General features: G+C 31.1%; 4 protein-coding genes and 1 long non-coding RNA gene across 6 annotated transcripts; 4 read left to right on the top strand and 1 right to left on the bottom strand.

The window, feature by feature from the left end:
- The first annotated feature begins 8,280 nt into the window (after positions 1–8,280).
- LOC124920568 (THO complex subunit 3) lies at positions 8,281–11,546 on the top strand. The gene is made up of 11 exons (XM_047461075.1): positions 8,281–8,442; positions 8,532–8,627; positions 8,729–8,858; positions 8,964–9,055; positions 9,187–9,255; positions 9,473–9,530; positions 9,817–9,916; positions 10,434–10,520; positions 10,858–10,936; positions 11,055–11,187; positions 11,283–11,546. The coding sequence occupies exons 1-11, from the start codon at positions 8,383–8,385 to the stop codon at positions 11,315–11,317; spliced, it is 939 nt and encodes a 312-aa protein (XP_047317031.1). The 5' UTR covers positions 8,281–8,382; the 3' UTR covers positions 11,318–11,546.
- Positions 11,547–12,134: 588 nt separating this feature from the next.
- LOC124919587 (proteasome activator subunit 4) lies at positions 12,135–26,007 on the top strand. Its single transcript, XM_047459855.1, has 35 exons — positions 12,135–12,595; positions 13,776–13,878; positions 13,965–14,077; positions 14,632–14,754; positions 14,903–15,004; positions 15,093–15,258; positions 15,656–15,772; positions 15,945–16,012; positions 16,117–16,218; positions 16,314–16,530; positions 16,709–16,927; positions 17,006–17,127; positions 17,252–17,369; positions 17,468–17,686; positions 17,773–17,928; positions 18,042–18,118; positions 18,223–18,431; positions 19,150–19,366; positions 19,463–19,542; positions 19,649–19,766; positions 19,858–20,028; positions 20,795–20,963; positions 21,089–21,132; positions 21,247–21,289; positions 21,442–21,587; positions 21,736–21,830; positions 21,911–22,806; positions 23,605–23,853; positions 23,935–24,030; positions 24,318–24,496; positions 24,834–24,915; positions 25,033–25,157; positions 25,287–25,379; positions 25,468–25,621; positions 25,736–26,007. Exons 1-35 carry the CDS (start codon positions 12,435–12,437, stop codon positions 25,775–25,777), a joined length of 5,391 nt encoding a protein of 1,796 aa, XP_047315811.1. The 5' UTR covers positions 12,135–12,434; the 3' UTR covers positions 25,778–26,007.
- A 1,157-nt stretch (positions 26,008–27,164) lies between these two features.
- On the bottom strand, positions 27,165–31,388 carry LOC124919673 (protein DNA-DAMAGE INDUCIBLE 1). 2 transcript variants are annotated; one of them, XM_047459982.1, is made up of 15 exons: positions 31,125–31,388; positions 30,922–30,954; positions 30,697–30,833; positions 30,271–30,379; positions 29,823–29,939; positions 29,306–29,371; positions 28,882–28,944; positions 28,711–28,755; positions 28,470–28,531; positions 28,231–28,324; positions 28,054–28,146; positions 27,892–27,961; positions 27,633–27,703; positions 27,390–27,446; positions 27,165–27,305 (listed from the first exon to the last, which is right to left on the bottom strand). In XM_047459982.1, the coding sequence occupies exons 1-15, from the start codon at positions 31,188–31,190 to the stop codon at positions 27,177–27,179; spliced, it is 1,212 nt and encodes a 403-aa protein (XP_047315938.1). In that variant the 5' UTR covers positions 31,191–31,388; the 3' UTR covers positions 27,165–27,176. The 2 variants fall into 2 exon arrangements, with proteins under 2 accessions (XP_047315938.1, XP_047315937.1); XM_047459981.1 differs by having other exon boundaries at positions 30,271–30,382; positions 31,125–31,387.
- A 1,264-nt stretch (positions 31,389–32,652) lies between these two features.
- LOC124919979 (general transcription and DNA repair factor IIH subunit TFB1-1-like) lies at positions 32,653–41,061 on the top strand. Its single transcript, XM_047460353.1, has 20 exons — positions 32,653–32,971; positions 33,424–33,502; positions 33,603–33,664; positions 33,771–33,834; positions 33,970–34,096; positions 34,788–34,863; positions 35,452–35,547; positions 35,882–35,926; positions 36,339–36,395; positions 37,054–37,209; positions 37,296–37,361; positions 37,605–37,728; positions 38,958–39,014; positions 39,142–39,269; positions 39,342–39,533; positions 39,620–39,733; positions 40,105–40,182; positions 40,332–40,379; positions 40,605–40,667; positions 40,843–41,061. Exons 1-20 carry the CDS (start codon positions 32,885–32,887, stop codon positions 40,939–40,941), a joined length of 1,818 nt encoding a protein of 605 aa, XP_047316309.1. The 5' UTR covers positions 32,653–32,884; the 3' UTR covers positions 40,942–41,061.
- A 4,408-nt stretch (positions 41,062–45,469) lies between these two features.
- Positions 45,470–47,811, top strand: LOC124921676. Its single transcript, XR_007097693.1, has 4 exons — positions 45,470–46,391; positions 46,537–46,684; positions 47,090–47,237; positions 47,372–47,811. It is a non-coding gene; the product is annotated as an uncharacterized LOC124921676 (long non-coding RNA).
- The last annotated feature ends 17,667 nt before the right edge of the window (positions 47,812–65,478 follow it).

Below are 65,478 nucleotides of genomic sequence, written 5' to 3'. Positions count from 1 at the left end.
GTTAAAATTTGTTTTAAGGTTAAATTTTGTAAGATTAATATACTTGACATGTCAATTTAATTTAATTTAATTTTTAAAGGTGTTTAAAATTTGTGTTACTTTAAATAAATTTGATATATTTTGTGAGGTTCGTTTTAATAAATAAATAAATAAAATCGATACATACATATCATTGAGACATCAAACCAAGTTAGTAGATAAATATGTTATTTCTTCTAAAATATTCATGATCTGAAAAATTAATTTGTAAATTTTTTTTAATTTTTTTTTTTTTTACAAATGTATAAATATTGCTTAGAAATTGTTTAAGACTACTTTTAATATAAAAACGGTATCAAACTATAGTTTTACTTTTTCGCATAATTATTTTTTTCTTTTGTGGTTGAGTTTTGACTTGATACCCATCATTTTTTCCTAGCGGCTCCTTTTTGTGTGTTATATGTTGTTGTGGGATTGAGAAAGATATTTTAATATTATGTCTTGTCACCATTTAAAAAAAATCAGCACATAACTAATTAATTGAAACCCCAGTTAGCATTGAGATATGCATAACGAAATATAAACAAAAGTAAAGTTATAGAACTAATTAGTTATGTATATTATCAATTGAAGCTCATATCTAGTGTAATCTGCTAACCTTGGAGTCTCCATTAATTAATTTAATATTATCCACAAAGCTTCCAAGCCAGTTCTCAATGTACCATATTTTGGAATATAAAACAGTTATATACTTCAATCATATTAGAGCATATATATTTAACCCACATTAATTTAATAATACCCAGAAAAGAAGAAGATCTAGAAAGGAAAAAGAAATAGAGTTCAACTATAGCTTTAAGTACTAGTTTTACAGTAATAAAAAATGATCCATGAAACTCTCCTTTCTCTCCTTTTCCCTAGCTTGTTCTCAACTAGGAAAGGTCTCTGTAGTATAAAATGAGCACTTTATGCATGCAAAAACAAACAAACAAACAAAAAATATATAGATCAAGATTAAGCTTTAGACTCAAGATCATAAAGTTCATTAGCCTCTACTTCGTCCTCTTTCTCCTACTTGCCCGTATGTGTACATGAATTCAAACTCTTTAACTTATATTAATATATACAAAATGTCAAGTAATATTTTTATTGTTTTTATTAATGATTGGAATTGTGTTGAGAAACTATGGGTAGAGACGCAAGCGAAAACATGCTTCAGGAACAGCAAAAAATTTCAAGGTAAATGCACGAATAGCAAAAATTGCAGCAACATATTGTAAGAGGGTGAGACATGTAAGAGTGTGTTGTTGTTGAAGCGCAAGTGTGTTTGCATGACCAAATGTAGCGGTTTAACTCCCAAACCGCCACCTCCACCTCCGGCGGGGAGGTGAAGGCAATAATGGTGATTATAACCCTCCAGAAATTGCCCTGTGAATCATCAACATGCCTTCAATTAAATTTCATAAGAAACTATTAATAATTAGTTAATATCTAGGATACTAAATTGAAAAATCAAAGAATAATATTTTTAATAAAAAGAAAATTATTGTTACAATTAGATTTATGCACGTGCAATGTCAAAATCGGATAGTTAACTTAAAAATATTGTTATCATTTGAAAAATGATTGAGAATTTGTTTAAATAGTAAGAATTTACTCTAAAAGTAGTAATTATATATATTATTAAGTATATTAAAATAAACATGATTCTAAGAAGAAATAAATAGTTACAAAATTATTTTATTTATTTAAATAAACAATATTTTATTTTTAAATTTTAAAATATAAATTCACTTTACTTTTATAAATAAAATTAAAATTAAGTTTAACTTAGTGATAACAATTTTATAACCTGGAACACCCTGTTAGGGAAGATTTGTCTCGATTTGACCGAAATAAAGTGATGATTCATCTCAAACACTATAAAGACAACTAGCATGTATCACGTGCATTTGCACGAGTAAAAATATAAAAACCGTGAAAAAAAATTACGATAAAATTTTTATGGACGGGTCAACCCATAATCCGACCCAAGTATCCATTTACTCTCACATATATCCAAATTAACCACAGCTCTCGACCCGACAATCCGAACACTTTAAAAATTAAGCATCATTATATATATATATATATATATTAGTTAAAAAGTTGAACTTATATTGTTAAAATGTCACGCGTTTATCAAACTTTGGGTTGAATTTAAAATATAAAGTGTTATTAGCTTAGTTGATTAAAATGTTGTACTTGTTTTGTTATGTTGCAAGTTTGAACCATACCTATAACATTTTTAATTTTATTTTTAACCGTTTTAAATTTATGGGTGGGTCAACCCACAATCCGACCCAAGTATCCATTTACTCTCACATATATCCAAATTAACCACAACTCTCGACCCGGCAATCCGGACATTTTAAAAATTAAGCATCATTATATATATATAAAAAATATAAAAAAAGAATCAAAATTTTTATATTAAAATAATTGAATCACACTATATAATATATTAACGGTTTCCATATTGTGTATATATTCTTTCACATTTCTAATTTTATTAATGCTTTGTGAATTATCTAATCTCAAATTTATTATAATTTTTTTTTGTTGAAACTTTTTTTAAATACAACTAAAATAAAATATACAAATATGGTCATTTATTCAAATATTTAGTTTTTTTTGTTCTATTAATTTAATTTTAAAAAAAATAACTGAATTATCATATTATCTTAAATTAGCGAAAATAATATTTGAGAAAAATATGTTTGTATTTTTTTCTCTTGTGTGCATAATTATTTCAGCTTTTATTATATTCTCTCAAAATTTTCAAAAATAGATTATTATACATTAAAAGTCAAAATATTAATTAAAATATATGTGAAATATCTATTAAAAAATAATATTGAATCATCTTTTTTATGTCAACACCATAAAACTCTTGTTTCAAAACTATATATATATTTATACTTAAATATTATTATATATATAATTTTATTTTGGTTAAACAATAACATTAATTATTATTTTTATTAAAAAAAATAATTCAATTTTATAATATTTTGTATAAAGATATATATATTTATAATAATATTATAAATTAAATTAATAAATATTTATCAATTATTTAAAACATATCAAAATATAGAGTTAAATATATTTTGTATTATATATATATATATAAATATATATATATATATATATATATAATCTATTTATTATATTTTTGTATTATATATATAAAATAATTAAAATATTAATATTATTCATTAAAATACAATTTTATTTATAGTCTTATTATAAAATATCTTATTAGGTTTTGTTATAAAAAAAATTAATAATAAAAAAAATCTAAATCCTTGGAGACAGAGAATTATCGGGTTTCTCTTTATTTCAAATTCTCGTCTTTTTTTTTATTCTCATTTTTCTTCAAATCAATATCGAATATTTTCCTCTAGGTCTCTCTTACGTCGTCGTCACCCTCCTTCGTTGCGTCGTCGTTGCCCACCTCCTCTTCTCGTGCTACTTATACCTAAGGAGAAATGAGAGTCAATTTAAGAAAGACCTAGACCTAAGGAGAAAGGAGAGACGAATTTGATGAGAAATTCATATAAAATGTGTAAGAATAAAAAAAATTATTTTCTTTTCTAAATCTACGGAGACAGAATACTCGTCTTCCTCTTGATTTCGAATCTTCGTCTTAATTCGCTTCCCATTTTTTTTCAAATCAAAATCGAATATTTTCCTATATGTCTCTCTTACGTCATCGTCGCCCTCCTCCGTTGCATCATCGTTGACCTTCTCTGTCACGTCGGCGTCGCCCTCCTCCTCTTTTTGTGCTACATATACCTAAACAGAAAGGAGGTAGAGAATCATCGACTTCCTTTTAATTTCGAATCCTCGTATTCATTCGCTTCCCGTTTTTTCTTCAAATCAAGATCGAATATTTTCCTCTAGTCTTTCTTTCGTTGTCGACACCCACATCATATTCTCATGTTAACTATACCTAAGGAGAAATGAGAGTTGATTGAAGAAAGACATAGACCTAAGGAGAAAATAGAGAAAATTATACCGCGAGAATTTGATGAGAAATTCATATAAAATGTGTAAAAATTTGGTAGATATCATCCTAAATTTTTAGTTTTAAACATCATTATATATATTATCTCGAGACTCACACATGCCATCTTACCCTTACATTTGGTCTTCCCCATCAATCATAAATTCACATAGCCCATCAATCACAAATTTACATATGTATTTACGTCAAATTCACCCACTCATATCCACATGCACAATCATTTATAAATTCGCATAAATTGAGACCCGAACTCTGATCTCTAATATAAAATGTGAACACTTTAATCATTAGACCACTTGTGTTTTTTGAATTTAATTTAAAATTTTATGTATATATAAATATTTAATCCTTGTTAATTAATAATAGATAAAATATATAATGAATAAAAGAAAATTAATTAATTATATAAATAATAAATATGTGAACACTTTAACCATTAGACTACTTGTATTGTTTGAATTGAATTTAAAATATTATGTATGTATAAATATTTAATCCTTGTTAATTAATAATAAATAAAATATATAATGAATAAAGAAAATTAATTAATTAATTATATAAATAATAAATATGCATAGATAATAGGAATAAAAAAATATATTTATATAAAATTAATGATAAAATATATTATATATAGATTTTAGGAGAAAGAAATGCTTAATATTAATTTTTAAATAAATTAAAATTTTTAAAATTTTTATTTTATTAAAAAATTATAAAAATGATGTCTAAGAAAATATGAAATATATATATAAATGAGGAAAAAGAAAATAAAAAATAAATTAATTATTAGTGTTATAAAAAGTAAATTAATTAGGAAAGATATATTATGAATATAAGAAAGGAATATAAAAGTAAAATTTGTAATTTTATTTTAAGTTTAATAAATCATTTAAACGTTATTATATATTATATATATAGTATTATTATGTATATTATAAATATATATATATATAGTATTAAAAATAAGTTTATATAAAATTAATGAAGAAAAATAATATATATAATTAGAAAAAAAAATTAATAAAATAAAATAAAAATTAATTAGAAAAGATAAATTAATAATTATGGTATGAGAGATAAATTAGTAATTATTAATAGGTAATTATGATAAGAGAAAGAACGGTTATATATATATAGATTGATTAGTAGGTAGTTTTAAAAAACAATTATTTTTTTATTTTTTTTTGTTTATTAGTAGTATGGTTGGCTTCCTGAACAAGAGAGATATAATTACTAACGTGACTGATACTTGTTTACATCAAATTGTTTTTATTGAGGTAACCATTGAACGAGTTAATATAATTAGTTTTATAATATATACTTTTAACTTAATGATTTAAAATGATTAATAAAGGAAATTCCAATTTAAATTAGTTATTATTATTTATCTATTAATCATCACCAATTTAAAAATTAAAAAAACTCTTATATACTTGTACAATTAACTCACTTAAATTTGTATAAACTAATAAAAGTTTATTTAAACGTATCTACTATTAAAAATTTATTTATTTAGCAACTATTAGTAATTAGAGTTAATTTGATTTTTAAATTTATATATTTATCGATAAAAAAAAATTTCATTCCTTTTTTATTTTTATCAATTAATTAATTTATCTCCTTTTATTTCTTCTTTTATTAAATATTTTATAAAGTTTATTTTTTATTTTTTAATATAAACAAAAATAAAATTAATAGTCTTTTTAATAATTTTTTTTATTCAGATTTATAATAATAGTAAATAAAATCATTGAGTTATTATTTTTTTTTTATAATCTTTATTATTATTCTTTTTGTATTTGATGGACTAATATCTATTATTATCCAAATTCAATAATATGAAAAAAAAGGAGTTATTATAATATTCAAGGATTAACTTCTTAAAGAGATAAAACAATTTTAAAATAATCAATGTTGATAAGAATAAGAACGCAAAAATAGTATAAAGAAATAAAATAAAATAATAGAATATCAAATACATATAAATAGACTAATGAAATAAAAGTAAATAAATAAAAATAAGTTAATTAATAAAAAAATAGAAAGGAAAATTGATAATTAATTAATTAAAAAAAGAAGAAAAATAATGAATATTTAATTAATAAATATATAAATATAAAAATAAATTATTTTTTGTTTACCAACCTAAACGTCAATTTTTTTTTATAATAAATATTTGAAATAATTTTTATTAGTTTATATGTCTAACTAAACTAGTTGTACAATATTTTTTTTACCGAAAAAATAATAATTTTTTTTTTCTTTTTTCTTTTATCTTTCCTTATATTTTATCATTTTTTTTCAAATTGGTAATATAACATGATTGATGATTTGGAACGCGTAGAGTTTTTTTTTTTATGGAAAATTTATTTTTTTAATAATATTATTAATTATTTTATTAATTATATTAATTAAATTAAGAATTAAAACACCAAATTTATATTTTTTCAGTTTTATTACAAGTTAAAATATTAATAAAAACATCTTAATCATTTTACCAAATAAATTTTGAACATTAAATAACAAATATCCTGAATAAATTATATTATTTCCATATATTACTTTCTTTACTATTTCAAAATTTAAAGAAAAATATAATTAATATATATAATCTTTAAATATATATATATATATATATATATATATATATATATATATATATATATATATATATATATATATATATTTTAGAAAATTTAACCTACAACAATGATCACATATTTGTCGACATTACACATGTAAATTTTATTTTTACAAAGAATTGAAATTATAAGTTTATTTTTATTAATTTCTATTTTATAACACATAATTAATTAATATGTCAATAATATTTAAGATTAATTTACAAAATCTCTCTCTTCATTTAAAATAATAATAATACTTATATGATAAATATAATTCAAAAATTTATCTCATTTTTAATTTTATATTTTAAATTTAACTGTTTAAATTTTATGAGTGGATAACTGCAAATTATATTATACCTATACATATGTTTTTTCTATAATATTTTCTATAAAAAAAATTATAAAGACAAAAAAGTAAAGATATAAAAAATTATGAAACAGAAATTTCTATTATCAAAGAGTAAAATTTGATTAAAGAAAAAAAAAAAAAAAAAAAAGTAAATTATGTACAAGAATAAAGAAGTACGATAAAATAGATGAAATCTCAATCTAATCATGTTGAATAAATAGTTGAAGAATGACAATAAAATCAAGTTGAAAGGTTGCGGATGAAAACAAAGAAGAATATACTCAGGCTAATCAAGAGGAATAAGAGAATTTCAATGTTGATATAAAGAAATCTCAAATTGCCGAGGATTCCAAAGCTGAAGGAGTTAAAAACAATGATATCGAAATTCAAGTTAAAAACAACAAGGTGAAGAGCCCAAAAATCCATAAGAATAATTTATTTTATCAAATTAGAACAAATTCATATAAATAAAAAATCAAAATGAGAATAGACAATATTTAACATCTCTAGTTCATTTATTTTTATTACAAGAGAAAAGACAATGAAAAGAGAAAGACAGCTTGTTGAAACATCTTGATATAGAAATAAAAATTATTGAGATAATTATGATTTGATACAATTTATTTGTAATATCTAGTCTTGTATATTTGATTACTAATAATAAGATTGTTTAGGGTCATTTTATAAATTGATTGACACCCTTTAATCTTATATATAATTTTTGACCCTTTTCACTTTTGAAATTTTAATAAAATGATTTTAACTGTTTTCCAAAAATATATTATATTATTATGAGACCTTTATTATTATATATATAATTAAATATAAAATTAAATAATTAAGTAACATTAAAAAGTTTTAATTAAAAAGTTAGTTGTTAAATTTAAAATATTTAAAGTGTAACTAGTTTAAGGTATTCATATTTTAGAATAATTTTAATAATAAAATTGAAATTTTAATCCAGATTAATAAAACTAATAATGCATGACCACAAATTATTTATATCTTATTTTAGAGTTGTAAGGCATAGTTTTAAATAAAATAAAAAAATTAACACAAGCACAGATAATGATGTAAATTTAATATATATATTTTAAAGCAAAAAATAATGCAAGTTTAATATATCATTTCAATTTAAAGAGGTATTACACACTTTAAAAAGAGTTTTCAATTAATTGTATTTATAAAAAAGATGAATAAATAATATTTGATTTCTTATCCCTTTTCTTTTCTATTCTATTCCATTCCATTTCTTCTTCTTCACTGTAGCCTAGCTGAAGCTCCTCGATTCCTTCTCGCCCTATAATAAGTTCGAGGATTTGAGCTTACAGAAGAGAATAGGAAGAAGAAAAATGGAAGCAATATCCTTCAAGAATCTTCACAGCAGAGAATACCAAGGTCACAAGAAAAAGGTTTTCTCTTTCTCCTTCAAACCAAACCAAAGCACATCGATGGTGAATTTGCCCTCATATTTCTTTCTTTGTATTTTCAAAACTAAAAGGTGCATTCGGTGGCTTGGAACTGTCTTGGCACGAAGTTAGCTTCTGGGTCTGTTGATCAGACGGCTCGTATTTGGCACATTGACCCACACAGCCATGTAAGCTAGTTCTAGCACTTCCATATAATTTATCAATTGTTGTTAGTCTTTTGTTCTGTGCTGCTATCCGGGTTTTTTACCCTTTGTGGGATCTTTCACAGGGAAAGGTTAAAGACATTGAATTGAAGGGACATACAGATAGTGTAGATCAATTGTGTTGGGATCCAAAACACTCCGATTTAATTGCAACTGCATCAGGGGACAAGACTGTTCGTTTGTGGGACGCTCGCAGTAAGTGGGCTTAGCTTCATATTTGTTTATCAGTTTCTAAATATGGTGAATTTGATTTGACATAGAACAATTTACTGACATTTTTGTATTTGCATCACTTTGCAGGCGGGAAGTGTTCGCAACAAGCAGAACTTAGTGGTGAGAACATTAACATCACTTACAAGACTGATGGGACTCACATTGCTGTCGGGAACAGGGTGATTACAGTCTCTTCTAGTTATTTACATCTTCTTTTTGATACACACCCGTATGTATGATCAATGTTAGTGTGAATACTAGCATTTTGAAGTCTTAGAAAATTTATCACTGTCTGATCTATTTGTTACAGGATGATGAACTAACCATACTTGATGTCAGAAAGTTTAAAGCTATCCACAAGCGCAAATTCAATTACGAGGTGATTGCACTTTTCTCATTTGGACTATCTAATTACTAAAATTCAAAGCTGACTGCTTCAGTCCTTGAAATCTGATTATGAAATGTAAAATCAAAATTTGAAGCTTATTTGTTATTGGAACATGTCTCTCTTTGTAGAAGTTGGATATTTAGGTGGTTAACTGAAATTTAAGTGATATATCTATATTCAGAATAAGTAGTTTTTCATCTATTTTCAGGTAAATGAGATTGCCTGGAATATGGCAGGGAACTTATTCTTTTTGACTACTGGAAATGGTGAGAATAATAAACTGTCAACTACTCACTTCTTCCTCTCTTAGAGAACTTGGGGCCTTGTTTGATGAAGGGTTATTTGGATTTACTTATTCCATCATTCATATCATAACCAAATTATCGTTACATTATTTTAACCCAAACCCCCCAAATAATCCGTTCTTTTATCAAGCAAGGTTCCTCCCCTAAAAAAGGGGATTATTTTAGAATAAAACCCTACATCAAACAAGCTCTTGATTTCATCTTAACAAGCTTCAGATTCTTAAACGCTTTATTATTCCTACCTCAGGAACGGTTGAAGTACTATCCTACCCGTCTCTTCGTGCTGTTGAAACGGTTACAGCTCATACAGCTGGTTGTTATTGCATTGCAATTGACCCATTAGGAAGGTGGGTCTGCCTCTTGGATGTGCTTTCTCCTAATTTTGGTTATGTGTTGCATATAGTTCTTCAACTCACTACCTTTCTTCTGATTTTTTTTTTTGGAAAACAGTGAACCATTTTATTTTTAAAAAAATAAACCCAAGAGTCTTTATACAACAAAGTAAAGAAATTGGAAATACAAACCGTTTCCAAGAAAACAAACAAACAACAAATAAAAAAGAACAAAGATTTTTTTGAACCAATAGACACTTCTTATTCTTCTTTCCTTATGAAAATTTGAGATCTTCATAAAATGTCTATCATGGACAGAAGCTGATGGTTTTCTATGAGCATTTAGGTGTCAATTGATTGGTTTTGGTTAAAAATCTTAAGCAAGTGTTTTCTTGTACTGTTAAACAAGTGTTTTTTCATATTAATTTGTTTATCAGCTTTTGCACTTGAAAAACATGCATATCTAAAAAGAAAAGCAAGGATGGTAAAGCCTCCTTTTGTTACTTTTTTGTTTGTTTGTTTGCTTGGGCAGATATTTTGCTGTTGGAAGTGCGGATTCATTGGTCAGCCTATGGGATATATCTGAGATGCTCTGTGTTCGGACATTCACAAAGCTTGAGTAAGTGTAGTATTTTGCATTCATTAGCATGCTTACCATTTTCCCTAAAATAAAAAGCATTTTCTCTAAATTAACAACTCTCGTAGCTAAATATGGGTCAAAATTCAAATTGAACTTCATTAAATATTAAGAAATTTCAGCAGATCACCCCTTTTCACCAAAAGGCGCGAAACCCCTCGTTGATATTTATTTTCTCAATTTTGTCACTCAAGACAGCTTTAAAGAGAAAAAGGGATGAAAAAAGCTATTAAACAAATATTTTCAAAAAAATGAAAAAAAATGCATTCTAAATTGGAAACCGGTATCCCTTGGTTACATCTCATTTACATGTTTTTAGGTGGCCAGTGAGGACGATAAGCTTCAACCACACAGGAGAATATATTGCTTCTGCCAGTGAAGACCTATTTATTGACATAGTATGCAATGCTCCATCTTTTCTATTCTCTTCTAATAGAATCGCGACTGCCTGTTTGTTCATTGACCAGTTGACAAATTTGTTTGGCTGGTTAAAATTGTTTTTTCTTGTTGAATCAGTCAAATGTCCAAACTGGACGATCGGTCCATCAAATTCCATGTCGAGCTGCCATGAATAGCGTTGAGTGGAACCCCAAACAGAACCTGCTTGCATGCGCTGGGGATGACAAAAACAAGTACCAGGCTGATGAAGGTATCTCATTTTCTTATTTCCTACAATTTTTCTTATTGGTGGATTTTTAAATTTTGTTTAGCCTCATCTAAATTTCTCCTGCCTTTGATGAACAGGTGTTTTCCGGATATTTGGCTTTGATAGTGCGTAGAATTTGGAAAATGCGCCACAACCTTGAGACGGAGGAGAAGAGGGTAGTTGGGGGGTTGACTTTGTTAAGTATTTTGCTCGTTTCTGATTGAGATTTTGGTTTAAATGTACTCGAACTTGTATCCATAGACTTTGTCTGAGATTTATTGTTTACTGAAATGGGTGTCTTGAAAATAAACCAAATGAGAAAAATAAAGGAAATTATCAAATGGAAATGACACTTGGGTTTTTGAAGGCTTCCACTTTGGCTGGTTTTAAAATTAAAAGATTTGAGTGTGACACTTTCAAGTTTATGTGGTTTGATTAAAGAAGAGGGCCCTTAACTCAGAGATCAATCTAATCAATATCAACCTGTTGATGATGCTTGTGTAATTCAAGACAACATAGCCCCACTACTGGCATTCAGTTATCCTTATTTGATTTGCGTTCGAACAAGAGAAGGGATTAGTTTATAATCTCGCGTTTTTTAATGGGTAAAACTCATTGAACATGATTTAACTTGTTTGGTTCAATCTAATCAATATCAACTTGTTGACGATGCTCGTGCAATTCAAGACAACATAGTCAAACTACTGGCATTCGGGTTCGAACAAATTTATAATCTCGTGTTTTTTAATGGGTAAAACTCGTTTAGGAACATAAATCTAACTTGTTTGGTTCAATCATTCGATTGATATTCTGCTTTACAATTAAGCTAAATTTATGGATGAGTTTTAAAAAGTCAATCTTTTTTGTTATTTTTACCATATTTGGAAGGTTCGGACCATTTTATTACAGCAGCTAGTCAGCTACTATCCGAATGGCATTTGTTTTGTCGATCAAGCTACACCCACTTTCCAATTCTCGGTCTTCTAGAATCCTTTTCTTCTTCCTAAAGAAACCCTAAACCGATCTCAAAATATCTACGTACCCACTGAATTTCCTCCTCCCAATGTTTTAGATAGTTCCCACCACCGTTAGTACCGGTTATCGGTCAACTTCCAACATATATATTCATTTTTCTGTCATTTCTTGACAAGAAAGACAGCAACGCAGTATATGGTCGAGCCCTCTATGTGTTTCATTTCACAGTTGTAATTCAGAAGTTCATCTTTGAAAAGAGAGAGAGAGAGAGAGAAATGCATTTGTATAACGCTTGGCTTCCTCCTCCGGTAGCGGAGGAGACTAAGAGAGAAAGAGAATCGTTTGCCGCAGCGGTGAGCTCAGTGAAGGAATTGTATCGGCCGGATGATCCTGAGTCTGTATACGCTACTCTAAAGTGGCTATCAGTCATTGACACGTGAGTTCGAATATTTTGCTCCTGTTTGTTGATTTCACTAGAACTAATACTTGATGAAGAATCAGTTGAAGTTGTAGGCTTTGATCGATGTTACTTGTTTTCTTTTTCGTCTATATATCTCATAGTCATGTATGAAAATATGTTATGCTTTGGTCGGTAATGCAATTGGAGAAATGGGTATAATTTGCTGAGGAATGACATGCAAATGAATCATTTTCACTTAAAAACTTGGTCTCCCTTTAGGGTTATTCTCTTACTAAGTTGAATTTCATTTAATTGATCTCGAGTTGATTCTAATCTGAATTTTGATTTACTCCATTGGGACTAAGGTTGATGTGATCATGTATTGCAGAAAATTCATTAGTTAAATTGATTTCATTAGTTAAATTGAATTTCATTTATTTGATTATCATCATATACAGGATCTCGAGTTGATTCTAATCTGAATTTTGATTTACTTCATTGGGACTATGGTTTTCTTTTTCCTGAGGAAAAGGGAGTAAGGTTGATGTGATCATATATTGCAGAAAATTTATTATTTGAGTTTGATAGTTTGTTAAATAGTGTTTTACATGCTACCATCTTTCTCATTACATAAACATTTTATTATTATTATAACTATTCATTGTTTTTCTGCACCTACTATAACTATTTGATTCAACTATTGCAGTTTGATTAGAAATCCGCTAAAAACATTATGTAGAATGATACATTATTTCTTGCTATTTGTTCTCAAAAGATGATTCTATTTTCTGCACAGTAATAGTTTTACCTTTTTATTTCTGTAAGCTGAAGGGATATGCTACATACTTGTATCTTTTGGATCTTGTACACTATTTGATTGGTTTAGTGAAATTATACTATTTCTCATCTCAACTGCGTGTATTTGTAGTCATGGTCGGTCAATCAGTAACATTATATCATGAAACCAAAACGGTTATGCCTTTTTTTTTAGCAAAATAAAACAGTTATGCCGCTCGAAGCTATATATGTACTACTATTCTGCCTCAATCCACTATATATGATTGGTGTGGAATTAATATTTGATTATATGTGGGTGAGTTTTAAGTGGATTTTGCAAAGTTGAAAGCTTGTCTAGATTTTCATAATAGACAATGTTTTACCTTGTCAATCTCAAATCTTGACAGCAAGCTTGTTTATTTTTATTTTATTTTTGCAGCTTCTTGAAAGCGAAGAGTGAAGTATCTTCGGAAGATGTGACTTCCCTTGTAAATTTGGGCTTAGAAATATTCCATAAAGCAGATCATAAACTTTATGCCCAGGTCTGCTTATCAAATAAAATTAAGTTTCACATACTCACTCTGCATGGTTTTCTTTTGTTATCTAACTTACCCGTTTCTTTCATTAGGTTAGATGGGGAGGCATCCTTGTGAAGTTGCTCAATAAACACAAGAAGAAGTTATCGCTGAATATTAAGTGGCGACCTTTATATGACACGATACTGCACACTCATTTTACAAGGCAAGTTTACTTCTGTCATCAAAGTGGCACCATAATTACTGTCTTACTGTATCTATGTCAATGAATTCTTGAATCTCTCCTTTAATGTTACTACGTTAATTCCTCCCCCTAGCTGGAATATAATTCCGGACTGCTACCTGGATGTTCCCCCCTTTCTCTGATTCTGCTTCAATATTTCAATCTCTATTATTAATCCTGCAATCAGGCTGAGTTCTCAAGTCAGTTATTGGTCAGAGTATATCTCCTATATTGGACACCAACTAGGACTACACACAAGTTGCTTTTATTTTTAAATTTATAATCCTATATTCATCTCTTACTTGAACTATGAGTTGTTGACAAACAGAGGTTCTTAGCCTATGTTGTTATAACATTTATCCAAATTCTGTAATTCATGTCCCCGCATGCTGGGGGATGCCTTATAGCCCTTAATTCAAGAGTCTCAGTATTTCACTTTAGTTGACTCATGCTTGTGACTTGCTTGAATTTAGTCTTGCTTCTTAATCTATAACACTACGCAGTATTGAATTTGATTTGTCTACCATTTATTCTAGGAATACGGGCCCAGAAGGTTGGAGGCTGAGACAGAGACATTTTCTAACAGTTACTTCCCTTGTTAGATCATGTAGGAAGTTCTTTCCTGCAGGCGCTGCCTCTGAAATATGGTCTGAATTTGGGTAATGTTTTCATTTTTGAATTTTCCTTGTTGATATGACATCTGAAGTATCAAATTATCGACCCACATTGAATTGGAAATTTTTGAAATGTTTGTTGTCAAATTACATGGCTAATATGCTTCCATCTGCTACTGAAATGTGTATGTAGAGCTCTGCTGGAAAACCCATGGCATAATTCATCTTTTGAAGGTTCTGGATTTGTAAGGCTGTTTCTCCCTACAAACATAGACAATCAGGACTTCTTTCAACAGTAAGCATGTTTATTCACAATTACTATAGATGATTTTGTTCTTGATACACAACCTGCTCAATGTCTCTGCATTTTCTTCTCATTACAGGGATTGGATCAAAAGTTGTATTGATAAATGGGATTCAGTACCAAATTGCTTGTTTTGGGACTGCCAATGGACAGCTGTTACAGCCCGTGTCATAAAGAACTATGTCTTCCTTGATTGGGACAATTTCTTACCTGTGCTTTTCACTCGATACTTGAATATGTTTGAGGTATGTTCATGTAGTAGTTATACTTTTTTGTTAATTATTCCCATGGCTTAGAATGGAGGTAGACAATGTCCCCAGAACAGGCCATAGCTACGACTTCATTTAATGATTTAAGAAAGCTGTATTTTCCTATAGTACATGTTCTCCTTGATTACTGTCAAGACTGATAAAAGTTCATTGAAAAAGAAAAGTAGAGAGCCTAACAAATGAAATAAATGTGTCCAGTATAGTCTGAAATGAATAGTTGGAACTGAGAAGAATGTAAATGGGCTTATCCTGCAAGAGACTCTGGTATTAGTGGAACTGGAAGATTTAAGACCGTTGATTAAGATGCTTGTGCACTTTGTACCTTGCGTTTGTTTACACCACTTAACAGAATATCTACTTGCTATGTCAATAGGTTCCCGTCGCAAATGGAAGTGGGTCTTATCCATTCCCAGCAGATGTGCCTAGAAACACAAGATTTTTGTTTTCTAATAAATCTGTCACTCCATCCAAGGCCATTGCAAAATCAATTGTAAGTTTCCAAAACATTTATAATCATTTTTAATTTAGACCAGGGTTCATTCCGTGGAGGAGGCTAACACAACATCCTACCGCCATTTTCCCCACTTCAATCAAGGATATAATCATTATATTTTAATTTCATTATAGAGGATAATGTTTATTACACCATTTCTTTAATGCAGGTATATCTGTTAAAACCTGGTAGTTCATCATGGCAACAATTTGAGAAAATAGTGGATCTCTTAGAGCAGTATGTTCCTGCCAATCTATCAATATGTTGCTTTAACCTTCCGAATAGCAGTTGTGCTCGAGTTTAACTCTTATCATGTTTCCCTTTGTCATTTATGATTGTAGATACTATCACCCTTCCAATGGTGGTCGCTGGACTTATTCTTTAGAGCGATTTTTGTTCTACTTAGTAATTGCATTTCAGAAACGTTTGCAGCAGGAGCAACTGTAAGATTCAGTCTGCAGGACCATCTTAAAAGTTCATATCTGATAGACTGATACATATTTAATCTTTACATTCAACTGATAAGAACTTAATACAGGGGTGAGAATGACAAAAGGCAAGCTGTGCTATGTTTGGGGCCATCAGAGCGAGTGACATTTGTGAATTTAGTGCTGAAATTGATAGATCGTGGTCAATATAGCAAAAATGAACATCTTTCTGAAACAGTAGCTGCAACTACTTCTATTCTGTCTTATGTTGAACCCACTATTGTTCTTCCATTTTTGGCATCCCGGTTTCACACGGCTCTTGAAACGGTTAGTCACTCCGGTTCACTTGTATTTCACAAATCTGAAGCAATAAGTATGAACTGACTTGTGGTTTACCAAGGAATCTTGTATTAAAAAGGCAATATGATTAATGATAAGTAACTTGTTTTTCTTGTTTGTTATTTAGTTTAAACTAAATTGTTATCTTTGTTCTTTGTCTTGTCAGATCACAGCCACCCACCAGTTGAAGGCTGCTGTTACATCTGTGGCATTTGCAGGACGATCACTATTTCTTGCATCATTGTCATCGTCTACAGTTGGCTGTGTCGATGGATTCATTGATGTACTTATGATATCATTATCGAATGCTTTATTGGGTATGGATGCCAATGACCCCCCTAAAACCTTGGCTACCATGCAACTGATTGGTTCTATATTTTCAAATGTAAGTGCCAACTATTAAAAATATTTTGTTATGATGCATATAATTTTGAATAGAGCTTTTTATCTTATATTATGGCAGATGGCAAAACTGGAAGACAGCGCCGAAGGCTTGGGATTACTTCCAAGTTTTTCTGAATGGCTTGATGAGTTCCTATGCCGATTGTTTTCCTTACTAAGGCACTTGGAACCTAGTAGTGTTGTGTAAGTAGTGATATGCAGGAGTCAGTCAGTTGGTTCCATTGCTTTTACTTTATGGTCTATATCTTGATAAAAATGTTGTATAGATCATTTTTTTTTGCTCTTAGACATGAATGTACTGTTGCAGGAATGAAGGCCTTAACTCATCTGCTACATCTGGAACCTTCCTGGTGGATGATGGTCCCTATTACTTCTGCATGCTTGAAATCTTGTTTGGGAGGCTCTCAAAATCTCTTTACACACAGGTCCTGATTTGGTTAAGTAGTTGAATAGTCGTGATAAGACAAGTTCTCTGATAGAAAGTTGTCTTGAATTTTACTTTCCTGACTTGTATAATTGGCAGGCCATAAGAAAAATCTCGAAGTTTGTGAAAACAAATATTCTTCCCGGTGCAGTTGCAGAAGTTGGACTGCTCTGTTGTGCATGTGTACATTCAGATCCTTTTGAGGCAGCTGTTCACCTTATTGAACCACTACTGTCATCTGTTATATCTTCTCTTAAAGATACACCTAATACAGGGTTTGGAGGAAAGTCAATCACTGATGGATCATTTTCAACTAAGGTTTATCTTCTTTTACCTCTCTTTTTCCTTATCTACTTATGATATATTTTTCTTGAATTCTTCGATAAGGAACCTGTTTTATGCAGGCAAAAGCCACACTGTCTCCAGCACTTGAAACAGCAATTGACTATCAACTAAAAGTGTTGTCTGTCACCATCAGTTATGGGGGTTCTGCCCTTCTACGTTATAAGCATCAGTTTGAAGAAGTTATCATGGCTGCCTTTGATTGTCCATCTTGGAAGGTTGTTTTTCTACAAAATCTTAGGAGTTAATGCTTAACTTTTTGTTCTCATAAATTCAGTTAAGTAAACTATATTTTGTTCTATATGTTGAGAAGTTGCAATCATTATAACAGGTTAATGGTGCGGGTGATCATGTTCTACGATCCCTTCTTGGAAGCCTCACTCTTTATTATCCTATTGATCAATACAAGTATTTTCTCTTCCTTTTCTTGTTCTGATTCTTCTGGGGATAATTCTAGTGGCACCCCATTGTCCATTTTGTTTGGTCTATCATTCCTGGTACTCAAATTGCAGGTGCATTACACATCACCCAGTAGCTTCTGCATTGGAGGAGTGGATAAGCACAAAAGATTTTTCAGATGATAAACGATTGTTGAGCCCCAAGTGGCATGTTCCTTGTGATGAAGAAATTCAATTTGCAAATGAGCTGTTGGATCTGCATTTTAGATCAGCCTTAGATGATCTTCTGAGAATATGTCAGACTAAAATTCATTCTGATTCAGGTAAATTTCCTGCATTTAGAAAATGTACAAAAACAAAATAAAAAAGAATGAGACAAAAAGCCCCTTTGGATGTTCTTACAACTGTAGACACTTTTTTTGTATGACCAAATTCTGCAATTCTTGGTGGTTTCTCTTTTCGTTTTTGTTCTCGTAAGGGATGAATGTTTTTAATGTGATTGTTTTTACTTGCACATTATGGTTGATGAATGAAACTATTGAACACCTGAAAGCCAAGAAAGAAGCTCTCCATATTCTCAACATTTGTATTAGCAGTGTCACTTGATTTATTGATCTTACTTCTTAAGTTGCAAGAAGATGCATTAACTAGCAGATAACACTGTTTTAGATGATATTACTGGCTTCCAGCCCTAATTATGTGATTTAACATGCAATGGCCATTGATCAAACAACATCAATCTAGTTCCTAAACAACTTCCATATCTACTGGAATTCTTCTTCATGCCTCAATTTTTCCTTCACTTGGATGTTTCCTCAAGTTCTAGAGATATTAACTCAGCAGAAAATAGTTAGATTATTGAAGGGTTGAAGTTTGCATATGGACAATCTTCCTGATTTATGAAGCAATGATAATTTAATTTGTGCACATTAACTGTTGAACAATCTTTATTCGGTTTCCACACAAATCATGTGTTATATAATGTATGCTTTGTTTAATGCAACATGTCTTTGGTTAACTTATTAGTTCTTGACTTTTCAGGAAATGAAAAAGAGCATCTCAAGGTGACTCTTCTGAGGTTGGATTCTTCATTGCAAGGTGTCTTATCATGCCTGCCTGATCTTAGACCAGCAGCTAAGAATGGGACTATTGAAGATTTGGGTAGTTTATCCTTCTTAATAGCCGGTGCAACTGGTGCTAGTGTTGGTACTGCTGAGTTGCGGGAAAAAGCAGTGGGGGTCATACATACAGCCTGCCAGTAATTTTCTTTTGTATATAACTCTTGGTAATTGAGTAACAGGCTCCAGCATTTTTCCTTGAGTCATCACAAGATATCATTTTTTTTTTCCCGCAGATACTTGCTAGAGGAAAAAGCCGATGATAGCATCTTACTCCTACTTGTTGTTCGTATCATGGATGCTTTGGGTAACTATGGTAATGAAAACTGTATTATTTGGCCCAATTGCTGATTGAACTCCAAGCTACTTGCCACATGTTTTTAGAATTAGACCTTATACCATTTCTATTTGAGCCCGAACAGGAAGTGCCGAATACGATGAGTGGTCAAACCATAGGCAGGCTTGGAAGATGGAATCTGCTGCTATAATTGAACCACCAATAAACTTCATCATTTCATCTCACTCTAACGGGAAGAGAAGGTTCGAATCCTTTTCAATGTGTTCTTTTATATTAATTCCAAAATCTAGATGGTTCCATGTCTCGGATGACTAAAACATCCTTTGTTGCTAGGCCTCGGTGGTCACTTGTTGACAAAGCATACATGCATAACACCTGGAGGGCATCACAATCATCTTACCACATCTTCCGCACAAGCACCAAAGCATCTCCGTCAGACCATTTGATTCTTCTGGTGGATGATCTTCTTAATCTTTCATTACACCAATATGAAACTGTCCGAATGTAAGTTCTGATGTTTTCTCAGTGTAATCAAATTATAACTTTTCTATTCAACTTACTTGAACATTAGGCACACATAAAATCGGTACTTTAGAGAGGTTAACCTGATAGCATTTTTTCCTTAGATGGAAGGATATTAATACATGTCTCTTGTTCAGAATGTGGTTAATGACAAGTGACAGAAAATATTACTCTTAGATTACATGGAATGAGTGCAATATCTAGCATTTTTGTTGAAATATTGTGAAAATTACAGAGAAATGTGATAACATGTTGCCTTTTGTTGTATTCAATTTAATCATGAATGCTTGCCTGATGTGGGAAAAAACAAACCACTCTACAAGACATGTTGGGGGCAGATACCTCTTGGAACCTGACATTCTCTGAGACAACCATTAGTAGAAATGAGTGTGTATGAGAACCTGTAGGCCAGTAAAGGTGTTGGTCTCATTTCATTCAATCATCTGGAAACTGTTTTAGTAAATCTTCCAGTTATCTCTGACTCGTTGCTTAAGATTTCAGAATATAATGGTTATAATTGGAGCGTCACATGTTTGGAAATTACTAGCACTTAGTGCTGTAGGAATATATCCACAATTTCAGCTTTATTAATTAGTAGAAAAACTATTTGTTTAAACTGTGCACATTCTAATTTAATCTTTTTAGCCAGAAGCCTAGTTATGCTGATTTTGGCCTTCCGCCTTTTGTTCTGTTTCTGTGCCGATCTTTTTTCTTCTCATTTTTTGTTAATGAATTGGCTTGATTCCAGACTCGCTTGCAAGGCCCTCCTGAAAATGATTAAAAAATGGCCTTCCATAACTTCTAAGTGTGTGCTCGCCTTGTCGGATAATTTACGGAGTCCCAATACACCAGAGCATGTGCTTCTAGGTTCTTGTTCTGTTCTTTCTTCACAGACGGTGCACAAGCATCTTACAACGGTAATAGAATATGACTTTAAATTTGGAAAAGTGATCCCTGTGTAAGTTAACTTGGAAAAGTGATCCTCTTTAAATTTCACAAATATGACTTTTTGCTTTTGTATGTATTTTGTTTCCCAATCTAGGACTTGAAGGCATTTCATTCATTCATCATTGGAATATTATCAAGGTTTGATCCGTTTCTCGTTGTTTTGTCCAAGCTGTTTTTTGTTTTTTTCTGTTATTTGTTGTCAATAGTGATAGAATGATGTCAACTCACATATATATTTCTTTCTGCTGGAAGCTCTCATCATGAATCGCTCAAAGCCCAGAAGGCTATTAATGAGGTAAGGCCTTCTTGACTAAGTTTTTTTTTTTAAACTAAGGAGAACTAGCATGACACCCCACAGTCATGCTCCCTGTTTCAACTCAAAATAGTCATTCTTGACTAAGTATAGCTGTATATTGTTTCTAATAATATTTCTGTAAATATCTACAGCTTTTTGTCAAATATAACATTCATTTTGCGGGTGTATCCAAAGGCATTCTTAGAGCTTCTGGAAACCTTCCAGATGATTCTAGCTTTGCAGAATTAATATCTCAGATTGCTTCGCTGAGTTTTGAGTCAACCAACTTACATTGGCGGTAAATGCTTTCATATTTGACTTCATTAATCCTTTATTTTTTTACCTGAAGTAGGCATATAAAGAATGTCTGCTAATAATTTACGGACCTTTAAATCACTCAACCTCAGGTTAACCTTAAAAATAATCTTTCAGTAATTTTTTCTCAGGTATAACCTTATGGCTAATAGGGTCCTGCTGTTGTTGTCTATGTCATCTAGAAATGATCCAAGTGCATCTTCAAGAATTATGAGCGAAACTGCTGGTTTGTGCACATTTAATCACCTTGTGCCTTTGGTTGTTTGTTGACATTGCAATTGACTATTACCTGCATGTCTTTTTCAGGTCACTTCTTGAAAAACTTGAAGAGCCAACTTCCCCAGACAAGAATACTGGCAATCTCTGCATTGAATATATTGTTAAAAGAATCACCTTATAAAGAATCAGCTGAGAAGCAAATTGCTGTCCCTGGGGTTGTTGAAGGACAAACCAAGTCCTCCCTAGAAGAAGCTTTAAACACAATTTTTCAGGAGGAAGGTTTCTTCAGAGAAACACTAAACAGTCTCTCTCATGTTCACATCATTAATGATACTGAAAGTTCGTCTCGGGGGAATCATGGTGCGTCTTTTCAGAGTTTTGCAGACAAGTCAATCACCCGTTTCTACTTTGATTTTTCATCTTCTTGGCCACGCACTCCCAGTTGGATTTCTTTGCTGGGAAGCGAAACTTTCTACTCGAGCTTTGCTCGCATATTTAAGCGATTATTTCAAGAATGTGGCATGCCTGTCTTAGTTTCTTTGAAAAGTGCATTGGAGGAGTTTACAAATGCAAAGGAGAGGTCTAAGCAGTGTGTTGCCGCTGAAGCATTTGCTGGCTTATTGCATTCTGATGTTACTGGTGTCCAGCAAGCGTGGGACAGCTGGATGATGGTTCAGTTACAGAATGTTATTCTAGCTCCATCTGTTGAATCTATACCAGAGTGGTCCGCGTGCATACGTTATGCTGTTACTGGAAAGGGGAAATATGGGACAAAAATTCCACATCTCCGTGAGAAGATCATGGATTGTTTGGCAACGCCTTTACCACCAACAGCAAATACCACTGTGGTTGCCAAACGCATAGCATTTCTTTCAGCCGCCCTTGTAGAAGTCTCCCCACCTAGAATGCCATTGTCTGAAATTCATCTTCACTGGAAACTTATGCAGGAGTTGCTAGACAATATGAGTCACTCATCTGCCCAGGTGAATGATCCTTTGATGTTATCTTAAATTTTTAGTGTTTGTGTTCAATGAGGTCCATGTCTTTTAACCTATTTTTGGATAGTATTTCTTATAATGATTTTTTTTTAAAAAGTAATTCTTATAATTATGAAAACATGCTAATTTTTTTTTTTTTAAAAGGGCAGAATTTCCTTTTTATATCACTTTTCTGTCTGAAGACTAAGAGCTTGTTTGAGTTTTTTTTTTTTTATTTCTTTTAAATAATCTGATATTTTAGGGAAAAAATCTTGTTTGATGAAAAAATGGATTACTTGGGTTAAATGACTAAAATATCCTTTGTATTTAATATTTTAAAATGTTAGAAAAAATAATGTAAGGCTATTTTAGTATTTTTAATCATGATATGAATGATGAATGATGAAGTGATTGTTGATGGGAACTTTGCATAAAATAGTGTAAATATATGGCTTTGAGAATCAATGGCGCAACCTTTGAAGGAACTTTTGCATGCTATCCAGACTATTTTTATTAACTTTAAATTCTGAATATTGTTTGTCTTTACTTGTGATGACTGATGTCAGAAGCTAGATTTCTATAATGGTGTATTCTTCTTCATGGACAATTATTATTTTCTTAAATCCTTCTGTACTTGTTTAAAGTCATAGTAGTCAATAAGCTATGGAGATTACTTTTAAAAAAATGATGTGGAGATTCTACTTTCTGTGCAAAATCAGATATCAGCATTTCTGATTTGAGCTCCCATGCTGAAGCTTTCTTATATTTGATTTGTCAGACATTTATCCTGCTTTATGTGTATAGGTGAGGGAAGCAATTGGTGCTACTCTATCCATCATGTGCTCAAATATTCGACTTCACATATCCTTCACTGGCGATGATGCTGTTGATTTCAGAATAGAAGGGAGAACATGGGATCAATTCCTGATAGAACACGCTTCTGCAGTTGTTGTGAACATTCAGAGTGCTGGAAACTCTGATAGAATGGATGTGATTCATGACAATGGCTTTGCATCTGGTGATTCTAAAGATGATATTAAATGGATGGAAACAGTATGTCTTATTTTCCTTTTTAAGTACTATATGTTAACTCCTCCTCCAGAACGGCTAATATTATCCACTTGAATTTAACAGGTATTCCATTTTATTATCTCATCTTTGAGATCGGGAAGATCTTCATATCTCCTGGATGTTATTGTCGGTCTTCTGTATCCTGTAATATCTTTGCAGGTAAACTATCTATACTTTATGCCCCATTTGGAAAAAAAATATATGTTTTTGTTTTTGTATCTGTATACATAACCAAAATTAAATTTCCCCATTTGGAAAATCTATTGTTTGTTATCTGGATACAAAAACAAAATCAACTTTCTGAATATATCTGACTATGACACTAAGTATAGTTTTCCCAAAGGTTTTTGTATCCAGATCCATAAACATAAATAAAGAGTTTTTCCAAAGGGGATATATAAACGTGTGCTGATTTGGAATGAGTATGATGGTTTTATTTGTTGCAGGAAAATTCGAATAAAGACCTGTCAACATTGGCCAAGGCAGCCTTTGAATTGCTGAAGTGGAGGATTTTGTGGACCCCTCATCTCCAAAAGGTTGTGTCTGTGATCCTTTCTTCAGCCACTGATTCTAATTGGCGAACCAGATCTGCCACTCTTACCTTCTTGCGCACGTTTATGTATAGGTAAGATATTTCTTTAAGCGAAGCAGCATTCATACAAATTTGAATCTTTTTGTGCTGTGTATAAGTATTAAGATATTCCTCTTCTATAAGTACTGACTCTTCTAAGCACAACACTCTCTGTTTCTGGATCTAGATCGGGACCTAGATGAGAAACCCTCAATAAAAAAAATTATTTGTGTAGTTTTGTTTTCAAATGTGATCTCATTCAACTGGATACACATCCTGACGAGATATCCTGCAAAAGAAAAATTGTTTTCAAATGGGACGTGTTTCCCTTTGAATTAATCAGTTAAAGGGACAGAGCTTTTGAAGTTTGTTTCAACTCTTGTAATAACAGGCACATCTTTGTTCTTTCTGATCCGGAAAAAAGACAAATCTGGAGAACAGTGGAGAATCTCCTCAAAGACAACCAAGTGGAGGCAAGTATTTATCTACTTAATAATGACCACGAAATGATGGATATTTTTCTTTCTGAAGTTCTGATATGAAGATTATATAACAATTCCAAGTTCAATGGGTTTACAACATCTGTACAGGTGAGAGAGCATGCTGCAGCTGTTCTAGCAGGCCTAATGAAGGGCGGAGATGAATATCTGGCTGAAGACTTCCGTAATAGAGCTTTTCAAGATGCAAGAATAATATTTAAGCAAAGAAAACAAAGGTTAGTCTCCCACTCTTTCTTATTTTATCATTTGTTAGAACACAGTTATTTGTTGAAATTCACTGTGGAATGCTATTTCTCTGGAAACTGTTCCTTTTGACTTAAAGCTTGTGATTCTACAAAATGCAGAAGATCGAGTTCTGGCCAACCCGTAGCCTCTACACACGGCGCTGTTCTTGCGTTGGTAGCTTGTGTGCTATCGGTTCCCTATGACATGCCCAGGTATGGGAAAAAAGTTTTTTTCTTTTCCCTTGATAAAGATTTTGTGTAAATATAAATAAATGAACACAAGTATTTTGCTTATTTCCAGTTGGTTGCCTGAGCATGTAACGTTGCTAGCTCAATTTGTTGGAGAGCCATCGCCAGTGAAGTCGACAGTTACAAAAGCAGTGGCTGAGTTCAGAAGGACCCACGCAGATACATGGAACTTTCAGAAAGATTCCTTCACAGAAGAGCAGCTAGAGGTATCTCTCAATATAGACAATAATCATCATCTATTAGAATATGTTTGTTTGGTTATGAGACGAATCTTGACAAGTAACCAATTCTTCTGATTTTTTTTCCCTTTGAATGAACAGGTCCTGGCTGATACATCGTCATCTTCGTCGTATTTCGCTTGAACAGCAGTTATATATACTTGGAATAATATTCTTATCTTAGTATACTGTTGTCAACAACAAAATGGTATTTATTGCAGCTTTCCTAGTCAGAGTCAGACACAGTTTTATCTGGTTCATATTTATAGCCTTCTTCTTCTCTAAAATGGATAAAACAAGTTTGTTGTAATAGGTTTGGTTCTTCTTCTCTTCTTGTAAAGGTGCAAATACATACAGTTTGTGGCCACCATAGACATTGTCTTGTCTGTATCTTGTCAAATAAAATGTGAACATTTTATAATCTAAAAGAGATTTACATTCAAAATATGTTCTGTCTGTAGCATATTTGTTTATGTTTGTGACATCTTTTATACTCAGAAAGTGATAGGAGGTAGCAATTATTTTTTACAAGAGGGGGAATTTTAATAAAAATAATAATTAATAATAATAAACATAAGAAACCAGCTTTTCCTACCTTATGCCACAGTTAGGTTTTCACTCTTCAGCTAAACAAATTTTTTTAATCATCTTACAAATCAACTTGCACAATATTATATTTCAACCACGTGAAACTTCCAATAATCAAGGCTACTGTATATTTGAAAAAAATTATATACATATATTTTTGAATATTTAAATATAAATTTACTTTTTATAAATAATAAAAATATTTTATAAACTCGTAAAATTATAATTTTAAAATTGTGAGAGTTTAACTAGTTTACATATACATAGTTATAATAGTTAAGCGGTGTATTTGATAAAACAAAAAATTAAGATTAACATATATTTAATAACATAAATATATCTAAAATTAATTTGATATGTTAAATAAAAATAATTAAAATAAATATTTTCTAAACTTGTATATTAAAAGAAGAATTTTCTAAAGAATGTTCCAAGTTAATCTTGTACCATATAAATTCTAATGAATTAAGATAAAATAAAATAAAAATTTTGTTATATTTGTAAAAAGAAAAAAAATGAAATTTTTTATATAATGCAATAATTTTAATTGATTAATCTTTTAGTGATTTTTTAAAACTCCTTTTTTTCTTTTTAAATAAGCTAGATATTTTAACTTTTATTTTTAATATATTTTCAATTAAGTCTCAATTCTGAGTCAATCATTTAAAATAGTAAGATTTTAAAAATTATGAAAATTTAACTTAGCCCCATTTAGACTGTAAGCTTGGCTAAGAGACAAAGGCTTAAAACCAGTTTTTTCTGAAGGAATAATTAATATGATAGCAATATAATGTGACAAGTTTAAGACAGTAGAAATTGCCAAATAACCCATAAATAACATTGTTCAAATGTTAAAACAATAACAAAAAAATAAAATATTTTTTGCTTTTCAAGAAGAATGTTCTGAAAGTTACTAGAATCAAAATATCTTATTTTTTATAAGTTAAGACTTTATTTAGCCTCCAAATAGATATCCAGCTGCCTGATCTTCATTACCATCAAAGAACTTCAGAGCTTGTATTACTTCTCCCCTCGAAAACCCTAATTCTATTAGCCGAGCTACCTTGCCTTCAAACTCGGTGCTCTGCACATCAACCGACAAGCAAATCACGATAAATTATTAGCTCAAAAGTGGAAAAAAAATTGTTTGTCGTGTGAAATGCCATACGTTTGACAAGTCACCAGCGGGTTGCGACGGAGTGTTCGCTTTTACACCAGATGTAACCTGAAATTTTCAAGAGAAGATGCTACAATTATTAAAGGTCCTTGAGGATTGCAAAGTGCTTTATACCCTATATAGACAATTGCATTTGACTTTAAAGTAATAGTGTCATTTCATGAACAAAAAAACAAATGCCATAAAAAGTGTACATCAAATACTTTAATGTAGTTGGTTTTATAAGTATCTCACTTGTGTTCCAGAGCCAGATGCCTGATTCAACAGATTCTCTTCATCCTGATCACGAGAAGGAATGTCCTTTTCTGAATATCAGAACAAGAGTCAGGATTGTGGGTCGATCAAATAATCAACTAAACTAATAAAATACTCTTACTTTATTTTTTATATTGTTAAATACAAAAGTTTAGTCATTTAACACAAATAACCTCAAATAATCCACTTTTTCATTAAACAAATCATTTTCAATAAAGTGCAAAAAGGGAAAACTAACCTTGCAAAAAGGGCACTGAAACTTCGCCACCTCCAAATCTCAAGACATTCTCCTTCAAATCAATTACACACTGCAAATAGTAGATGGATTGATCATATTACTTATAAATGGAAGAAATGGTAGAAAGCAATAATAATAATAATAATTGGAGAAAATTGTAACCTGATGTTTGCGAAGCATATCCAACCCAAAAAGGAAGTCCATATTAGGAGAATCAAGTACCAAGAAGGAGCATGGATAGAAGACATTTCCAATCTACACATAATAAAGATAGATTTTTTTGAAATGGTTAGAGTTCCAATTCAAACTATGTTCTATCAAGACATATACATGTATTACCTTGATTGGAGCAACATGTATCCGACCAAGGATCTCTGTCTGACCAACACCTTGAGCAATGCCCTTATAACGTTGATCTAAAAGCCTCAGCAATCTGAAAAAAAAAGTGATCATCATCGTTTGTACGGGTCTCCAAAATTACATTATCTAAAAGTGCAAATTAAGAAAACATATTGTGAATTCAACGAAAGCAAATATCATATGAAAATAATTTAACGTGTGTTTAGATAAGCACTTACCCACAACGCTCAGCACAACTTTTAGATATTATTGTTGATTGAGCTCCACTATCAACAAATGCCTGAAATAAAATGCAATTAAAAAACATATCCAATTATATCTTAAGAATAAGGTATTTAAAAAGAAAAAGCTACTTGCAACACTGACACTAATCTTGTAATCAAAAGGGAAAGGAAGAGGGAGAATAGATAATGAAACAGCATTTTTCGGAAACTATAAAAAGAACAAAGTTGTCACTACCTTCAAAGGAACGCCATTGACGTCCATGTCAACATACAACATAACCTGAAAATTGCACACCAGAATTTAGATTCTTCTTCTCTTTATTTCCTTGGGGTGTGAAAATTTAGAATCATTTAGCGACAACTATAACAAAATATAGTCCAACTCTTGGTGACTAAATATACATACCACCCGGGCAAAGGCTTCTGGGTTATGCTCCAATGCAGCAGCCCAATTCTCATCAATTCCTTTCTGCAATTCATATATCAATTAGAGCCGAATTCACACTACATATGATTTTCACCTATGAGAACTAAATGAACTCTTTGACCACATGATAAACAATGAATAACTGCCATCCAACTCGATTGACATTTCCACTAAACATTAAACAGAAAAACCAACGGAAATATACACATATGGATTCAGCCCCCCTAACTATTACAATGGATTAAAGTGGATGTTTGGACAACAGAAAGAATCAACCAAAACATGAAGAATATATGCATTTGGTGCTAATTTGGGTAAGGCTAAGATGGTCGGTACAATATGATGTGCAAAACTGATGCATGTATAACCTCTAATCAATTGATATCGGATGTCTCATACCCACCTGGCGAATTGCAGCCTCAATTTTCTTCTGGGCTTCGACATCAAAGGGATCTGCATAGTGTAGTGCCTGCAATGCAAAACAAATAAATTAATGATTTAACGAATAGGATTATTATGAAAAATAAATAAAATTAATGATCAGTGTGCCATCATTTAATTAGCACGGCTTTTACCTAAGGAGGACACCACACATATATATACAGTAGGATTGGAATGGAAAAAATAAATATATAGACCTCTTTTGTTCTTTTCCCATGTTATCCAAACTTTTTATTTACTTCTATAAGATGAATCAGAGTTAGCATTACGTTAACCATTTATAAAGAAGTATGAGACAAATTCAGGCACCAGAGAAGTACATCTAAACTTTTCTGAATCTAATTCTTAGTGTAGACTAAATGAAGGGCAAGTTTACAAGTCAATAAGAGTATCAGAGATGGTATAAGCATTAATCATATGAGAAACTGTTCAAGACTAATATGATATAAGCCAAAGCAACTGTCACAAATACTATTTACCATCTCTTCATCTTGACGACGTCGCATTTCAGATTTTTGCTGATGACGTTGTCGAAGCATTTCTTGCAGTCTGTTGACATCATTTCCAAGAAGAGTTTGAGCTAGTTCAGGGTCAGCCTGCAATACAAAATCATTACTTAGTTCAGCCAATGACAGAATTAACAGTTTAAACTTTAAACCACTACTTTGAACATGGAATGTGAAACAGTGATCCACAAAGTTTAGGCTAGGATATTGTTATGCTAATCCCGAATACAGATCTAAGAAGGTCAAGTATAAAGCTAACCATAATTTAAATGATGTTCCAAAATATAGAACATTGAGGTAAAAACCAATGAGATATGTTAAAGAAAGAAACTTAGCTATTCATTGAGTATTCTAATATGCCTGCAATAGTGACTACTCAAGCCATAGAAAACACCATAAAAAGAAACAAACAGCATAATACCTGGAAAAGTTGTGCCATCAAATTAGAATCCCGAAGAAGGTGCTGCTGGAATGCCACAGGATTCACAGCAGACCCATCTGGATTCTGTGCTATGTCTCTTGCAGAAGGACTGCTGTGGAAATTAACAAGTGCATATCAATTCAAATGAAATTGGAACAATACCATGGTTCAGAAATTGCAAATCAGAAAGAACGATCAAGTTCCAGAAATATATTTCCTGCAATGATTAGTTCATGGCTAGAGGTATCTCTTGGCAGATGCTTCAAACATCAAAGTCAAATACCCCACCATCATGACTAGCGGGTAAAGCTTGTCAAAGACAAACATGTATTATATGCATGCTGTCAGATCTGAGAAGTTACCTTAAAGAAACCAAACTAGAGATACCAAAAGTATCAATAAACAAAATAAGTAAAAGAATTCTACCTCGAAGCAGCAGCAGTGGCACCAACTACCATCATCACTAAGTCTCCATCATTAACACCAATAGCACCGAGTTTATCAGCATTCCTTATCTCTTTCCCATTGAATAACAGTTGTTGCTGATTAAGTGGCACTTGAGTCTGCACCCAATAAATGCATCTTATATTACCATGTTTGTAAACTAATAATGTAAGCTATAAACTCAAAAGCCGTAAATAGATCTCTCACCTCAACCTCGAGTAGAGCTTTTAAGTTCTCGACCTGACAGTAGATATCAAATAACCCAAGAACAAAAACACAAAAGCATCAATCAAAATTCATAAAGGTGGAATCTTTATCAGACCAAAATAATGCAAAGGTCATATATAGTTTGATAGCTAGTTAGGGTTCATCAAAGAAAAGAAGAAAGTTGGGGAAATTAACAGATTTACCGATTCATCGCGGTCGACCTCCAAGGTAATGATATTTTCATCTGCAGTCATTACAGTGATCTTCATGTTCTTGTTTTCCTCCAATTCGATTCAACTTCAATCCTCTTGAATGCTAATGCTTCTTCCCTTTTATTTGGGTCTTTTCTTACTCCCAAAGCAAAATACGGTCCTCTTCGTGCAGTGGGGGTAAAGTAAACTGGTGAACGGCCGGAAGGCGGAACCTTTTTCACTTTCGATATGGACTAGGAGAATTCGATCGCTGTAATTTCCAATGCCAAACTTACTAGAATTCAATTCAACAATAATCAAATTTATAAAGAAATTAAATATACTTTAATATTATAAAATATTTTATTTAGTAAGTTTGTTAGTTAAAAAAAGTCAAAATTTTAAGTAATTGTTCTTTTTTTTCTTTTTATTTTTTAATTAAAATTTAATTCATATTTATTAAAATAAAAAGTGACGTATTTAATAACATTTACAAAATCAAAAGAAGTAAATCAAATTTAAATATTAAATAGTATTACAAATTTAGAAATTTTAATTTTTTATAATATTATATATTAATAAAATCTAACTAATTTACTCTTCCTTTAATTTATATTATTATATTACCAAATATAAATATAAATATAAATATAAATATAATATAATATAATATAATATAATTAATTTAGTTTAATTTTTTTTTTCTATCTAAATTATCTATCTTAATCTTCTTTCCTTTTCTTTTTATTTTTATACTTGGATAAATTAGAGTCCTCCAAAGAAGGGACAACATAATAGTACAACTTTATCTCGATTTCGACAATTTTAAGAAAGTTTAGTGATTCAATTCGTAAGTCATTATCGATTTTACACTCTAACGAGCCGTGACTAGGGATGACAATTTAAAATTGTCCCGTGATAATCGAACCAAATTACCTCGTTTGAGCGGTTTTTCCTCGGTTTGACCGATAATTGATCGGGGATAGGACGGAAATAGTATTTGTGTCCCCCGCCCCGAACCACCCCAATTTCACCTCGATTATGCCCCAAACACTAAAATCATAATTAAATATATAAAATCATTAATATATGTATTTATTTATTATATTTTATAAAAAAATTAAGTTTATTTTTTTATAATAATATAAAATTTTAATATATTATAATATATATTATATTAAAAATTATATACAAAATTATTTATTTTTGAGAATATGGTATAAATGGTGACCGCAGGAATTTTCCGAAACCGAATGGGACAGAGATGGTAGTAAAAAAATCCCTGAATTAAAAACAGGACAGGAAGGTAAATACATTCTCCGTCCCGAACCGCCCATTATCATCCCTACTCATGACTCGTTTCCTTCTATGTAGAATCACAAACTCAAACAAGTTCTTGACTCGCGAGTTTGACAGTATTGGACTAGGTGAACAAACCAGGCCTTAACAGTGTCTGGAGGATCCGATTCGACAGGAGGACCCGGTGGGTAATATAAACAAACACAAGATGACCCGTTTGTGTGTAGACTTCTGCAGGTTGGCGCCCTGGAGTATGTGACTGAGAAAGGGAGGGAGAGAGTGAAAGGGGTTTTATACAATATCGTCTTTCACAGTATCAATCAGAAAAGCTTTTGCCCGCCCGGCGTCCGTCAATAGATCGGACCTATGGAAATGACTTGGAAGATCGCGGCCTTTTGGATTCGTCAATTCTGATTTAGCGTTCTAAGTTCAATCTTGATTTTGTTCTCAAATTGGTTATTGGATCGTCGATTATGACCATGGTCAATGGACCACTCACCAAATTTGCAAAGTATAAGTCATCAGTTAAAGACCCAGGTGTTCCTGGTGCTTTGACGATGGTAAGTCTACTTAACACCTTTTATGAATGTTATTTGAATTAAATGTGTTGTCTTGAATAGTAATATATTCAACTAGAAAATGCATTTAGTTGAATTTAGCTAGTTTTTAAGTTGGTTCAATCTCTTTGCATTTGGTACATGGTTGTTATTTGAATTCATAACATCTGAGCATTAGTAATGCGGAGGAGAGGTAGTCTGCTTTGTGATTCATTGCTGGCCCTTTATCTATAGGAATCCATGGAGTTCGGCGTAATCGATTTTAGAGTGAAAATAGTATTTCAATTGATGTGATAAAGAGATATTGTTTCATTTTCTTTGGTTTTACAATGTTATTTACTTCATTTTCTGTACTGGTCCCGTCTTTATTCTCTTCAACTTATGGATCTTGACTGTGGTATATAGATTGTTTGCACTGTTTTGGAGTATCTTTTAACAGTTTCAGTTTCATGCAGACGCAGGATAGGATTGTCTTCAAGCCTAATGATCCAAAGTCTTCACAAAGGCTTAATATAGAGTTTCGACTTATAATAGGTAGTAATTGGTTCCCAAATGGTTTTAGTTTTGACTTATGCTGCAATAATGAAGAAATGCAGTTTAAAACATGTCTTTATGTGAACTTTCATGATCACAGGGCACAAGTTCACCAAGGAGGGGACCCACAAGTCAGCTCTGCTTAATCTTACTCAAGATCAGGTTCTTAAATTTAGAATCCGCACTTCTGGTTTTTGTCTCAGAACATACGAGTTAACATTCTTTTCGACTAAAGCAGATGCTTGAAGTTTTCTAATGTATTGCACAGGGTGGAAGCTACATTTTTGAGTTTGGAAACTTTCCTGATCGTGATGCATGCAGAGATTTTGTAGGTGTGTATCTATCGACTAAAGAACATATCTGCAAATATTACTAATATTAGTTCAGAAGATAGCATTACTAATTAGTAATTTCATATTTAACCATTTACTCTAGTATTGTTTGTACTAACTACAATTGGAAGACAGGTCAAGCAATTTTGAAAACTGGAGGAGGTGGGAAGACTGAGGTTGAGAAGGCTTCTGTAACTCACGCAGGAGAGCAACTCAGCACTAAAGAGATGGAGCGCCGAATAAAGCTTCTTCAAGAAGACAGGTTTGACTTCTTATCCTTAACCCTATGAAAAAGTTTGCTTCAATACGATGAAACATTTATTTTTGATGCTTTGGCACTGGTTCTATTATATCAACAAATCACATGTGAACCGAGATATGCAAATTTTACTAATAGCTACTGCAGTTTCCTTGGTAACACCTGATAAAATAATCATTTGGTTAGATCTTCTAACTATAACTAGATTGATATGCAGATTTTACTAATAGTTACTGCATTTTCCAGTTTCATTGGTAACACCTGGTAAAACAATCATTCTGTTAGGTTATTCTAGCCAACCAGATGAATTTATTGCTTTAGATTTAATAAACAGTATAAATGGATTGATATACTTAATCCATCTAGGAGAAATATCTTTTTGATAGAATTTTTTTTATGTTAAAACTAAAAGCAATAATTGAAGAAATATCTTCTATACCATAATAAAACGACAAGGAGTTAAAATTAGATTGATTAGAGGCCATGTGAAACATATGTGCCCGAGAAGCCCCAGAAATGGGCAACTATTGGCTGTTTCATTGAGGAGGTTATTACATAACACTTACTATATTTTCTTGGTTAGTGATTTCTTAAAAGATATGTTAGTATTCAGAATTATGGTAGGTTTATATCATCTTGATTTTGAATCACATGTATCTTTATATATTAAAAGGTCTACCTACATTTTGCACAGTGAATTGCAGAAGCTCCATAAGCAGTTTGTTCTAGGGGGTGTTCTAACAGAAGCTGAATTTTGGGCTACACGAAAGGTTAGTTTGCTCGGTTCAATATGTATGTTTGTTCTCACGATACATTTATTTTAGACAGCTTCATCGTTCGATTCACAAACTTTCTAGAAGAAGGATAGTGGCCAAACAGAGTATGCAAAGCTCTTGGTTAGCATTGGCTTTATTCTGAATTGATTTCAAAAGTTACATATGGATGAGATGTGAAACTTTGGACTTACAGCTACAGAATTTCCCTCCTCAACAAGGAAATTCATTTGACTAGAAAATTCATGTTCTTAATGCAAATATGATTTTAATCTGTATTATGCAGGAATCCAAATGTAGTATCCTCTTGGGATAAGTAAGGGCCAAGAGTCAACCCAAAAAAAATGTATTCCACTCTCACATGGGAGAGATATGTAGGTTTTTAGAGTTACTTCTCCATAAAAGGACTGCTATGTCTCTTTGACACAGAAATGATACGTCGTGCACATTTTTTTAAGAAGTTTAGTTACTTTTTTGTTGCTTATAACATGAGTTTTATCTAGTTCATTTCAGATTTGCAGCTCTGAACAGTCATTGTAGTACATATATGTGATAAGTAGAATTTGATTTTGTTATTTAACACAGAAATTGCTAGAGCGGGATGCGAAAGTAATATTGAAACAACGGGTGGGGTTCAAGAGTGCGATGCTTGCCGATGTCAAACCATCAACTGATGGTCGGGTAAAACATAATTCTCATCCTCTCTTTTTCTGTATTTTCTTATAGCATGTATGGTCTTGTATATGCGTTCAATTGTACTTGTCTATACTTCAGACCTTTTTCTTTTTAATGTTTTTGGTAGGTCCTATTTTAGAAATTCGTTTCCAATTTTTTTGGTTGATCCTATTCTACACCTTTCCCTAAATTCAAATGACATTTTTTCTAACCTTTTTTTACTTCATGTTTCATACTTACAAGTTACAACTCAATATTCATATAGATGAAGTTTATACTTTCATTTTGCATCTTCTTCTCCACAAGTAAGACTGATTTCCTTCAATTGTGTCAATTTCAGACGAATAGAGTAACATTTAATTTGACACCAGAGATCATTCATCAGGTATGACCTTTCCATTTTCACTTGCTTCCCTTTGTCTAAGTTCTAATGAGTAATCCTCTAAACTAGGTTTCCCTTGGCCATTAAGTGATGGATTTAACTAGTTATGCATTACATCCTATTGTGTAGAATAATACTGGCTGGTTTTCATTAAAAAATAACATGAAGTAGCATAAGTTCTTGGTATTGAATATTTCTTCGTGCATCAGTTTCAGATATGTTTATTCTTTTAGCTATACTCAACATGATGGACAATAAGGATTGTATCTTCTCAAACTTTACAACTTCTTTTGAAAGGAGTCAAATTATATTATCTACCTTCTTCAGTTGTTAATTGTTTATCCAATTGGTCATGAGTCACATTCTTTATTGCATTGATTTCTCATTAATTGTTTGTTTTTGTGTCAATTTCCAGATTTTTGCCGAGAAACCAGCTGTCCACCAGGCATTTCTTAAGCTTGTACCAAGTAAGGTAATGGTGTTTTAACTCTTTCCCCTTTGACCTTTCTCATGTGTATAGGATAAGATAATTGATGGAAAAGTTGAAAACTGAAGCTCATTACAGAAAAAGAGAACATGTTGTTTCTTATGGCTGTGATACACATGAGAAAGGGGTCAATGAAGAGGTCCATTCCTCTTGTTTTTAACCTTCCTCCACTCCCTTGTTTTCAATTCAATACAGAGGTAGTGAGATCCACATGAGGAGTTAGAAAGAACAAGACATTTCAAATACAAATACGCCATTTACATGTGCATCTCAACAGAGAAAAATTAAAATTCTCATTTTTAAAGCTCATTCATTAAATGATTCACTAACACAACTTTATAATTGGTAGTTGGTGTTCCTGTTCATTTTTGTTCAGATATTCTAGATCAGACATGCTTAGGAGTTTCAGTTATATCATCAGAATGTCTCTAACTTGTTTGAGATTGAATATTTTTATTTTCATTCACCCCTTTAATGAAATTTGATCTTCAAAAAACAACTCATTGTAATCGTTGAAGGAGATTCACATTATGTATGAACTTTCAGCCTCAAGTTTCACTAAGAAAGGAATTGTCATTATATGCTCAATACTATTTAAAGGATATTATTTGAGGAAAACATTTCCTTCTTCCTGTGCTTCTAGATGCCTGAGAAGGATTTCTGGGACAAATATTGCAAAGCAGAGTACTTCCACCGGACAAAAAGTACGGCTGAATCTGCTGCGGCTGTAGTTGAGGATGAGGGACTTGCTGTTTTCTTGAAGCAGGATGATGTCTGGGCACGTGAAGCTCGCCGCAAGGTGCTTACTCTAAAAAGTGGAATTGTCATTATATACTCAATACATGGAAAATATTAAAGATCTTATGTGGCATGCTTTATTTCCAGATTAGACGGGTTGATCCAACATTAGACATGGAAGCCGATGAAGGGGATGACTACACTCATCTTCAGGTATTTTAACATAAATACTTATATGTTTCCTTCTTTTTACTGAAACCTGATGCAGCGTATTGAGAATGTGAACTGTGGAATATTCCCATTTTATATTTTTCCTTGATTCTTTGATTTGATTCCACACCCTAACATCTGACAATTGTCAGGAACCCATGTCATGTGGTTTTTGTTTTCCCATCACAATGCTTCATCTGCACATGAATTCTTAGACACATGTATGTGTGTTTTCCCTGAATGTAGGACCACGGACTTGTTCATGAAGATAACATGGATACTAATGATTCCCAGTATGAGGAATATCGCAGATCACTTTCACAAGTACTTAATCGTCATGGAGCTGTTGTTCTCGATGGGAGATCTATAGGTGAGATTCATGAAGTGCTTTTATCTCTATGCAAGTATAATGGTACCTGCTGTTAAGTTTCCTATCTAAGCTCCTGCTCAGAATATTTGTTGTGGTTCGTCCTTGGAAAAGATAACCTTTAAATCCTAAGTCCTGAACAAGTTTTTATTATTTTTTTGAAAAAGGTAAACTTTTATCAAAAATAGCGCAAGGTGCGTTCAAACGTTACAAAGGGAGAGAAAAAAAAAACAATAAATAAGAAAACAACGTAAGAATTTTAAATGTCAATAAGATCAAAAAATTTCATCCGTACAAGCCCCCTTTTTTTGAATTAAAGCGAACGCGTGTAATATAAATCCTTTGAGACGAACGTACCCATAACTTATCCCATCGAAAACTCAGTCCCGAACAAGTTTATTATCTCATGACAAGATAAAACGACTTCATACCAGTTTTCAGCTCTAGTTCTGTTTACAGGTACTAACTTTCAAAATACACTTACAGGGACTTGTTTTAAAACTCTGGGTAATGCTTGTAAGCTGTCTGTTGGCCACACTTGTGGACAATATCTATTATATATGATGTTTTGTCATTGTTCACTCGCATTCTACTATATCCTAGCACGCCAAATGACACTCATGAGGGTCTAGGGTCATGCTAAATGCAGCTAAAGTTAATAAAACATTAATTTTATTTTTGCAATTGATACCTTCAAGTGCTCCTGCAACCATGCCCTTCTGTTTATTCTTACTTCTTCCATTTATTTGAATTTGATATGATTAGTGACTCCACATGCAACAAATCACCCCAAGTTTGTTATGGAATCCATTGGACTTGCAGTTTATTAAATGCTCCTTTTAAGTTAAATATATCTCTGACGTAAGAAGTTAGTTGGTCTGGTCTTTGCCTTGGCCTTTGCTTTTTCTCTGCTTTTTCTTTGCTGTAACTGTTGCTTTTGTTTGTTTTTTGTTTTGTTGCCGCATTTTTTGTCATCTTCTTTGCTTTTTCTTTTGTCGTTGTTTAAATGACACTTTTTTATGCAATGACCTATGTTCAGAAAAGAAGTTAATTGGTCTGTGTAGTCTCTATTAGATACTATGTTTTTAACTGCTAGGAAATCTAACGAATAATTCATCCCTTACTAGTCATTTTTGCTTGATTTTGTTTGGAATTATTTGTGCTTTCAAGAACGATCAGTTTGGGTTATTTAACTTGATCAGGTATTCTTTTGTCCCTTTGACTTCACACAGACGGAGAGTTGGGTGACACGAGATCTGTTGCTGAAGCACTTGCCAAGTCAAAGCAGGGTTAGTATCATTTTCTTTTCTTGTTTATTTGTATCACAGTTATGTTTTGACCTTTTCTTGTCCTTTTCCTCATTTCACATATATATATATATATATATATATTTTTGTTTTTTGGCTGTTGTTGCAGTGGAATTGGCTAATGAAGTGTCTGATAAAGAAGCTTATCAAGAACAAGTGGAAAGGATTTCTCGGATGGCTGAGATTGATGATCTCCAGGCACCTCAAGATCCTCCCATTGCACCTCTTTTTATCAAGGTATGATATTCTTGACATGACATGATATAGTTTTATTTTACACAGCTAGTTCAAGATCTCTTGTTTGGACAGGATCCTAGAGACTATTTTGATTCACAGCAAGTCAATGCTATAAGAACTTTGGGAGATACGCTTGCTGGGTCAAAAGAAACGAAATGCAAAGTGAGAACAGTCGAAGCGTATGGCTCCATGAGAGAGTGCATAGCCCAGATTAAGCATGTAGGATTAAGTGATCCCATCGTTAAACCTGAAGTTGCTTTGAAGGTAATGATGGCTATTTTGCTTCTATCTGACATCTTCCATTTGAAAACTTAACTGAAGAAAATGTTGGGTTTAACATGGTATTATAGGTATACAATGGGTTAACCCAGACTATTTCTAGCCCCAAGTTTCATCTCGGGAAGAATCCGCAGGCTAGCAATTTGGATATGTTGCCTAGCTCCACGAAACACGACATATTACACGTGAGTTGGCATTATACCTGTCAATATTCTGCATAATGCTATAAAGACAGACTTCTATTTTTCAATTTTGTATCCCATAAATTTCATACTAAGCCTATTTGAAAACTGGTATTCTGTCACAATCATGATTCCATTGAAAAATCGCCAAATTTAAGTGAATTCTTTTTATTTGGTATAAGATATTTTTCTTAATCATGAAAATTATTTTCTAGATCATGATCAAATTCTAATGTAATTTTCTTTTTCATTTCTGGGCAGATTATTTTTTTTATTGTAATTCAGAATATATTCTAGATTATTGTGATTTTTGGCAAGCATTCCAAATGTAGGGTTTTCAGGATTTACGTGACAATTTCATTTATTGTTTACAGAATTGGACTTCTATCCAAGAATTGCTCAAGCATTTCTGGTCATCATATCCAATTACTACTTCCTATCTCTATACTAAGGTACACACATTGATCCAGTTCATGGAAGCTTCTAACACTGTTGTAAAATTGAGAATTTTGTATATGATGTGAATATACAAGGAGCTCTCATCAGATTCTTGTAGTATATGTTTTTATAAGGTCAGTTGATAATATATTTTTTTTTATAGGTTAACAGACTTAAAGATGCCATGTCAACTACTTATACAAGGCTACAGGTACCGTATTTGTTTAAGAATTGGCAACAAGAAACTTGTAAACAATCAGTCTTGGTACATGAACCTGGACTATTAATCTTTGTAAGAATATTAAAATTTAGACCGGAATACCAAATTGAGTTTAGGGTGGATGGATAATTCCAGCAAAGCATCCACAAATCTTTCTACTTATTTTTCTTATCTCCTTTCTTTAGCTTAGCTCTGTTTTAATATTATTAATTTCAGGAGATGCCTGCCCAGTCAGAGTTTAGGCATGAAGTTTCCCTTCTCGTGAAGCCTATGATTCAGGTTAGCTTTGGCCATATTTGATGCGGGTTAATTTACAGTCAACAATCTACTCGTCAAAGAATTATCTACCAAAAAATTCGTTATATATTTATACCCTTATCCAAAGAACCTGATTAAAGAAGATTATTTGGCACCGTAGATCAAAAGGGCCTTATTATTTACCATTTTGGTGTAGACTCTGGATGCCGCATTTGCGCACTATGATGCAGACTTGGAAAGAAGATCAGAAAAGAGTGGAGATAAACGAAAGGGAGGAGGAGGGTTTGTTGCATAGGGGAATTTGTTATATTTTTGGTTGGATTATTTGATTTCCATAGTTCATACATTCAAACTGTAGATCATCTATTTGGAATTTAGTATTTTTTTTTTTTTGATGAAATGGTGTAGTAACTAGCTAGTATATGGTACAATTACAATGGTAGTAATAACTAGCTAGTTACTTATCACTGGGTTTTGAGGAATTGATTTGTTGATTGGAGTTTATGTTATATCATTCTCTTTCTTCCTGATTTGTTTTGAAACTCTATTAGTAGAGTATATATGTAAATACAAATTTATTGAAACTCAAAGGCAAAGGGAGTTGTTCATAATTAGTTGTTATATAAAACCCTTTTAAGGTATATATATATGAATAAAATATGTTCTTATCTAAATATTATTACACATTAAGATTATTAATTAGCAAGATTTTTTTTTTAACAATAACTAAAAAAATATGACAGCTGTGAGATACAAATTTATAATAACACAACAATATGTTCATAATAATTGAAACTCAAACTCAAAGTGAATTATACATAAATTAGTTGCTATATAAAACCCTTTTAAGGTATATATAAATAAAATATGTTCTTAAAAAAAATAACATGACAACTGTGAGATACAAATTTTTAAGGTATATATAAATAAAATATTTTATGACCTAATTTTTAGGTCTTATTTGGATTTAGGCTATTTAAAAAAATAATGATCGGGGTTGATTATGAGGAGATTTAGATTTAAAAAAAAAAAAAACTTATATAGGGTATTAATATATAATGATAAAATAATAATAATTATTTAAAATTGAGAGTATTATAGTATTTTGGTTTATAAATTAAGTGATGTAATGGAAGAGACCGAGTGAAATAATGTTTTTTAAATTTGGTTTATTTAAGTAATCCAAACCGAACCAGGCCTTAGAATGTTGCAGGTTCATTTGATAATCCGAATATCATTACTCCGAATTAATTAAGTCTAGAATAAATTTTGAAAACAGTACTGTGGATGTCCTCTTCTCTGACCCTTATTTGATAATAATCCGCAAATAAGTCGACGTCGATGAAAACCGTTGCTTCATGAAGCTCATCCAGAACTCGTCCACTACAGTATATGATATTAATCCTTGATTGTGTTTCTTATAACAAGAAGATAACGAAAATCAAACATTAAACCGACGTACTACTATAGTTATTAGGTAATAACACATTTAAATAATAATAATAAGATAATACCATAAACGTAAAGAATTGTTATTAGATTATCAATGATATTAACTATTATTAGTAGTGAAGAAATTTAATTTTAAAAATTGTTGACTCACACTAAGAATCTAAGAGTGTGATGTTTAATAAAAAAAATATCTTATTAGAATACATTTGTGTTTTCGAAATTATGTTAGAAATTATTAAATTATGTTTCCGGACCTTATTCGTAATATTTATATATTCTTTTAATTTTTTTAACAAATTCGTCAATGGATTAAACCGACAGAACCGATCTTCTAACCGTTCAAATAGAACCGATCAAATCGACGATTGAAATTTAATAAACCGACGATAACGATTTAGATATGTATTTTGGTTAATAAACCGACAAAACCGAACCGCATACCCTTAATACAAAAATAATATAACATATAACATTTGGAGATGTGTCATGAAGTGAAACTAATGTATGATTTTAATAGTTTTATCAAGAAAATAAAATATAGGTTAAAAGTTTAATATAAATTTATGAATAAAATATTTCTTTTAAAGGGTAAAAGTTAAGTTTTAACTATTAAGGGGTTAAAATAAAAGTATTAGAATAAATAAAATGATTCACCGCCTCCTCGAATAACCAGCACGTGAATCCTACGCTACGCGTTCTATATGTTAAAACTATAAATACAAGGAAGCAGTTGTTTGTATCTTTCATATTAATTTTCCTTTTCTCCCTTCTCGGCAGCTTTACGCAGTTGGACTCCGATGGCGATTTTGAGTTATAAGACTTGATTCAACACCGTTGTTTGTATCTTTGCTTTACGAAGCTGGATTCCGATGGCGATTTTGAGTTATAAGTCTTGATTCAACACTGTTGTTTGTATATTTGATGTACGCAGTTGGACTCCGATGGCGATTTTGAGTTAGAAGACTTGATTCAACAGGCAGGTGGTGTTTGATTCCATGTTTTCTTCTATCGTCCTTGAATGACCAATTGCACTTTTCGGCGATTCTCGACAAGTAAGGCGATCCGTCTTTTTCTTCTTTCAATTCAATTTATAAGATTTGATTCAATCGTTATCGTTAGTTAGTGTCTCCTTCAATTTTTAGAATCTGATTCAATCGTTATCGATAGTGTCTCATTCAATTTATAGAATCTGATTCAATCGTTAGTGTCTCCTTCGATTTTTTCTTCACAAGTTTCCCTCTTCTGCAACATTTATAGAATCTGATTCAATCATTGTGGATCCCAATAATAAGCAATACAGAGATGATCTTTGTTAATTTTAAAATAAAAAATCTCAGATACTTTTATTTTTTGTTGTTTGAATGATTTTTATTTTCCATGTTACAATCTTCATTACATGTTAAATCAAAAGCATGTGGTAGTACTGTTGTTGGTGTGGAGTAGGTAGTGCAATTTCAATTCCACGATGAAACTGTAGAAGAAGTTGTAAGTTGTTTTTTGATTCTCATATACAGTATGTAGCTTGCATATCCGAATGTCTTCCTATGCAGCTGCCGCTGTTAGTAAGGATGGTTAAAATTTATTTTCACAGTTTCCCTTATTTGGTCTTGTTTTTATATTTGATGATATTGTCTTAATACTTATATAATAAACTTTTGTATTTCTTCATCTCTCTGTACGATCCTTCTACTTCACTTGGCCAAATTGATGTGACTGTTATTGTATATTCTATTAAGTCTGTTGTTGTGTCCCGATTTACAAAGAGGGCACAAACTAAATAAAATCTTTAATAGTAACCAGTATTAACAAGGAGGGAGAATTATGAAGAGAATAAATATAGATGAGATAGATTGAGAATAAGAACGGAGGGATTGAGCCCCATTCCATTGGGAAGAAATTAAAAATTATTACATCATATTTGCCTATCTATTTATACTACTTCATTACCTTCTCGGGTCACAACATTTATCATTCCCCTATTGTAAATTATGGTATAGTTGAATCCAAATAACTCTGATAACCATGTTTGTTGCAGGACTGTAATGATATTTTTCTCCATCAGAAACTTCAAACTTTTTATCCTGATAATGAAAATGCTTACCATAAAGGTAATTTTTTTACTTAGATAATGCAATTAAAATTCATTTATATATATATTCTCTTTTCATATAAGATTATATTGTTGTTCGTATGGATTGAAACACAGAATTCCAGAAAGATTACAAACAATATCACTTGTCAATTAAATTAAATGATGAATGTCTCGACGAATGTGCATTATGTATCTCTTCATACTAGTATAAACTCTCAAAAATTTGTTGTGTGATTTAAATAAATAATTAAAGAATATTTTTATTTTAATAAACATGAATGCGAAAAGTATCAGTGTTCATTAAACATTACATTTATATTTGGAAAAGAAATAAGTGGTCGATGACATCAAAGAAACATTCCATGACATTATCGATCATTCTATTAAATAGAATTGATGATGACCCTTCTACAATAGAATCTCAAGTAAGTCCTTACTCTTTTTTATTTATTCAATATATATATTATTTTAAAATTAAGTCAATCTTATAATAATTCTAATTATTTAATTATTATAATTTTATATTAGATAAATTTCATCTCCTAGAAATTAATTAAAATTTTGACAATATAATGTTTATAATTTGTTTTAAAATATAATCGGATTTAAAATAAATTTAATGAATTAATGGGACTTTAAATAAACTGAATTAATTAATTAATCGGACAGATGACTAGTCCGATAATTAAAAGTATAAATATACCCTCTGCCCATCTCTCTTTTCTGCTGCGCCAGGTTTACGCCACCACCACCGCGTCTCCGCGTCTCTCTTTTCTCCGCGTCAACACAGAGAGAGGAAGAAGAAGGCAGAAAACTTTGAAAAGCGTTTTATCTCTGTTTTTATACTTCCATTTTCTCTAGGTTTCTGCATCTTTTGTTATCTCCTTTTTGTGATGATTGTTATCTCCATTGAATCATGTGATAATAATGCAGATCTGATCTTCCGGTTTGATCAATCGTTGGTGATGATTTCTATAAGGTATCAATTCCTCTTCTCTGTTTATTTTTCCTCATAACTTTCGCTGTTCATTGTGCATTGTCATCCCGATGCCTTCTAGAGATATTTGATTGCATCTGCATTGGATTGAGACTTGAGAGAATCGTACATTTATCTGTTTATGATAATGTGCCTTTCTTGTTTGTTAGATGCCTGAAACTTGTAATTGATCTTCCTAATTTTCAATAGTTTTACTGATTTAGAGAGGCGATGATCATCCGAATTCATTGGCGGATTGGTAAGGTTAATTATAACATAAGATCGTTCCACCACCACCACGACAAAAACTATGTTGAATCGCACTCTTCTAGACACGATCCGAGACGATCCTAATACCAGTGATAATACCAGTGAAGGTAAAAACAGTTGGAAGGTCTTCAGAGACAAACTCCGTCTTCGCCGTGCAGGAGCCGCCTGGATTTCCAGCGTGCCGACACCTACCTCCGATGTCAACATTCCAACCTACAACAGACTTGTTTCCAGGCGCGGATCAGGTCGTTAAAATTGAGTCATTAAGATCGATCGGAAAAGCAAGCCCATCTCTCTTTTCTTCGCGTCTCTCTTCTCGGTCGGTCGGAGCTCTGCGCCAGTTAAAAGGAGAAGTGTGATCGGAGAGTGAAATCCACCACCCGACGACCTTTCCTTCCACATCATCCTCAAGTCGGTCAGTTCTTCTCATTTCATTTCTAATAATTAATGGCTTAGACAAACCCTAAATTCCAAAACTTTCTTACCATGTTTGATCAATCAATATATTCGAGTTAATCAATAATCATGTTTCTTTAATTAGTTTATCAATGAAACTCTTTCTTGACGGAAAATGGATGAAGGTTCGCCCCATTGCACCACAAAACATTATTTGGTTTAAGGGTTTTTTTTGGGGCAAGCTGATATTATTTTTTGGATATGATCGAGATTTATTTGGTATAAGAATTAGTTTCTGCATCAATATCCCCAAATTGTAGTATAATGTTCTGCTTCAATTGAGAATGTTTTGTTTCTGATTTTTTACCAAAATAACAAATGTATCTTTTTCATATTCATATCCTGTTGATGCTGTTGATGCGCTAAGAGAACCTATGAGTGCACTGTTCATAGTTGCAGTCTGAGTTTGATGTACTATCAGCCAAGCAAAAGGGCAACAATGGAGGAATATACATTTGCCACCCAGTATGAAATTACACAAAAAAAAAGTCCAATTCAGGTTCATATGTTTTATTTACTAGTCAATTTTCAGAGAGATTTATGCCTTGCTTTTGTATTCTCACTACTGAAAGTGTTTTTTTTTTTTTTATCAAAACTAGTCTTTGTGTTCAACTTTTTGTTTTCTTTATTATGTTACCATTCAGAATTAAAAGTATCAATACACTCCTCCACCACCAAATCCTCCGCGTCTCTCTTCTCGGTCGGTCGGAGCTTTGCGCCAGTTAAGAGGAGAAGTGTGATCGGAGAGTGAAATCCACCACCCGACGACCGTTCCTTCCACATCATCCTCAGGTCGGTCAGTTCTTCTCATCTCATTTCTAATAATTAATGCTCAGAAATACCCTAATTTTCCAAACTTTTTTACCCAGTTTGATCAATCAATTTATTTGAGTCAATCAATAATCATGTTTCTTTAATTAGTTGATCAATGAAACTCTTTCTTGACGGAAAATGGATGAAGGTTCGCCCCATTGCACCTCAAAACTTTATTTGGTTTAAGGGTTTTTTTTGGGGCAAGCTAATATTATTTTTTGGATATGATCGAGATTTTTCATTTGGTATAAGAATTAGTTTCTGCATCAATATCCCCAAATTGTAGTATAATGTTCTGCTTCATTTGAGAATGTTTTGTTTCTGATTTTTTACCAAAATGACAAATGTATCTTTTTCATATTCATATCCTGCTGCTGCGCTAAGAGAACCTATTAGTGCACTGTTCATAGTTGCAGTCTGGGTTAATGTACTATCAGCCAAGCAAAAGGGCAACAATGGAGGAAGATACATCTGCCACCCAGTATGAAGATTACACGAAAAAAGTCCAATTCAGGTTCATACCCCAATTCAGGTTCATACCTTTACTAGTCAATTTTCAGATAGATTTATGCCTTGCTTTTGTATTCTCACTACTGAAAGTGGTTTCTTTATCAAAACAGTCTTTATGTTCAACTTTTTGTTTTCTTTATTATGTTTATCATTCAGAATTAAAAGTATCAATACACTCTTCCACCACTGAATCCTCCGCGTCTCTCTTCTCGGTCGGTCGGAGCTCTACGCCAGTTAAGAGGAGAAGTGTGATCGGAGAGTGAAATCCACCAACCGACGATCGTTCCTTCCACATCATCCTCAGGTCGGTCAGTTCTTCTCATCTCATATCATTTCTAATAATTAATGCTCAGACAAACCCTAATTTCCCAAACTTTCTTACCCTGTTTGATCAATCAATGTATTCGAGTCAATCAATAATCATGTTTCTTTAATTAGTTAATCAATGAAACTCTTTCTTGACGGAAAATGGATGAAGGTTCGCCCCATTGTACCTCAAAACATTATTTGGTTTAAGGGTTTTTTTTGGGGCAAGCTGATATTATTTTTTGGATATGATCGAGATTTTTCATTTGGTATAAGAATTAGTTTCTGCATCAATATTCCCAAATTGTTGTATAATGTTCTGCTTCATTTGAGAAAGTTTACTTAGATAATGCCATTAATATTGTTTCTTCTCGTACGTAGAGAATCATAATGTGTCTTAGCCAGTGATTTGCTCAGATACGCGATGGGTATTCTTTTCTACATCAATACTGCGCCAATGCTAGCATCTATTTCTCCTTTGAGATCAATCGAAAAATCGGGTAATACTACTACCGGAGTGGTAGTTAGAGCCTTTTTCAAAGTTTTAAATGTCTTCTCTGCATCTTCAGTTCATCTAAACATACCATTCTTGAGTTAAACCATGTAATGGTTTGTTAATAGTTCCAAGCTGCATACGAATCTTCGATAATACCCTGCCCAAGATAGCCTCTTAATGATTTGATGTCCAAGAAATGACCTAGATATTATGCTTGTTTAATCCAAATAAGCATTTTGATCAATTTATCAATAGACTGTTTTTTTAGAATTTTCATAACTTATTCAAAATATCTTAGATGTAGTTTCATATTAGAACTGTATATAAGAATATCATAAAAAATACTAATAATACCTTTCCTTAGCCATTCTCGAAAATATTTCAATTATTAAGACTTAGAATGTTGTAGTTGAATTTGATAATCCGAATGTCATTACTCTGAATTCATACACTCATTCTGAAAAAAGTCTTGTGAATGTCATCTTCTCCTACCATTATTTAATGATAATACATACATAAGTCGCGGTTAATGAAAATTATTGTTTCATGAAGCTCATTTAGTAACTCTTCCACTAGTACAGGTATAGGGTATTTATGTAGTTATCCTTGATTGTGATTTCATTTAGTTGTATGTAGTCTACACAAAACATCCATGTTCCATCTTTTTTTCTTAACTAGGATAACCGGAGAAGCAAATAAATTTGTACTGTTTCTTATAAACACAACCCTCTTTATCTCTACCACTAAATCCCCTTTCTCGGTGAAACTCTCTTCTAATGAACATCTCCAATGGAGGCTGCCATGTTCAGCCTACTGCTCATGACAACACATTTGGATGCCTAACCTCTCACAATCTCTTCATTCTTTGTCTAAAGTCGTTACCTTTGATTGTCCAATCCTTCACCCTCTTCACCACAAACTCAATTCCGCCATCGCATGTCATCGTGTAAAAGGTTCCATGTTTCCTCTCCCCAACAGCTCTGCCTGGCCTAAAGCAAATCCTCGAATCTCAAACTGTTCACAATCAAGCTCGAAATACTGATCATCGACAAAGACATCATCACACCACTCTCGTTCACAAGGCCCAATGTTTTTCTTGGCTTCATTTTGAGACTGTCGTCACTTATAGAGGCAACTCTTTTCGCCCGTCTTTCATCCCTATGTTCTTGATTGTTTCCTCTTTTACAGAGTTCATGTAAGTTTAAGATGATAATATCCAGTCCTATGAGGAGATAGCCAGATGCTGATCCTGGTATACATATTCCTGCCATAAATGCTTCCTCAAGATGCTGGTATAACTTTGGAGAAAATGAATATTTCATCAAGTACACTTTATTTATTGCTAAAAACTGGGAAGAATGACTTGAAATCCATTATTTTGAATTGTTGATGAGACCAACCTTTTTTTAGTTGCTTTTTTTTGAGTTTTCTTGTAAGAACACGTCCGTAGAATTACGTCTCTTCTAGGTTATAACATTATAGAAGCCTCACTCTTTTACAGGATAGCCGTCATTCTATATAGTTATAGTTTGTTTGAATTTTAAGTACTACACTAAGTTCATACTGCAATATTCATCTCTTGGAAAGGGAAAAACTTAATATCTAATCAATATTTTTTTACTTCTCCATTCTTTCTAACAAATAATCAATCTTACCTAATTTGTTAAACATATAATAACTAATAGAGTTCAAGATCTGTATTATAAGAAGACACAAGAAACTATGGACAATAAGTTATATGAAATTAGCCGCACATGTTATTTAAATAAGATGCATTAAATTCAAGACAATAATTTCTTGAAATTCTATCCTAAAGACATTTAAGAGTACTCTAAATTCTACAAGTTTCATGGTTATTTAATTTATTATCTAAAGTAACTTGATAAGCCTATTTTCTTGTTCGATGAAGATACAAGCACTATGAAAAGTTAAAAAAAAATCACTTTATTAATGTTGACTTTAAATGGATGAATTTTAATGGCCTGTGATTTTGGACTAGATAAATATATTAAGATTAATAAAATCATTTTATTTTCTCTGCTCTTTATCAAAAGTAATTTGATAAGCCTACTTTATTTTCTGCGGATACAAACACAAAGATTAATTATGTATTTAATGGTTATCCTGGGATTAATCCTTAATGGGAGAGTTGCAGTGGCAATTTATCACCAGGGAGATTGTGGATTACAATAACAAGCAATACAGAGATGATCTTTGTTAATTTTAAAAATAAAAAACTCAGATATGTTTAAATTTATGTTGTTTGAATGATTTTTATTTTCCATGTCGCAATTTTAATTGCATATTAAATCAAAAGCATGTACTATTGTTATTGTGGAGTAGGTAGTGCTATTTCAATTTTACGATAAAACTATAGAAGTTGTAAGTTGGTTTTGATTCTCATATATGTGTCTTGCATACCCGAATGTCATCCCATGCAGTTGCTGCTATTAAGAATGGTTATAATTTATTCGCATAGGTCCTATTTTTATATTTTATGATATTGTCTTCTTATAAAACTATATAATGGTTATAAAATTTGTTCTAGAGTCAAACCATGTTATAATTTGTTAATAGTTCCAACCTGCATACGAATTTTCGATGATACCCTGCCCAAGAAAGCCTTTTAATGCTTTGATGCCCAAGAAATGATAAAGATATTCCTGCTTTTTTTAATCCAAATAAGCATTGCTTTACCAATATACTGTTTTTTTTTGAATTTTCATAACTTCCTCAAAATACCTTAGATGTAGTTCCATATTAGAATTGTATATAAGAAAATCATAAAAATACTAATAATACATTTTCTTGGCCATTCTCGAAATTATTTCAATTATTAATATTTAGAATGTTGTAGTTGAATATGATAATCCGAATGTCATTACTCTGAATTCATACAGTCCAGAATGAGTTCTGAAAACAGTATTTTGGATGTGCTCTTCTCTGACCCTTATTTGATGATAATTCGCACATAAGTCGAGGTTGATGAAAACCGTTGCTTCATGAAGCTCATCCAGTAACTTGTTCACTACATATATAATGTACTTATCCTTAATTGTGATTTCATTTTGTTATATGTAGTCTACACGAAATATCAATGTTCCATCCTTATTCTTAACTAGGATAATCAGATAAACAAATAAACATGTGTTGTTTCTTATAAACCCAACCCTCTTTATCTCTTCTACTAAAACTTTTTCTGAATAGAGATAAAGGTATAGTCTCAGATTTGGTGGAATCGTTTGAGATTATTAGAATGATCAGTTTTTTGAATTTATTTTTTTTTGAATTGGAGGCAGGCAGACAGATGGTTTGGTTCTATGAAAATAGTAAGGTACTTTTCAATTAACTTTTGAATGGACAAGTCTGGTTATTCTTCTATGATTTGTTCTATTCGATGAAGATTGCTTAATTTCTATGTCCTATATTTGTCCTACGAAACAACCCAATACTTTCTTAATAGCTTTTAGATCACTGACTCACACAGTCACACTCATCAAATTGATCATTGATCATTGTCTTCATTCATTGCTTTGGATACTTCCAGCTTACTTGTTTAATCTTTCTCATCCAATCAACCCTAAACTATGTTGCAACAATTTGAGTGTCCATACCTTGAGTGTAAATTAATTTTTCTTTGCACGATCCTATATAAAGAACCTTCATCTGCAATGGTAACTACTAATGGATTATTTTCTCGTAGGTCAATACCCAACCCAATTGGCGTGTATTTCCTTCGTCTATAAATGAATGAGTACTCCCACTATCAATCAAAATAAGATCTTTCCTTTTCTTGAGTAGCCCCAAAATTTTTAGTATAGAGTTATTTGTTGAAACGCTAATAGAACTTCATTCGTGAATACATCCCTCCACGTTAAAAGTGTGTGGTTCATCAAATAATTAGTAACTCATGTTCCAGCTCGGCCCGTAAAAAATATATAGCATAATTCACCTTTTCACTATCTTCGATTGTGATTTTCGAAAAACTGGTTTGCCCTCCTAACCTTTGTCGAATTAGTTCTATCAAATTTGTTTTGATCAATTTTAGGAATCTTTAAAATAAGCTTCATGTTGTTTGTAGTCCTACTAATTTAAACCTCTATCTTTTGTTATAGTTGGTTGTTTGTTAGATTTTCATCTGTTCGGCAAAATATTTCATCTCCATCTATGTTCTCTTTTCGTGCTGAAGTCGATGATGACGCTCCTTTGAGTTCTTCCTTGATTTTGTTGACATGTATGTTTCTTGATTCAATTTTGCTGTTAGATTTTCCAAAAATGGTGACTACATTGATGTGTTCAAGTTGAGTGTTCTTGTTTCACATTATCTTGTTGTAGTGCTACAGTCTTGTGACAAAATTTTGGATTCGGTTAGATGTTGATGTTCTTGAATTTTTTATTTAACATGTCAATTTGATTTTCAACTGTTGTTTGAGATCAACCTAAAAAATCAGGTAATAATAAAGTTGGAGTGGTGGTTAGAGCCTTTTTCAAAGTTTTAAATACCTTCTCTGCATTTTCAGTCCATTTAGGCATACCCTTCTTGAGTTGCATACTTGAGTTGCATACGAATAATACCCTGCCCATGAAAGCTTTGATGCCTAAGAAATGACCTATATATTCCTACTTCTTTAATCCTAATAAGCATTTGATCGCTTTACGACTGTTTTTTAGAATGTTTAAAACATCCTCAATATGTCTCAATATGTCTTAGTTGTTCTTCCATATTAGAACTATGTATAAGAATATCTTAAAAAATACTAATAAAATTATTTCTTTTCCATTCTAGAAAATATTTAATTTATTAATTTCTTAAGCCTTGTTTGGATTCAGGTTATTTAAGAAATATGATTGGTGGTGATTTTGAGAAGGTATAATTTTTTTTGGTAAATGACTTAATAAAGTATTAATATATAATGATAAAATAATAATTATTTAGTATCAAATTATTAAAACAATACTATTGAGAATACTTTATTTCTGCATATTTTCTTAATTGTTTAGTCTTAAAAATAATTTGATAAACCTATTTTGCTGCCCCACATGTATAGAAACACAAAATCTCAAATAGAATGAAACCGCACTTATAACTGTTGGTTTTATAATGATCGGTATTTGTATGGCTTGAAATATTGGACTTAGAGGTATTAAGTTTCAAATTATAGAAGTATTATGTTAGAGAATAATTTTTGCATATCCTCTTCACTAGTTGATCTATTATTTTCAAAAATTAATATTATATTCTTAATTTGTTTTTTTTTTGTAATTACAAACGCAAAGAATATTTCGAATAATATGGGGTGATATCACTTAATTAAGGTTGGATCTATAGTATTTGATTTTGTGTTATAGTATTATAACATTATGGCTGAGAATACTTTATAACTGCATATTCTCGTTCTTAGTTGTTTTAGTCTTTAAAATAATTTGTTAAACATATTTTGTTGTCCTCATAGAACCACAAAAAAACTTCAAAAAGAATGGAAACAATATAACTTACTAATGTTGGTTTATAGTGATTGGTATTTCCATGCCTTATGATTTTGAACTTTAGAGAAGTATTAAGTTTCAAATGATAGAAGTTTATTATGTTAGAGAATACTTTATTTTTACCTATTTTATTGACTAGTTGGTCTATCTTTTTGAAAAGTAATTTTATAAATCTATGTTTTGTTCTTTGTGAGTACATACACAAAAACATCATTTTAAAAAACATGGGGCGATATAACTTTAAAAGTTGACTCGATAGTATTTGATTTTGTGCTTAAGTATCAAATGATTAAAAATTGTGTTTAAGAATACTTCATTTTTTTTATATTCTTTTACCTAGTTGTTTTAGTCTTTTAAAAATAATTTGATAAGTTTATTTTGTTGACCTTTATGGATAAAATCATAAAGAAAAGTTTAAAAGGAATTGGGGCATTTTACTAATGTTAGTTGTCTAGTTATGATATTTTTGTGGCTTTCGATTTTATATAATCAAGATTAAAGAAACACCATGTTTGAGAATACTTCATTTCATTCATGCATATTCTAATAATAGTTGACCCTTATGAATAAAATCACAAAGAAAAGTTCTAAAGAAATTGGGGCATTTTACTAATGTTAGTTGTCTAGTTATGAGATTTTATTGGCTTTTGATTTGTGACTTGAGAAATATAATTAAAATTGTAATTCAAGAAACACTATGTTTGAGAATACTTCATTTCATTTATGCATATTCTCAGACTAATTGACCCTTATGGATAAAACCACAAAGAAAAGTTGAAAAGGAATTGGGGGCATTATACTAATGTTAATTGTCTAGTTATGAGATTTTCGTGGCTTTTGATTTTTGACTTGAGTAATATAATCAAGTTTGAATTAAAGAAACTATGTTTGAGAACACTTTATTTCATTTATGAATATTCTCATACTAGTTGACCCTTATGTATAAAACCACAAAGAAAAGTTCAAAAGGAATTGGGGCATTTTACTAATGTTAATTGTATAATTATGAGATTTTCGTGGCTTTTGATATTTATTTTGAGAAATATAATCAAGTTTGCAATTAAAGAAAACACTATGTTTGAGAATACTTCATTTCATTTATGCATGTTCTTAGACTAGTTAACCTTTATGGATAAAACCACAAAAAAAAGTTAAAAAAGAATTAGGGCATTTTACTAATGTTAGTTGTCTAGTTATGAGATTTTCGTGGCTTTCGATTTGTGTGTCTTGTGAAATATAATCAAACTTGCAATTTAAGAAACACTATTTTTGAGAATACTTCATTTCATTTATGTATATTCTCAGACTAGTTGACCCTTATGTATAAAACCATAAAGAAAAAGTTCAAAAGAAATTGGGGCATTTTACTAATGTTAGTTGTCTAGTTATGAGATTTACATGGCTTTCGATTTGTGACTTGAGAAATATAATTAAACTTGCAATTTAAGAAACACTATGTTTGAGAATACTTCATTTCATTTATGCATATTCTCAAACTAATTGACCCTTATGGATAAAACCACAAAGAAAAGTTCAAAAGGAATTGGGTAATTTTACTAATGTTAATTGTATAATTATGAGATTTTCATGACTTTTGATATTTATTTTGAGAAATATAATTAAGTTTGCAATTAAAGAAACACTATGTTTGAGAATACTTAATTTTATTTATGCATATTCTCAAAATAGTTGATCTATGTTTTTTATAATTAATTTGTTAAGCCTATTTTGCTGTCACAAAAAACAATTTGAAAATTATGAGACAACATCACTTAATTAGTGGATTTATAATATTGAGATTTTAAATTTGTGAAATATATTAAATATTAAATGATTTAAGTGTGTTTCAGAATAATTCATTTATACATATTCTCTTTGTTTATTATGAAATAATAATGGATAGTCTAAGCTATTTGGATGACACTACTATTATAACCAATCAACCATGTGTATCGACTTGACTCTTCGTTCTAAAAAATATTAAATGTAAACAAACTCCAGGCAAGGGGGAGAATTACGATAGAAGAAAAGGAATATAGACGAGATAGATTGAATCGAATATAGACGAGATAGATTGAAATCAGAATTGGGGCTGAGCCCCATTCCATTAGGAAGAAATCAGAAATTATTACTGTTTGTTACTGTTTTGTTGTCATTTGGATGTATCTTTGTTTTGTTGATGACTCTTTATCAAGACAAGGCTGCATGTCTTGATTGAACCCTTGTATCTCTTTCCCTTTTTGGATTTTATTAAATGACAATACTATTCCTAAAACAAACAAAAAAATCAGAAATTATTACATCATATTTGCCTTATCTATTTATACTATTCATGTATGCACTTATATATGGACGGTTGATTATCTAACTAACTATCCACTGGTAACAACTAGTAAGTACTTCTATAATCTTTTACACTACTAACAACTTTTATAATCTTATATGAGGATAGATATTTCGTGTATATGCATTGCTGACTTCATGTACTTTCCCAGGTCACAACAGAACATGTTATCCTGATAATGAAATGCCTACCATAAATTTAATGTCTTTAATTAGATGTTGCCTAACAGTTTCTTCTCATATGTAGAAAACATAAATGTCTCTTAGCCAGTGAGTTGCTCAGATATGCTATCAGTATTCCTTTTTACATCAATATTGCGCCAATGCTGACATTTGTTTCTATTTTGAGATCAACCGAAAGATCAGGTAATACTAATATCAGAGTGGTAATTTGAGCATCTTTCAAAGTTTAAATGTCTTCTCTGCGTCTTCAGTCTATTTAAACAAACCATTTTGAGTAAATTCATGTAATGGTTTGTTAATAGTCCAAAGTTGCATACGAATCTTCGATAATACCCTGCCCAGAAAGCCCCTTAATGCTTTGATGCACAAAAAATGACCTAAATATTTCTAATTTTTCATTCAAATAAGCATTTTGATCTCTTTACCAATCGACTATTTTATAAAATGTTCAAACCATTCTCAATATGTCTTGTATGTAGTTCCATATTAGAACTGTATATAATAATATCATAAAAATTACTAATAAAACCTTTTGAGATCAACCGAAAAATCAGGTAATACTAATATCAGAGTGATAGTTAGAGCCTCTTTCAAAGTTTTAAATGTCTTCTATGCGTCTTCAGTCCATTTAAACATACTATAGATGTAATTCCATAATAGAACTGTATAAAAGAATATCATAAAAATACTAATGAAACATTTTCTTAACCATTCTCGAAAATATTTCAATTATTAATACTTAAAATGTTGCAGGTGCATTTGATAATCTGAATGTCATGACTCTGAATTCATATAGTTTAAAATGAGTTCTGAAAATAGTCTTGTGAATGTCCTCTTCTTTAACCCTTAATTGAAGATAATCCACACATAAGTCGAGGTTGATGAAAATTGTTGCTTCATAAAATTCATCCAGTAACTCGTCCACTACACGTATAGGGTATTTATTCTTTATTGTGATTTTATTTAGTTGTATGTAGTCTACACAAAACATGCATATTTCATCTTTTTTCTTAACTAAGATAACCGGATTAACAAATTAACTTGTGTTGTTTCTTATAAACCCAACCATCTTTATCTCTGCTCCCCAGCCCTCTTTATCTCTGCTCCTAAAGTCTTTTACTGAATAAGGATAAAGGTATAGTCTCAGATTTGGTGGAATCATTTAATATTAATAAAATGATTAGTTTTATGAATTGGAGGCAAGCAGGCATTTGACTTGGTTCTTTGAAAACATTGAGGTACTTTTCAATTACCTTTTGAATGGACATGTCTGGTTGTCCTTCTATGACCAGTTTGTTATGTTTAATGGCGATTGCTTAATTTCTATGTGGTATATTTGTCCCACGAAACAAACCAATCCTTTTTAATGGTTTTTTGCTCACTGACTCGACACACATCAAATTGAAAGTTATCTTATCCCGTACAAATGTATTTTTAAACCATTGATTATTGTCTTCATTCATTTCTTTGGATAAATATTGCTTACTTGTTTAAACTTTGTCATTCAATCAACTCCTAAACTATGTTGTAGCCTCCCAATTTGAATGTCCATACCTTAAGTGTAAATTAATTTTCCTCTGCACGAACCTATATAAAATACCTTCATCTGTAACGTTCTCTTTCGGGCTGAAATCGATGATGACGCTCCTTTGAGTTCTTCCTTGATTTTGTTGACATGTATGTTTCTTGATTCAATTATGATGCTACATTTTCCAAAAATTATGACTGCATTGATTCTAGTCTTCAAGTTGAGTGTTGTTGTTCTCTCATTGTATCTTATTGTATGAAATCGAACTGTTTCACATTATCATGTTGCAATGTTACGATCTTGTGACACAATTTTGAATTCGGTTAGATATTAATATTTTGAATCTTTTATGTAACATGTCAATTTGATTCGCAACCGTTGTTTATTGAATTTGTTTGAATTAAGTGGAATGACTGAATATTGGCATATGTTTCTATTTTTAGATCAACCTGAAAAATTAGGTAATAATAAAATTGGAGGGGTGGTTCGAGCCTCTTTCAAAGTTTTGAACGCCTTCTCTGCATTTTTAGTTATTAAGACATACCTTATTGAGTTGCATAAAAATATTTGATAATACCCTGCCCATGAAAGCCTATTAATGCTTTGATGCCAAAGAATTTACCAATATATTCATGCTTCTTTAATGCTAATAAGCACTTTAATCGCTTTACCAATAGACTATTTTTTAGAATGTTCAAAACATCATCATATGCCTTAGTTCCGAACTGTAGATAAGAATATCTTAAAAAATTACTAATAATAAAACCATTCCTAAGTGATTCTAGAAAATATTTAATTTATTAATTGTTTAGGCCTTATTCGGATTGGTAGTGATTTTGAGGAGGTATAATTTTTTTGGGGTAAAATGACTTAATAAAGTATTAGTATATAATGATAAATTAATAATTATTAAGTATCAAATTATTAAAACACTGCTATTGAGAATACTTAATTTCTATATACTGTCTTAGTTTAATTTTAAAAATATTTTGATAAATTTATTTTGTTGCCCCCACATGATAGAAACACAAAATTTCAAAAAGAATGAAACCACACTTTCTAATGTTGGTTATATAGTGATTGGTATTTGAATTTTGGACTTAGGTATTATGTTTCATATTGTATAAGTATTAGGCTAAAGAATATTTAATTTCTTCATATTTTCGACTAGTTGATCTATTCTTTTCAAAAGAATATTATATACTTAATTTGTTGTTTTTTTGTTGCAATTACAAACACAAAGAATATTTCGAATAATATGGGGTGATATCACTAAATTAAGCTTGGATTTATAGTATTTGATTTTGTGTTAAAGTATTTATAACACTATGGTTGAGAATACTTCATTTTTGTAATAATGACATTAATACTGCTAACAGTTTCTTTTCATATGTAGAGAATCATAATGTGTCTTAGCAAGTTATTTGCTCAGATACGCGATGGATATTCTTTTCTACATCAATATTGCGCCAATGTTGACATCTATTCTTTTCTACATCAATAATGCGCCAATGCTGGCATTTATTTGTACTTTGAGATCAATCGAAAAATCAGGTAATACTAATACCGGAGTGGTGGTTAGAGCCTTTTTCAAGTTTTAAATGTCTTTTCTGCATCTTTAGTTCATTTAAACATACCATTCTTGAGTAAAACCATGTAATAGTTTGTTAATAGTTCCAAGTTGCATACGAATCTTCGATAATACCTTGCCCAAGAAAGCCTCTTAATGCTTTGATGCCCAAGAAATGACCTAGATATTCCTGCTTCTTTAATCCAAATAAGCATTTTGATCGCTTACCATTATACTGTTTTTTAAGAATTTTCATAACTTTCTCAAAATACCTTAGATGTAGTTCCATATTAGAACTGTATATAAGAATATCATAAAAAAAATATACTAATAATACCTTTCCTCGGCGATACTCGAAAATATTTCAATTATTAATACTTAGAATGTTGCAGTTGAATCTGATAATCCGAATGTCATTACTCTTGAATTCATACAGTCTTGAATGAGTTCTGAAAATAATCTTGTGGATGTCCTCTTCTCTGACCCTTATTTGATGATAATCCGCACATATGTCGAGGTTGATAAAAATCGTTGCTTCATAGAGCTCATCCAGTAACTCGTCCACTACAGATATAAGGTACTTATCCTTGATTGTGATTTCATTTCAATTTGTTGTATGTACTCTACACAAAATTTCCATGTTCCATCCTTATTCTTAACAAGGATAATCGGATAAACAAATAAACTTGTGTTGTTTCTTATAAACTCAACCCTCTTCATCTCTACTACTGAAGCCTTTTTTGAATAGGGATAAATGTATAGTCTCAGATTTGGTGGAATCGTTTGAGATTATTAGAATGATCAGTTTTATGAATTAAAAAGTTTTTTGAATTGGAGACAAGCAGGCAGCTGATTTGTTTTTATGAAAACAGTGAGGTACTTTTCAATTAACTTTTGAATGGACAAGGCTGGTTATCTTTTTATGATCGATTTGTTCTATTTTATGAAGATTTCTTAATTTCTATGTGGTATAATTGTCCTACGAAACAACCCAATCCTTTCTTAATAGTTTTTAGCTCACTGACTCACATTCATCAAATTGAAAGTTCTCTTATCCGTAATCCCGTACAAACGTATTTTTAAATCATTGATCCTTGTCTTCATTCATTGCTTTGGATACTTCCAGCTTACTTGTTTAATCTTTCTCATCCAATCAACCCTAAACTATGTTGCAACAATTTGAGTGTCCATACCTCGAGTGTAAATTAATTTTCCTTTGCACGATCCTATATAAAGAACCTTCATCTGCAATGGTAAATACTAACGGATTATTTTCTCGTAGGTTAAAACCCAACCCAATTGGCGTGCATTTCCTTCGTCTATAAACGAATAAGTACTCTCACTATCAATCAAAATAAGATCTTTCCTTTTTTTGAGTTGCCCTAAAATTTTTAGTATAGATATATTGGTTGAAACGCTAATAGAACTTCGTTCGTGAATACATCCCTCCACGTCGAAACCATGTGGTCCATCAAATAATTAGTAACCCATGTTCCAGCTCGGCCCGTAAAAAATATATAACATAATTCACCTTGTCACTATCTTCGATTGTGAAATTTTCGAAAAATTGGTTCGCCCTCCTAATCCTATCGAATTAGTTCTATCAAATTTGTCTTGATCAATTATAGGATTCTTTAAAATAAGCTTCATGTTGTTTGTAGTCCTACTAATTTAAACTTCTATCTTTTGTTATAGTTGTTTGTTATATTTACATCTGGTTGGCAAAATATTTCATCTCCATCTACGTTCTCTTTTCGTGCTGAAGTCGATGATGACGCTCCTTTGAGTTCTTCCTTGATTTTGTTGACCTGTATGTTTCTTGATTCAATTTTTCTATTAAATTTGCCAAAAATGGTGACTACATTGATGTCTTCAAGTTGAATTTACATTATCTTGTTGTAGTGCTATGGTCTTGTGACAAAATTTTGGATTCGGTTAGATGTTGATGTTCTTGAATTTTTTATGTAACATGTCAATTTAATTTTCAACTGTTGTTTCTTGATGCAAATTGACTAAATGTTGGGATTTGTTTGTATTTTGAGATCAACCTGAAAAATCAGGTAATAATAAAATTGGAGTGGTGGTTAGAGCCTCTTTCAAAGTTTTAAATGCCTTCTCTGCATTTTCAGTCCATTTAGATATACCCTTCTTGAGTTGCATACGAATCTTTGATAATACCCTGCCCATGAAAACATTGATGCCTAAGAAATGACCTATATATTCCTACTTATTTAATCCTAATAAGCATTTGATCGCTTACCAATAGACTGTTTAAAACATCCTTAATATGTCTTGGTTGTTCTTCCATATTAGAACTATGTATAAGAATATCTTAAAAAATACTAATAAAATCATTTCTTAGCCATTTTAGAAAATATTTAATTTATTAATTTCTTAGGCTTTGTTTGGATTCAGGTTATTTAACAAATATGATTGGTGGTGATTTTGAGAAGGTATAGATTTTTTTTTGGCAAATGACTTAATAAAGTATTAGTATATAATGATAAAATAATAATTATTTGGTATCAAATTATTAAAACACTACTATTGAGAATACTTTATTTCTGTCTATTCTCATAGTTGTTTAGTCTTAAAAATAATTTGATAAACCTATTTTGTTACCCCGCATGTATAGAAACACAAAATCTAAAATAGAATTAAACCGCACTTATAAATGTTGGTTTTATAGTGATTGATATTTGTATGGCTTGAAATTTTGGACTTAGAGGTATTAGGTTTCAAATTACAGAAGTATTATGTTATAGAGAATACTTAATTTCTGCATATTCTCTTGAATAGTTGATCTATTCTTTTCAAAAGTAATATTATATACTTAATTGGTTGTTTTTTGTTGCAATTACAAACACAAAGAATATTTCGAATAATATGGAGAATGGGGTGATATCACTTAATTAAGGTTGACTCTATAGTATTTTGATTTTGTTTTGTAGAATTATAACACTATGGTTGAGAATACATCATTTCTGCATATTCTCGTTCTTAGTTGTTTTAATCTTTAAAATAATTTGTTAAAAATATTTTGTTGTCCTCATAGAATCACAAAAAAACTTCAAAAAGAATGGAAACAATATAACTTGCTATGTTGATTTATAGTGATTGGTATTTTAATGCCTTCTGATATTGAACTTTAGAGAAGTATTCAGTTTCAAATGATAGAAGTGTATTATGTTAGAGAATACTTCATTTCTACCTATTTTCTTGACTAGTTGGTCTATCTTTTTGAAAATTAATTTTATAAATATATTTTGTTGTCCTTTGCGAGTACAGATACAAAAACATCATTTCAAAAAACACGGGGCGATATAACTTTAAAAGTTGACTCGATAGTATTTGATTTTGTGATATTATCAAATGATTGAAAATTGTGTTTGAGAATACTTCATTTCTTTATATTATTTTACCTAGTTGTTTAAGTCTTTTAAAAATAATTTGACAAGTCTATTTTGTTGACCTTTATGTATAAAACTACAAAGAAAAGTTTAAAAGGAATTGGGGCATTTTACTAATGTTAGTTGTCTAGTTATGATATTTACGTGGCTTTTTACTTGTGATTTGAGAAATATAATCAATTTTGTAATTAAAGAAACATCATGTTTGAGAATACTTCATTTCATTTATGCATATTCTCATAATAGTTGACCCTTATGGATAAAACCACAAAGAAAAGTTGAAAAGGAATTGGGGCATTTTACTAATGTTAATTGTCTAGTTATGAGATTTCCGTGGCTTTCGATTTTTTACTTGAGAAATATAATCAAGTTTTCAATTAAAGGAATACTATGTTTGAGAAACTTCATTTCATTTATGCATATTCTCAGACTATTTGACCCTTATAGATAAAACTACAAAGAAAAAGTAAAAAGAAAAATTGGGGCATTCTACTAATGTTAGTTGTCTAGTTATGAGATTTTTGTGGCTTCTATTTGTGACTTGAGAAATATAATCAATTTTGTAATTAAAGAAACATCATGTTTGAGAATACTTCATTTCATTTATGCATATTCTCATAATAGTTGACCCTTATGGATAAAACTACAAAGAAAAGTTCAAAAGAAATTGAGACATTTTACTAATATTAATTGTCTAGTTATGAGATTTTCGTGGCTTTCAATTGGTGACTTGAGAAATATAATCAAGTTTGCAATTAAAGGAATACTATGTTTGAGAAACTTCATTTCATTTATGCATATTCTCAGACTATTTGACCCTTATAGATAAAACTACAAAGAAAAAGTTCAAAAGAAATTGGGGCATTCTACTAATGCTAGTTGTCTAGTTATGAGATTTTCGTGGCTTTCTATTTGTGACTCGAGAAATATAATTAAACTTGCAATTTAAGAAAAACTATGTTTGAGAATACTTCATTTCATTTATGCATATTCTCAAACTAGTTGACCCTTATGGATAAAACCACAAAGAAAAGTTGAAAAGAAATTGGGGCATTTTACTAATGTTAATTGTCTAGTTATAAGATTCTCGTGGATTTCGATTTTTTACTTGAGAAATATAATCAAGTTTTCAATTAAAGAAAATTATGTTTGAGAATATTTCATTTCATTTCATTTATGCATATTCTCAGACTAGTTGACCCTTTTGGATAAAACCACAAAGAAAAGTTCAAAAAGAATTGGGGCATTTTACTAATGTTAGTTGTAAGAGATTTTCGTTGCTTTCGATTTATGACTTGAGAAATATAATTAAACTTGCAATTTAAGAAACATTATGTTTGAGAATACTTCATTTTATTTATTCATATTCTCAAAATAATTTATCTACTTTTTTCATAATTAATTTGTTAAGCCTATTTTGCTGTTCGATATTAAACACAAAAAAATATTTTGAAAATTATGAGACAACATCACTTAATTAAGTGGTTCTATAATATTGAGATTTTAAATTTGTGAAATATATTAAATATCAAATGATTTAACTCACTGTATTTCAGAATAATTCATTTATACTTATTATCTTTGTTTATTATAAGGCAATATCACTTAAATTGTGATTTTGGACTTAAAAAATATTAAGTATTAAATGATTAAATTATTAAGGTTGAGGATACTTTATTTATTTATTTATGCATATTCTCTTGTTTAGTTTCTTTTGTCATAAAAAATAATATAATTAATATATTTTGTTGTCCGGCGTGGATAGAAACACAAAAGTACAAAAATAATGAGATTAATATCATTTATTAATGTTAGTTTTATAGTGATTTATATTTTCGTGAATTGTATTGGTTTGGGAATTAGAAATATTTTTGGGTTGCTTGAAATTTGAGAAATAGAAATATAGTTTTAGTTTGAAATTATAGAAATATTTCATTTTTCTGCATATTCTCTTAATTATTTGATCTACTCTTTTATAAGAAAATCATATAAGCTTATTTTGTTGTCATTGCGGTGACAAAAACAAATGGGGGCGGTTTCACTCATTATGTTGCCTTTATAAATTGAAATTTTGGACATAGAAAAATGTTGAATATAAAATTATTGAAAAAAATGTTCGACAAAATTTTATATATGCGTAATCTCTTTACAATAACGGCTCCTGACAATGAAGTTTCTCTCTTCCCTGGATGATTCTAGGGGCCGATTTTGTCGCGAGGGCGATCTGAAAATCATTAATGTTTCTCGTAATAACAGAATTATAAAGGATCCGAGATCCAGAATAAATGATGTCAATCAAGGTATGATTTCTATGCATTCTAGCAATAATCTTGGTATAGACCATACTTATGGTAATGAGAATCCTCTGGCATTAAGGTAGATAAGACAAAAACTAGTGTGGAAGAACTTTTATCTAAATGTTAAAATAGATACGATTGTACAAAATAATGTTGTTACTGTTGTCATACAAATTATATCTTCAATATAGCTGTTGGAGTTTGTCCCATTGGGGTAGCAATTATCTAAATGCAAGTGTGAATGCTAAAGAAAGTGCTAGTCAGATCGTCTGTAATGGTTAAGGTACCACGCTAACGAAAGCAACCTGAGCAGAACTTGAACAATGAGAATCTTCAAGACAATTATGAAATAATAATGGCTAGTCTAACCTTTCTACTTACAGCTGGAAGATGTTTGGATGACACTACTATTAGAACCAGTCTACCATGTGTATCGACTTGTTCTGCTTGACTCTTCGTTCTAAAAAATGTTAAATGTAAACAAACTCCATTTACATGCAAGGAGAGAGAATTATAATAGAAGATAAGGAATATAGACGAGACAGATTGAATCAGAAATGGGGAGCAGAAGAACGGAGGTGCTGAGTCCCATTCCATTAGGAAGAAATAAAAAATTATTACGGTTTGTTATTGTTTTTGTTAT

The sequence above is a fragment of the Impatiens glandulifera genome, chromosome 1, assembly GCF_907164915.1.
Source record: "Impatiens glandulifera chromosome 1, dImpGla2.1, whole genome shotgun sequence".
In the NCBI taxonomy this organism is placed as follows: Eukaryota; Viridiplantae; Streptophyta; class Magnoliopsida; order Ericales; family Balsaminaceae; genus Impatiens; species Impatiens glandulifera.
This window is presented reverse-complemented; position numbering and strand designations above follow the sequence as displayed.

Excerpts from the sequence above, each read along its gene's own strand:
- LOC124919587 (XM_047459855.1), top strand. The coding sequence starts at position 12,435 with ATGCATTTGTATAACGCTTGGCTTCCTCCTCCGGTAGCGGAGGAGACT. Across the intron at positions 14,078-14,631 it reads CTGCACACTCATTTTACAAG|GAATACGGGCCCAGAAGGTT; the intron begins GCAAGTTTACTT and ends CATTTATTCTAG. Across the intron at positions 15,259-15,655 it reads GATACTTGAATATGTTTGAG|GTTCCCGTCGCAAATGGAAG; the intron begins GTATGTTCATGT and ends CTATGTCAATAG.
- LOC124920568 (XM_047461075.1), top strand. The coding sequence starts at position 8,383 with ATGGAAGCAATATCCTTCAAGAATCTTCACAGCAGAGAATACCAAGGT. Across the intron at positions 10,937-11,054 it reads AAGACCTATTTATTGACATA|TCAAATGTCCAAACTGGACG; the intron begins GTATGCAATGCT and ends TTGTTGAATCAG. Across the intron at positions 11,188-11,282 it reads CAAGTACCAGGCTGATGAAG|GTGTTTTCCGGATATTTGGC; the intron begins GTATCTCATTTT and ends TTTGATGAACAG.
- LOC124919979 (XM_047460353.1), top strand. The coding sequence starts at position 32,885 with ATGACCATGGTCAATGGACCACTCACCAAATTTGCAAAGTATAAGTCA. Across the intron at positions 37,362-37,604 it reads ATGACTACACTCATCTTCAG|GACCACGGACTTGTTCATGA; the intron begins GTATTTTAACAT and ends CCCTGAATGTAG. Across the intron at positions 39,270-39,341 it reads TTGCACCTCTTTTTATCAAG|GATCCTAGAGACTATTTTGA; the intron begins GTATGATATTCT and ends TTGTTTGGACAG.
- LOC124919673 (XM_047459981.1), bottom strand. The coding sequence starts at position 31,190 with ATGAAGATCACTGTAATGACTGCAGATGAAAATATCATTACCTTGGAG. Across the intron at positions 30,383-30,696 it reads GCCACTGCTGCTGCTTCGAG|CAGTCCTTCTGCAAGAGACA; the intron begins GTAGAATTCTTT and ends TAATTTCCACAG. Across the intron at positions 28,756-28,881 it reads CAGAAGCCTTTGCCCGGGTG|GTTATGTTGTATGTTGACAT; the intron begins GTATGTATATTT and ends TGCAATTTTCAG.